General features: G+C 42.9%; 2 protein-coding genes across 13 annotated transcripts; both read left to right on the top strand.

The window, feature by feature from the left end:
- The first annotated feature begins 835 nt into the window (after positions 1-835).
- Positions 836-10964, top strand: phf8 (PHD finger protein 8). Its single transcript, XM_061074862.1, has 22 exons — positions 836-1117; positions 1699-2003; positions 2167-2252; positions 2346-2472; positions 2599-2759; positions 2914-3055; positions 3240-3426; positions 3511-3673; positions 3796-3883; positions 4127-4233; positions 4335-4426; positions 4707-4796; positions 4931-5212; positions 5324-5406; positions 5500-5666; positions 5809-5894; positions 6490-6611; positions 6959-7290; positions 7377-7472; positions 7556-7665; positions 8102-8465; positions 8554-10964. The coding sequence occupies exons 2-22, from the start codon at positions 1906-1908 to the stop codon at positions 8640-8642; spliced, it is 3072 nt and encodes a 1023-aa protein (XP_060930845.1). The 5' UTR covers positions 836-1117; positions 1699-1905; the 3' UTR covers positions 8643-10964.
- A 365-nt stretch (positions 10965-11329) lies between these two features.
- huwe1 (HECT, UBA and WWE domain containing E3 ubiquitin protein ligase 1) lies at positions 11330-47756 on the top strand. Of its 12 annotated transcripts, none has more exons than XM_061074857.1 (82): positions 11330-11389; positions 13593-13659; positions 17595-17644; positions 17825-17893; positions 18343-18441; positions 18885-19091; positions 19223-19375; positions 19468-19530; positions 19691-19768; positions 19877-19924; positions 20015-20183; positions 20269-20369; positions 20583-20733; positions 20838-20965; positions 21052-21192; positions 21321-21426; positions 21585-21689; positions 21768-21869; positions 22033-22113; positions 22260-22366; positions 22710-22887; positions 22975-23066; positions 23154-23356; positions 23509-23566; positions 23670-23846; positions 24059-24304; positions 24778-24911; positions 24997-25109; positions 25204-25383; positions 25489-25705; positions 25798-25920; positions 26015-26252; positions 26575-26967; positions 27453-27575; positions 27686-27781; positions 28292-28561; positions 28890-29042; positions 29154-29281; positions 29379-29460; positions 29688-29864; positions 29989-30540; positions 30685-30880; positions 31016-31183; positions 31300-31448; positions 31545-31611; positions 32035-32258; positions 32356-32567; positions 32693-32875; positions 33316-33482; positions 33560-33699; positions 33836-33911; positions 34161-34259; positions 34462-34589; positions 34679-34838; positions 35276-35504; positions 35614-35792; positions 35882-35971; positions 36112-36272; positions 36377-36419; positions 37216-37584; positions 37814-38024; positions 38390-38514; positions 38602-38822; positions 38971-39362; positions 39546-40203; positions 40311-41028; positions 41117-41229; positions 41731-41887; positions 41991-42123; positions 42346-42548; positions 42644-42882; positions 43581-43683; positions 43834-43983; positions 44089-44334; positions 44428-44545; positions 44637-44777; positions 44867-45154; positions 45325-45430; positions 45650-45767; positions 46202-46383; positions 46644-46834; positions 46942-47756. In XM_061074857.1, exons 4-82 carry the CDS (start codon positions 17849-17851, stop codon positions 47042-47044), a joined length of 13773 nt encoding a protein of 4590 aa, XP_060930840.1. In that variant the 5' UTR covers positions 11330-11389; positions 13593-13659; positions 17595-17644; positions 17825-17848; the 3' UTR covers positions 47045-47756. The 12 variants fall into 12 exon arrangements, with proteins under 12 accessions (XP_060930840.1, XP_060930836.1, XP_060930839.1 ...); XM_061074853.1 differs by having other exon boundaries at positions 31524-31611; positions 41991-42124; positions 42335-42548; XM_061074856.1 differs by having other exon boundaries at positions 25201-25383.
- Positions 47757-61250: the final 13494 nt, after the last annotated feature.

Here is a 61250-nt window from a genome sequence, read left to right as displayed (position 1 = left end):
CTTCCCGGCATTACACTGCCTGTGCGAACATGGGCGTGGAAATTAGGTGGACCGCTTTTCGCGGCGCTTCTACCTCCGGTGCGTCCCGGGGTTATAGGATGATGGTGTGACGTTAATATATTGTTTTACATTGCATGTGTCACGTCATGAAAATTCAGTCTCTTGTGCCGCCCTCTCTGCATTTTTCACCCTAGGCAACCGCCTATGTCGCCTGTACCACGAGCCGCCCCCGGATTCAACCCAAGTTGCAATTATATAAGCCATAGAAGGGAAGCAAATTGTCAGAAGCAGTAACAATAACATCATACTGAAAAATCCAGTAGAAGAAATGTATAATGCTGGAAGAAACAGAAAGCACTTTATATTTACCTCAATACTTTTGATAGTTTTAAATCTTTCTTCTTGTTTTTTTTTACCATTTTCCTTAGAGTTTTCAAAAACAATAACAATAATACAGTTGAGATGTTGCATTTTATTTCATGTACTTGAAAAATATCCGACATATTATAAAACAACTAAATTTAAACTTCTCTTCTATTGAAGAATTCTAAACATGACAATTACAGCCTGATTGCTGTCCAGCTTTCCAGGAGAAAAACTTTTCAATCCAAAACATTTATTTTGGACAAAAAATATTTTTTTGTTTAGAAAAAAATCCAAATAATAATAAATAAAACTAGGCCAGATTTATCTTCTATTTCGATGAGTCAGTTTCTCTGTAGAAAGTCAGAGTTGAGCCTCACTCTGTGTCAGGATTTCCCCCTCAGCAGCTGCTCCATAGTTGACTCGCTGAAACTTTATTGTTTTTTCAACAGCGGACAGCGACGAACAACGGTTCTGACGCTGCAGCCTTTGAAATGGCGTCGGTGCAGTCAAATAGCGCCGTTACTTGTCGGTGTTGAGCTCGTGTGGGTCGCTTCAGGTGCTGGTTTCCTGCTCCAGTGTGAACCTCTGGCTCTGGCCTTTATACTCGGCTATTACAGAGTTGATAAACAAAAAATGTGGTGAAGCAAATTGTCAATAATTGACGTTGCATAATAAGGCCGCAGCTAACCCCGGGCTTGCGTAGGGATTACGGCGGCTTTTGGATGCTTGGCCCTGCCGCAGCTCGATGTCGGTGAGTTTCTAGCGATAAAATATCTATTAAACCATCAAACAGCCCGTTTTTGTTCGGTTTATGTTGTTTATCTTTGTCAAGTGAACGCAGAGTTTTCGGGTTGAAAGCTTATTTCGCAGCATTATGTCCCTTGTTGTGCAAGTCTTCCTAAATGCTTTGGTTAGCTCGTTAGCTAGCACGGCTAACACACGGGCAGCATGTTTACAAACAGCGAGCTAACGATACATCCTGCCTGTGTTTTGTTTACCAACTCGTTCATAGAAGCAAAACTATTTCTTATATGAACTCTGCGACGGTTATTAGATTGTTGTTAATTCTCCAGTTTAAAGCGTATGACCCAGTTTAATACCCGCTGGGTAGTGTTATGCTATCAAAACAAAACACAGGCTAATTGACTTACCTAGCTTGTTTACTGAGCTTCAGTTTGCAGAATTAGTCGTTGTACTTTATAAATGGAGCTGGTTAACCTGTTTGCTGTGTGAAGTATTCCTCATTGTTCACCCTATGTATTAATTAGCTCTCAGATGCAGTCGCTTCATTGTCATGTGTGTAAGTTTCGTTTTGTTCCTATATTTCAACAGGTTTCCCGGTGAATCCTGGTGGACATGTGTAGTTAAATCAGGAATCTGGTGCTGAAGTGGCCGGCTTACAGTTCAGATCTACAGCAACAGTACAATTCGTTATGAATTAAGTCTTTAAATTGTTAAACAGCCACAACTCTCTTAATTCAAATTTGAAATCCTCAGAAATAATAATTGATTGTTGGTACTCACACATATACACTTGATATGGCATCAGTGCCAGTGTACTGCTTGTGTCGCCTGCCATACGATGTGACACGCTTCATGATCGAGTGTGACATTTGTCAAGACTGGTTCCATGGAAGGTAAGTTACTGTCAGATGCAAAACTGTTCATCTATCTGTAATCTGTGTCTGTTCTCTTAATTGCATGGTTCCTGAGTGAACTCTCGATAGGACCCATTGCAGTTTATTTAGCTATCCATTCTGCACATATGCTGTCTGATGAGTAACAATGTGTGTTGTGTAGCTGTGTCGGGGTTGAGGAGGACAAAGCAGCTGAGATTGACCTGTATCACTGTCCCAACTGTCAAGTCAGCCATGGGCCGTCTGTCAGTAAGTGAGCGTTTCCTAAACAAGCTTTTCTGAAAATGTTCTGATCTTATTGACTTAATGCATCTGTGGATTTCTGTCTCTCCCTCGCCTTAGTGCGCAAACGCCGTGGAGGCAACAAGCAGACAGAGAGTGGTGCTACTGGAGGGAGAGATCCAAGTCGGCCCGTTAAGACCGGCAGTTCACAGTTTGTTAGGGAGCTACGGAGCCGCACCTTCCCAAAGTAAGTCTTTCCCCTTTGTCCTGTAAAGAGAAAAATTGTTATCTCATTATAATATATATGTCACAATCTCTTTGGTCGGCTTACTCTTTAAGTCATTTTGTGCATTTGTTTCTTTTTCTATGACAGTGCGGATGAAGTCTTGCTAAAGCCTACTGGGGCCCAGCTGACAGTGGAATTTCTAGAAGAGCATTCATTCAGTGTTCCTGTCATGGTGCTGAGACGGGATGGCTTAGGCATGACCCTTCCCCCAGCATCATTCGGCGTCAGTGATGTAGAGCACTACATTGGTAAAGTAGTGCTACATTTAGATAATAATGTTCTTTAAGATGTTTAGGCTAATGTTTATAGGGGAAATTAACATACATTTTCTCTGTTGTGTTGGACATGTTAACCAAGTCATCTACACCTTTCTTAAGCTCATTCATTTTGTTTTAACTGCAGGACCAGACAAAGAGATTGATGTAATAGATGTGTCGCGACAAAGTGACATGAAGATGAAGTTGGGAGAATTCGCTGAATATTACAACAGCCCCAACAGAGAGAGAGTGCTAAATGTCATCAGCCTGGAGTTCTCTGAGACCAGGTATGCAAAGATATTCTTCTCAGGCACTGTTCAGTTCAAAATGATGACCCAGTGTCTTGTTACTTGAGTTTAATGTTACTTCTGTCAAAAAATAAATTAAAAAATGTAGTTCATCTTTTATCAACCTATCTTGCTCGTGTTGTGATGTTTTGAACACTGACCTTCGGTGTTGGTCTTGTTTTAGGCTTTCAAACTTGGTGGAGACTCCAAAGATTGTCAGGAAACTGTCGTGGGTGGAAAACCTCTGGCCTGAGGAGTCTGTGTTTGAACGCCCCAATGTGCAGAAGTACTGCCTAATGGGAGTGAAGGATAGCTACACAGACTTCCACATTGACTTTGGGGGAACCTCAGTATGGTACCATGTCCTCAGGGTAAGAGATTTCTTACATTTCTGCTTGATTTCTTTGAATACATAGGTATGATTTTTAATAGCTTGCCTCTCTGTGTGTGTTCAGGGCGAGAAAATCTTCTACCTAATTTCCCCCACTCCTGCCAACCTTGCGCTTTTTGAGCGGTGGAGTTCTTCATCTAACCAGAATGAGATGTTCTTTGGAGACCAGGTTGATATGTGCTATAGGTGTTCAGTTAAACAAGGAAACACCTTGTTCATACCAACAGGTAAGCTGAAATATTTCTGCTGGTTTTATTAGTCCTATAAAATTATTTCAACAGTCTTGTAATAATTAGCAAAAGTCTGTATCCAATCATGTTTACACGTTTGTCATTTGTTTGTCTTCCAGGGTGGATTCATTCTGTCCTGACTCCAGTGGACTGCCTGGCCTTTGGAGGAAACTTCTTGCATAGCCTTAACATTGAAATGCAGCTCCGGTTAGTTTCCTCAAGACTGTTCATGTCATCTTATTATAGCCCTTTCTGAAAGATATATTCTTGTAACGTGAACTTGACTTTGCCATTAGTCTATACAAGTTATACAAAGTGAGGTTGGGGCTATATAAAATTCAATTACCTGTAGTATTTCCTTTTCTGCTTTAAGTTCCTCTGGTATTTGGTCATAGACAGCTATTGCCATACTTTTTTTGATCAAATGTCTTGTTTGTATTTTCATTTTAGAGCATATGAAATAGAAAAGAGATTAAGCACAGCAGATTTGTTCCGATTTCCCAACTTTGAGACTGTGTGCTGGTATGTGGGAAAACATCTTCTTGATACCTTCAGAGGTGAGTGATTTCAATGAATTTCATGATATTCATTTCAATTGAGGTTGTTTGTGCTTTTAATCAATGTAATATTATTAATGTTTTGCTATGCTGTCTTCCAGGCTTGAGAGAAAATCGCAGACACCCAGCCACATATCTGGTTCATGGAGCTAAGGCCCTGAACAATGCCTTCCGCGGCTGGACCCGAAAAGAGGTAAAATCTTATTTGATTACTTGATGTCATTCTTTCCCCGCTTTCATTTATGTTTCATCACTTGCGTGTTAGAATTTGTTAGATTTTGCACCAGACAATTGTCGGATTCCAAAAAATTTAGCAGAGCAGCAATATGTAAATTATTCTAATTACATAAAATCACATTTCTGTCTAAAGGATTGAAGTTTCCCGTTTAAAGGTTGTTTCCCTGTCTGCTGTCATCGTGCTAAGCTAAAACAATTGTGCCTGAAATAAATAATAGTTATTGCTGTACACCCAGGCTATAGCAGGACATGAGGTTGAGATTCCAGAAACCATCAACACTCAGACACTAGTGAAGGACCTGGCCAAGGAGATTCGTCTGGTTGAGGTAAATGGTAGATTCATGAAAAATTAGGAGATATTTTGAGCTTTATAGTAATTGTGTGGTAATGGCAAAAATAATATTTGTATTCATTCCTACTTCCTGTTTTACTGACCCATCTGTTTGGTCTCTTTTGATAGGATATCTTCCAGCAAAACATTGGTCGCACTGGACCTCAGTTTCCTGGTTCACCAGTCTCGAAAGCTCCCCTGACCCCCTCTCAGAATTCAGTACGCCCCCCTGGAAAAAAGAAAACACCCAAGCCTAAAGAAGTGATTGGGGGCATTGCGTCCCCAGGAACCAAGAAGAAGAGTCAAAAGGGGCTGCTTAAAGCAGAAGCAGGAGAACTGGACCTCATTGAGATCCACACCAAACATACACTCAAGAAGTTCCACACTGGCAAATCCAAAAACAAAAACAAGGTATGGTGTTTGTGAACATTTACAGTTACATTGGGAATGTTTATCCACATTTTGTTTGTGTCTGAATGTTTTATCTTTATATTTGCTTACAATTCTTATCTTTCTTTCCAGTTGAATTTTCCATTGGAAGAACTTGAAGGGAAGCTAAAAAAAAGCAAACTAAAACTTGTGCTGTCTAATGGAAAAATCCAAGGGTAAGCTTTGCAGCTACATGGTGTTTCCTTTTACTTTTGGGATCTGATGGTCAAAAGGTTGGGTTTCATGCTTCCCTTTTTTTCTGCTTGTAGTAAGAAGGTTGGCAGTAATGGTGCAGGAGGTGCGGCAAAGTTCAAACATCTTGCCTTGGAGGGATCCAGTCTGTCTGACCTGGAGTCTGAGGACGAGCTGCAGATTGATGAGACTCCACCTCCACGTCGGAAACCTGCAGGACCCAACAAGAAAAAGAAAATAAGTGGTTAGAATTTTACCTTAAGCTGTGAATGCTTAAATTAAATGAGTAGTCCTAATAAATAGCTTGGACTGCTGGTTAAATATCGATCCTCATATAGTGTAAAATCCCCTTTGCTACTATAACGTGTGTTAAAATGTGCCTTCAGGTCTTCCTAGAAAGCTGCCCAGAGCCAAACCGTGCTCTGACCCCAATCGCATCAGAGAGCCTGGAGAAGTAGACTTTGACATAGAGGTGAGATCATTAATCACCAATATTATGGTTTCCATATCAAACATACCAAGTTTAACCGGTCATAAATAATCACCGGTGGTGATCATAAAGTTATGGTTGCTTTATTTCCTCAGCTGAACCAGATTACATTTGTTGCTTCATTAAATGAATTTTGCCAATGTGATAAATATGTTTCAGTGTGATCAGTCTAGTTCAAAATAAATCTAAGAATCAGGGGGACCTTTAGACAAATGGCTAGAGTGTACACTGAATCATTTACTATATGTCATATCCCTACTCTACCCACATTTCCTTCAACAAAAAAATTCCCCAAAATACATAATTGCTGATTTGATTGTCTGTTTGTATTAGGAACTTTGGGTCTGCAAGCCTATATAACAGAAATATGTATGATTTTGTAACAACTGCTTGCCCGTTGCAATGGCTATGCAGTATTATACTTTTTTAAGTGAGTCAACAAAGGCTCTGCATTCTGTCAAATATATTATCCCCCCTACCTCCCCTAGTTGGTATTCATTATTCCCCAGAATTGTATTGTTATAGCACTAGTTGTACACTAGTTGTAACTATAGCATGTCTGTACATGTGTCTACAGGAGGATTACACCACAGATGAAGAGGCACTGGCTGCTCATGGAGTGAAAGGCGGAGCAGGGGGCATTCTGGACTTATTGAAGGCCAGCAAGCAAGTAGCAGGCTTGGACTCTGCATCTCTTAGGTACGATTATTGACCAGTACTTAATTTGTTCAACACAACAATTCAGGAAGAGTCTGTGGTGGTATTTTGAATATATATTTATTAAGATAATTACATTTAATTAGATGTTCATGATATTTTATTTAACAGTTTCTCAAGAGTCTGTGAAGATTCTTATTCTTCAAGTTTATGTCATATTTAAGCACTTGGATGAACGAGCAATAATTAAAAGAACTTGCTGCATGAATACAATAACCTTAGAAACTTAAACAGTTCACATATTTGCAGTGGCTCTTGCTCTGTGCTGTGTTCAGGAAGTTCAGGAATATTTGTAGATTTAACATGATCCTTGACTGTCCTTTTCTCAGTGAGGAAGCCCCAGCCTCTCCAAGTACGCGTGATGCCATTCAGGGTATGCTGTCCATGGCCAACCCTCCATCCTCGTCCTCATCTTCCTCCTCTTCATCTCCCTTATCCATCTCTGGAGGCCTGACCGAGGGATTGGGGGTGGTCAAGGAAAAGGGCGGCAGGGCTGTGTGGGTGACTGGAGGGGTCAAAAAGACAGGTGTTCCTGATAAGAAACCTGTCGTCCAGCGGCCTGGGAAACGGCCAATTAAACGTCCAGCGCGTCACTTTAGTGATGAGGAGAGTCCAGATGAGCAAGAAGCTCTGGGAACGTGTTTTAGAGATGCTGAGTATGGTGAGAAATACACTCAGTGTCTTACATTTCAATTTTACAACTCTCACTGATCAAGCCATTGATTAATTGTTGATCAAATTTTTAAGTTTACCCATCCTTGGAGTCTGATGAGGAGGACCGTGCTAACAAGGCTAAGGCAAAGCGCAAGAAAAACTGGGATGATACACCTTGGAGCCCTAAAGGTAACTGGCTTAAACATATTAGGAAGACCGAATTGCCTTTTTGCTTTCCAAAGGTTGATCTTTTCATTTCTTCTCATTTATAGCCAGAGTGATGCCCACCCTTCCCAAACAGGAGCGGCCAGCCAGGGACGGGGCTAGAGTTGCATCTGTAGAAACTGGTCTTGCCGCTGCTGCTGCCAAGCTGGCACAACAAGTGAGTGGAGGAAAAAGCATACTTGTGTTAGTAGGATAACAATTGGTCGAAAAATTGTAAAAGGGTTGTCTAACACAATATTTCCAAACAAGAGGACGGTTCCATACCTTTGTTTTGATTGTTTATTTTGGAGACAACAAATATATACAGTAATCTAAATTTGACCAAAACATTTTGATTGATAAATAAGGGCTCACTCTCTCTCCCAGACAACAAACAATAACTAAGCAAATGAGTAGGTGATATTAACTACTGACTTTCGCTATGTCCTGGTGATGAACAAAGACCTCCACAGCTTCCATCAGTTATAGAGTGACAGGTATTCAGCTCAGATGTGTATGCTGCTGCTACAGTCTTCCTAATAATTAATGTTGAGTAAGGTTATCTTTCAATGAAAGATAATAACTCTTGTTTCTCTTTGATAACTATTATTCAGGAACAGAAAAAGCCTGCTAAAAGGAAGTACAGCAAAAAAACGCGTCCTCCTGCTCCAGTAGTTGCTCCTCCTCCCCCTGTTGAGCCTGAGCCAGCCCCAGCCTCTCCATCACCTGCTCCAGAGTCTACAGCAGACTTCAGCCCAGAAAGGAGAATGGATTACTACTCTGCTAGTCTGATGGACCATGAATACACAGCAGGACCAGGACCTTTTGGCCCTGGAGGCCCTAGAGGCAGTGGAGCCATGGCCCCTGGTGTGTTCCTCACATCTCGACGCACTTCCCTGTCTCCGCAGAACAGCAGCTCTCACTCTGGTGCGTCTCCTGCAAGTTCGGCCAGCATTGGCACAACAGGAGTTGGTCAAGGTAATTAGGTTAAAACATTGACAGCATAGTTGCAGATCCCTGTGAGAGAGTGTTTTCTAATGTATGTCTCCTTTCCACTTTAATTCAGGGAGACGCCCAAAGAAAGGACTTGCTACTGCAAAACAGAGACTTGGAAAGATTTTGAAAATTCATCGCAACGGCAAACTACTCTTGTGAGAGATGTTGGAAACGTGGCCGAAAAGATGTTGGAAATATGGGAATCAAGAGAAATGATTTTGTGGAAGTAGGTCTGAAGGAAATAGAAATAGTAATCTATATTTTCTACTCTAGATACATTTGTTTACTGTTTTCACCTGTTAATTGAACCCCACTATAATTTTGTCCTACACCAAGTAGCACAATTAGCAGTCTGTTTTGGCACTTCACCTACCAATATCTTCATTAAGATATTTTCAGAGGCATATCTGTTACCTAAAACAGATCACTGTAATGCCCTAGATATACACTTACTCTGGTAAATAACTTTTTTAATTTTCACACATTTGACGAGGAAATTCTGAAAAGTGTTTCAAAATGACAGGTGGACATCGATTTAACTAGCTAGATAAACTAGCATAATAAATATAGACTGAATAGTTTCTTTTGCTTATATCGTTTGCCATTTTTAGAGGCTGTATTTATGCAAATACATTGTACTGTCCATCTTCATTTTTTTTTAATCGAAAGAAAAACAACACATTGTCTAGTCAGGTAAAAATTACCCCAATCCCACAAAAACAATGACAGCCATGCAGCTGTAATATTATATTTACTTAATTTTACCTCATAAATCCATGTGCGGTATGGTAATCACAGCATGCCAACCTTTTACAAACAATGAACAGACCTAATATGCACTTGGTCAGCATTCAGTATGAAACTGCGATTAAATGAAAATGTATTAATTTTACAAATTTCTCACTGGCCCCGCTCAGACCTGGTATTTACATTGATCCTGAGAGATCCAATCAAAAGTGTGTTTGAGTGCGTGTCTCCTATATGTTTGATGAGATTTTACCCATTTGAAAAAAATAATAAACATGTGGTCAGTGTTTATACTCTGGCCACAAACAAATCAATGTATGGGAAACAGGAGAGGTGTAAAAATACTTTTGGTTCTTATTAGTGCAGATCAGAGGATGTCAACTGAGTAGTTGAACTTTACAAGTGGCCCAGGGCAAACTTGTGTTCACACAGCTGAAAGAATGTGGCCACAATGTCCCAGACCACTTTCAAATTTGGTCTGAATGACTGGGTCTCAAGTGTGTCCTTAATCTGTTTTGTATTTGGTTGCTTTCACACCTGTACTAAAAGCTGTTCACTTATAATTGGATCCCTCACTTCAGACATTAATACCAGGTCTCAGTGGGGTCACTGTTATTTGCAATCTAATTTTCCTCAACTGTTGCTCTACACCTAAAATATTAAGCCGGCAATGTGATACAGTTCTATTTATTCTGATCATATTTAACAAGACAATGCTTTGTCGCCTCCTAGCCTGTTTTACTGTCGAATGTTTGTACCACCTCATCTTCTTGCACCCCACTTTTGTTATTTTCAACCATTTAATACCTGTAAAAAAAAACTATAGTCATGGATTTGTTACAATTTTTTACAGTTTAAGTTGTCATTGTAAATATTTGTAATATTTGTAATTTATATAGCTACATTGGAAAAGCTGAAGAGACTAGTCTGCTGCAGGTTGCCATAATCTGTGCCCCAAGTATTGGCATCATTCTCGGACCAGACATAGACATGTGCTTTCTTTCCACAGAATGTACTAGTAATAAAATGTTGGCAGAAATGTAGATTTAACTGTGTGAAAACATTGTGAAGGTGCGAAATATCAATTCTTATGTAAATATATGTTGTAATTTAAGTTCTTTTATAGTTCAAACAGTTTGAAATCTTTCTTAACATAACTTGTACATGATACATTGCTGTATTTGGAAAATATCTGAAATAGTTCATTTTTTATATTTGTATGCAGTAAATGTCACGCTTAGTTTGTCATGTCTTGTTAGTATATTATTGGAAGTGTTCTCGATAAAAATGCCCTTGTTAAATTTCATCAATTTAGTTTTATATGAACTGTTAATGTTCACTCTTGTGTTGATGTGTACTTTGTGTTTTAAACATGTTTTTAAATACGACCTGGAAAAGATAAAATACACGTTGGGCAAAACTTTCTTTCTTCATTGATTTTATTTGAGGAACACCGAGTCACAAGAAGTGTGATTTGTGGCCCAAATTAATATTACACATCAGTTTAGTAACTAGAGAACACAGTTTCCAACTTTCCTGCAAACCTGATGAATGGGGAGGTTATACAGATACAATCCAGATTATCAGGTTGTATTTAACACATTTATAGTTAATTCTGTCCACTGAAAGTAGGACAGCTGTTGACTACAGTTTTTCTCAGTGTTTTTTTGTTGGAATTACTGTACTATTATTTTGACGTAAACCATTTCAACATTGCACTTCTAAATACATATAAACAAGCATTTCTTATTAAAATGTCCAATATTAATTTCCTAATTGTCAGTGAGTTTGGCTACACTTTCATATTAAAGCGAATTAAACACAATATGTTTTATTACAATGGATTCTTCATTTTGCCATGGACCTTTGTGTGAAGCACTTTTTAGCCTCGTTTAGATAAGTGCTAAAGCTATTCTTTTTCATAAATAATGTTGCTGTGTGCTTTCCTGTGCACATCTTAATGAGGCTGGACACCAGTTCACAGGCTGTGTCCCGTTGCCAGACGGAAAACGCTCTGGTATTGTTTTTCTGCAACAATTACAAGGGAGTGTCCTCAGTACACACAGCAACAGCAGCAGCAGCAGGTGTTATCGCGAGATCTGCGCTGTCCTACCAGTCGCCAGTGCAAGATGGAGAAGCATATGTAGCACGCATTCGAGGTAAGCCGAAATACTTCTTCCAGAGTACTGACACGGGTTTCAACGAGCTGGCGGCTCACATTGATCGTCCTTGAAGACCCCCGCGGACGATTCGGGCCCGTCACTGGAATGGGAGAACGCGAACTTGTGTGTCTTTTTAAGGGTAAAGTGCGGATCTTCTGCTGTTTAAACCGCCATTTTTAATTTAGCCATGATCCCACTGATAGAGCATTGTGCGGAGCTCCGCTGCTAGCTAGCTAGCTAGCTGGCTAAGCTCGCGCGAAACCCCCCAAACACACTCCTGTTCCCTGTGTGTGGGTATGTGCGCCACGGCTCAGCTACAAGTCAACGCGGTCTCCTGGTTCCATGGCCGCCCGCCAGCTTCTCGAGAATAACCCGGGAGAGCTGAGATGTGCGTCGCGATGCAGATGTGACTTTTCCTAATCTGCTAACGCTAGCCACCTGAGCCGAATTTAGGACAAGAAGTAACAGACGCTAGCCCCAACTGCTAGTGGACCTAGCAACCGTCACCCAACTAGCATTCAACTTTGCTATCGGTAGCACAGCCGATGACTTTGTCGTTACTGTGTAAGTAGCAGTCTCAATCATACAGGCAAACGCTGAGAGGAGATGGTACATCGGCTAATAAAGCCAAATTGGGTGTGATAAACAATTCGGGGAGTGTAGTAATGCTACTTGTCTACGGCCGTTGGTGTTTTTGGATGCAGATGATTGCTAACATAAGAGCTAATGCTGCGTTGGTGTTTTGGGGTGTAATTATCCAGAGAGGTGTAGGTTGAATATATTAATATGGGTAACATCCGACGGTCTGATAGGCTTTGGATATTTGATAGCAACCTGTGATGCTTGTCAATACAACCAGCCAGAAGTGTTACTATGTGAGCTAATCAAGTGAATCTATTGTACCTGTCATTGCCACCCATTGGTCCTTGTCAGTCTCTGTCAGTCACCATTATAATGACATGAGATGGCCTGAAGTTCAGTTGTGTCAAACAAAGCCCTGCTGGCATTTGTTGGTTATTCATAACGAGGCTTGCAGACCCTTCCAGTTCATCTGACGATTGAGGCTTGTACCTGCATAGTAAAAGCTGGTCTGACCAGAGCAGACATTACATTACATTACATTTCATTTAGCTGACGCTTTTATCCAAAGCGACTTACAATAAGACATATTGGTTGAACTTGGTTGGGAGTGATGGTTTTTTTGACCAATAACATCTGATAACCTGCACCTTGATGATGCACAATGTTTATGATTACAAACAATACATGAAAGAAGTCAGTTTGTTTTATTATTTGCTATATAGATAATAACTTTATTTGTATAGCACTTATCTAAACGAGGCTACGATGTGATTCACACAAAAGTCTATGGCAAAATGAAGAATCCATTGTAATGAAACATATTCTGTTTAAATCACTTTAATATGAAAGTGTAGTTCAACTCACTGAAAGTAGGAAATGAATATAAGACATTTTAATAACAAATGCTTAAGACGTATTTAGAATAGAGAAGTGTTTAAATGGTTTATGTGAAAATAGTACAGTAATTCATACAAAAAACCCTGAGAAAAACTCTAGTCAACAGCTGTCCTACTAAAATAGCCATTTTAGTATAATTTTGCTTCTCCAATTACACACCGTTCAGCTATATCACAGTATTTCTTCATTATCTTGTGTTTGCACATTTGTAATCAATATTAACCCAGTTCACCAGAGCTGAACGATATGCAAACAAACCTGTACCCATGATTTTTGAAAGATATTGTAATTTGAGCCAAGATTTTAGTGGGATGGGCCTTTTTGGCATTTTATCCTCACTGAAATTAATATAACCTATGATAACACAATATTACATGATAATAAAAATGATGATGCGATTTTTGCTGGGGTCTGTACCAAACAAATATCATTTAATACAGTTGCATTTAGAGTATGTGATTTGCAGGCCAGAGAAGCTCTGTAGCACCACAAAGCTTCATTTAAAATGGTAGGATGTAACACGTTTTACCTACATCAGAATTTGCAGCTTTTACAATTTGGATATTGCAGTAGGCCATTTTGCGATTTTAATAATATTTCAACTACTTGTTCAGCTGTTGTGAAGTGTAGGTATAAATCTTGCGGCTTGTTTTATCAATTATGTTGTCTGAATTTCCTTTACCTGTCATATCTGATTGGATGGTTGTCTACTTGTTTTCAGATTGTTTAAAGAAACTGCTAAAGCCAAGGATGACAGTGGTGGAGTTATTGAACCAAAGCAGTTTCTGGTATGTACTGCCAACCTTTTTGCTACATTGACTGAAGCTGTTATGATGGAACATATCAATATATAAAGGAAACAGTAATTTGCCATCAACATGTGCTTCTTAGGCAAAACCTTATAAAATCCCTTCATGAACCACACATAATAAACAAGAACTATTGGAAGTAATGTTCTGCCCTTCTCTGTACAGCAGATGTTGGACATCTCTGGCAGTGAAATTAAGTTTTCCTGAAATTATATGCTCAGCAACGCAAACTAGCTTAGGTTCTTAACATTCCTATATGATAAACACGTAATTATATTTATAACATCTAGTTATTGTTATCATCCGGGTTCTCTCTATACATCTATATGTTTTTTGTGAGATTAACGGTGATGTAGCAGCTGTAATTCACTGTAAAATGGAGCTCACTGGCATAGAGAATATGCTGCTCAAATCACCAGAACATTATTGTAGAAAAAATAACCGATTCTACAATTTGTGAAGAGATTTAACTCCATAGAATATGTACTTCAGGAAACATGATCTAAATACAAATGTATGTTATCTATATTTTACCACCTATAGGTTTAATTGAACTAACAAACCTCAGTTAGTAACATCAAAAGGACATATCCTGTATCATACAAAAAAAGTGCAATAGGCTGTGTTCCTAGGTATGCTCATTTTCTAAAGTTACCCGATGTCAGCAGTGAAGAGGGCTTGGTGTATCAGTCATGGATAAAGATGGCATGTGTTACATGATTACCACATCCCTTCAGATGTTATAATTTAGAAAACAGCATGTCTGACATCCCTGAAATGTCAAGACGCCTAAGTATTGTCATAGATTTTCATAGGCTTCTTATGAGATATTGCAAGGCACTGTCCTGGTAATTGTGTCTGAAAGCTTTCTGAATTTAACAGTATTAATAATCATTCTAACACACCACACAACAACAATCACAACTCTTTGTACATATGTTTTTCTTTTAAAATTTCAGGGTCAATTTCAGTTTAAAGTGTACCAAATAGCACTGCAATGGACATGTCCAATATAGAAAATACTGTAAAAATTCATGTTCATCAGTGATATCACTAATGAGCTTTGATCTGCTGGCATAAGAACTAGGATGATACGTGCCTCTTTGTTCCATTATTAGGTGTAATTTTCACAATCAAAGTGTTGCAGTTTTACTAACATGGACTTCTTTTTATACATTAATCAAATATAGCAACCGGGTTAATGCATTGTCTCAATGTAAATACTTAAAGTACCTTTGGTTCTTTGTTACAACCACTTATCACTTGTGCATTATTGCTTTAGCATCAATGTGCCACACGTTACTTGGGATGCACATAACATGAAACCCCCCCCCCCTATGGTGAGTTTGACAGATGTGATCTTGAGAGATTATTGATTTTAAGACTTTAAATATCATATTTATTTTTGGGTAATGGTATAGTGGGTGTTAGTTGAGAGACCTGTTGGCCCTTAAATTATATTATCACTGTTATCTTTTCCCCACAGAAGGCTAGTTGCCCTTTATGAGTATAGACTGCATTGGTGCACAGAGGCTCAGGCGTTACACGGTTCACTTTTTGCACACTACCCAGAGTCATGGTGACTCTATCAGCTAGTGTCTGTGTGCTACGAAAACAAGCGCGGAGACTCTGAGAATTAATACACAAACCGGATGAACTACTTCTTCGCCGAGACGGTGGCCGGTCGATAATTTGCCTGAACGAAAACTGAAACATCACTCGCAGTGTCACGTTAGACTCGTCCGACAATGATTCAGCGACTTATTCTGCGTTTCTGCCTGCTGCTCAACTAACGGGAGCTAGCTCGCTAGCTAGCGCGTGCTACGGCTGTGTGTCAGAGGACCCGGGTCGGGACTCCGGACCCCAGCAAAGTGCCGCTCGCCGGCTCCAGGTATTTGACACATGCCGATGTGACTGTCGCGGGTTAGCGAGTGGAGTTTACCGCTTCCTTTTACTCAAAGCGGGGATGGTGCAGGAGTGGGGAGTGCGGGCTTCTTTTGCGGCCTGCGCAGCCCCGACCTAAATTAGTCGAGAGTCGGGCCAAGACAGCATGGTGAATCTGTGAGATTTGGGTTGACAGCTATGGCACAAGGGCTTGGAGCACTGGCTATGCGGTTAGCTACATTTTAAACGATTGTCGTTCATGACACACGTGGCTTGTTTGTGCTGACGACTAAAGATCTGGTGGTATTCAAATGCTTTGAAGTATGTCAGGAGAAGATCGCTTGCTAACGTTACCGGTAGCTCAGTGCTAGCTGGTCCGGTGCTAACATCAACTCCGCAGCAAACATTACCGATCTAGTATGTCTGTGCGTTAAGCGTCCCAGTGGATTGTGTTTGTCAGATGTGTTGTTGCCATTTCACCGAGGAAACCAGTCCCGTTTGTGACCAGTAACCGCAGTGCTACATATGTATAGTGACTCTTTGGGTAAATAACGTTATGCTGTTAGCAAGGGTGACGTTAGCAGCTAGGTAGCTTTAACTTTAACCTGTTAGCGTCAATCCGCTGTAGTTGACAAAGGGCAAGCAGCGAGAGGGCGATTTTTATACATTTAGATATCGTGTGAATCTCAAGCACACAAAACCTAGGACCAAAGCTGCCGGACACTAAATGTGGTGCGAGCCATTTTAATTAACTTGTGTCATATGTTGCAAGCCAGACACTAGCCAGTGCTCTGCCTGGGTCTGCTTTGTGATTATCAGACCTGGCTAGATAACAATTGGTTCAGCCATCACTATCTGGCCGATGATTATGATCTGTCGTTTGGTATCTACCAGGAAAATGCCCATACACCGCCCTCTTTCATTGGTTGAGTGTTGTGTGAAAACTCTATAGTGAAGGCTGATTCTCTGATGTGTACTTGTTGTTTAAGTACGCACCAAGTCGATAAAGAGACAGCAAGCTCAAATCGTGGCAGCGGCAGCTCGTAGTGGCACTTCCGGTTGCAACAGAAACTGCCACTTGTTTTTAATGGCAGTTGCCGAGATTGGAGGCCGCTGTCAGTAGCCACTGCTGCCGTCCTGGTTGAGGGCAACTAGGGCTGTTTGTGACTTATTCCCTGAGATTTATACGTAGTTTCTGAATTTTTATCAGTGCTTTACTGTTCTGAGTACCAAGAATACTTGCTCTGTATTTGTCCAGTTGTATTGCGAAACATGCTTGTTTATATGGCAGATTTATTTGTTATATTTGTAAAGATTCGGCTTAAATGCTGTTAATGCTTTGTCTATGTTCTGTGACATTGAGCTAAAGCTTGAAATCACACTGCTGTCAGGCTGCATTATGGCATGTGCCGCAGCAGCTCTTACCCTTTGTTTTTTGAGGCATCTGCCTCTGTTGCCACACTAATTATCCAGATATATTGGTTTTCATCTGAAAGAAATGTGTGCGTGTCTCTTTGCTGTTTTGTAAAACAATAACACTGAATACATTTATTCAGCCTAGAGAGCACATAAATGGACCAGACGGTCCTACTATTACTGAAATGTTGTTCCTTTGAGGTATTTCCATCTACTTTGGTACACTTGTAGTAAATAAATTGCAACATCAGTAGCATCTCTTTGCATCACACAGTATCCTTTAATACTACCATCCTATGTAGTATTAAAGGATAAAAGTATACAAATCAAGGATCAAGTTTTCCTTGGTTTACTCCGGCACAGTATCAGTCACACTGCAGCTGCCTCTAAACAGTGTCAATGTCAATCTTATTTACATAACCCATTTAAAACAACTTGGTTGACCGAAGTATCCTGTTGATTTACAGTTTAACCAACAGCCTCCTTTTGAAACCGTAATTTCTTGCAATTCAAGCATTTACAAACATGTATGAACACTGAACAAAAATTATCATTATGTATTGTGGAAAGTGGGACACTATTGTTATATAATTATTTTCCATCATTTTTTACAGAGAACATCACTGGAACATGCTGTTAAGTGGGAATTGCCAACTTATTTTCTGTAAGTACATTTCATAGTTCAGTCTATGAATTATAGAATCTGTATCTAAAGCCCAATATATTTTTAAGTCCACTATTTGGCTCATTTGCCCAATGTAGATCTAAGTAGTTGTGTATTGTAGCACATTTTGAAATTCAGCATCATGTGTTGCTTTTTGATATAAATAAAATTTCTCAACAGGAACAGCAAACAGAAAAATTGACAATGAAGGTCGACAGAAGCAAGTTAAAGAAAACTCCTACGGAAGCTGTAAGTATCCATAATAATTCCTGTTTAATCATTCCTAACCTCACCAGTCTTTGATTTCCACATACTGTAATAAGGCTTTGATGCACCAGCCAGGGTTGCCTATTTTACCTGTCTTTCCTTACAAGATGATTGCATACCAAAACAGCACTGATAGCAGTCAGTTGCTAACATTTGTAACACTAAGACTAAGCAGGGTATGTCGTTTTATGTGAGTAACAACAATTCTTAACTGAAAATTCATCACAAAACTGCTGAGACTTATATTAATAGAATATACATATTGTGGGTCAACATGGTGTTTCCCTCTAGTGTGATTTTTACAGAGGAGATTTGTCGCATTGTCACTAAACTGCTATACTGCATTCTGTGTCAGCAGAGGCATAGTTGGTAAAGGCTCGGGTTGTCTGTGCTATCTGCTTGACTAACTTTCGCTCTTTCTACATCAACAGCCTGCCGACTGCAGGATACTTATAGAGAAGCTCAAAGCATGTAGCGATGAGCAACTACTTGTTGAACTGCAGCACATCAAGACCTGGAATATTGGCAAGGTAAGACTCAAAGAAAACACTGATTTCAGTTTTGTCTGACCTGCTGTGTGCTTTAAAATATCTCTACATGTCACTCTAGAATGTGTATCGCTTAAGATCATAAGTGATGTGTATGTTTCTCATGATAGCAGATTGAACAGGAACACAAGGGAAATAACAATATTGTTCACTATTTAATTGAAACAAAAATACATGTAAAAAAAATGCTGAAGGGGGTCCCCTATATTTACTTTGTAAAATATAATTTTGGTGACTGTTAATGTACCTGATCATATTAAGTCAATGTATGGGACACTAATTAGAAGAAAGTGAATGCAGAGATATTGAATGCAAAAGAAGATAAAATCCTGAATATTAATGGAGTGATAGTGGCCACATCTCAAAGGAAGCACTGGATGCTGAACATTGATTTGACTGATCACTGAAAATACTTGGTTCAACAGTGTGAGCTGTACCATTGGGTGGATCTGCTGGATCGCTTCGATGGCATCCTGTGCGACGCAGGCCAGACAGTGGAGAACATGTCATGGCTGCTGGTGTGTGACCGTCCTGACAATGGACAGCTCAAAGCATTGCTTTTGGCAGTACTCAACTTCACAGCTCTGCTCATTGAGTATAGCTTTTCTAGGCACCTCTACAGCTCCATAGAGGTAGGCTTGCACTTTGTACACTCTCAACCACGACTCTGCTTTTGTGGACTATGTATATGTCAGAGAGGATAAGGTAAAATAGCGCACTAACTGTAACCTTCTTTTATCTACCACTCTCATTCCCTTTGCAGCACTTAACCACCTTGTTAGCATCATGTGACATGCAGGTGGTACTGTCTGTGCTGAACCTGCTCTATGTGTTCAGTAAGCGCTCAAACTACATCACACGACTAGGATCTGACAAAAGGACGCCCCTACTGGCTCGTCTGCAACACCTGGCCGAGGTCTAGTGAATGCTATTGTTTTCGTCTTGCCATGATTCCAGCTGTCAGGAGAAAGAACTGCATTGTTTAGTCTCTTTATTCTCTTTTTGTAGAGCTGGGGAGGAAAGGAAAATGGCTTTGGTCTGGCTGAGTGCTGCAGGGATCTGCCTATGACAGTAAGTCATCGCAAGTGTTCAGTTACTGTCTCTGTCAACTATTTACAGCTGTAGCACTACTAGTTATGTTTATAATTAAGGTCTGTTAAATGATATTAATTAACCACTATTTATAAACTATCTTCCATTACTATGTTGCCCCCCTTTGGTCCATGAGCAGAAGTACCCTCCGAGTGCAACCACTCTGCATTTTGAGTTTTATGCTGAACCAGGCCCTGAGGTCAAAGTAGAGAAGAAGGTAAAGACCAAGACATTATAAAATAATTATAAAATTGAATAAGCTGTGATTACTTGTTTTGATGGCTCAACATGCTAATTCTTTCTGAACTCTTGATTTTCCCTGCAGACAAGTAGTAACACACTACACTATATTCACATTGAGCAGCTTGACAAGGTAGAGTCTGATTTATTTTATGTCTATAACAGTGGAAAAATAATACCAAGGCTTCTTCAGCTAACACCTGGTGTCCTTTTTATTTCCCAGATTTCAGAGAGCCCATCTGAGATCATGGAGTCGCTGACAGTGATGTACAACATCCCTAAGGACAAACAGACACTGCTGTTCACACACATTCGACTAGCCCATGGTTTTTCTAATCACAAGAAGAGGTTGCAGGCTGTGCAGGCCCGACTGCATGCTATCTCTATACTAGGTGAGTACAAGCCCCCTTATTTAAGATAAAATGACAATGGTTTTGCCACAAGTTTTAACTGCTGACATTTTCTGTTTCTTTTCAGTGTATTCAAATGCACTTCAAGAGTCAGCCAACAGTATTCTGTATAATGGCTTGATAGAGGAGCTGGTGGATGTATTGCAGATTACAGACAAACAGCTTGTGGTAAGAAGCAGTTTGACTTTTCGGATACTACCCTGAAATCCAAATTAGCAGTTGTTCTGTATGTATTAACTGGTATGTGATATATTTTTCTGCTTTGTTAGACCAAGATGACTTTTATCTAATTTTAACATGTTTGATCTCCACGATCAATGCAGCAGCATTGTCGAGGACTGTTTACATTTCAGGATACTAAATTTGATCTATTCTCTTCAGGATATCAAGGCAGCATCTTTGCGCACTTTAACCTCAATTGTCCATCTGGAGAGGACACCCAAACTTTCCAACATCATCGACTGCACCGGCACTGCCTCCTACCATGGCTTCTTGCCTGTGTTGGTGCGCAACTGTATACAAGCTATGATTGGTGAGAGTTCAGCCTCAACCTTCTGTGTAGCAGTTATGTGCATGAAGCACAAGACATGTATGAATTTGAAATTTGCTGGTTAACCTTTTGGTTCTGTTTCTCAGATCCTCTGATGGAACCCTACCCACACCAGTTTGCCACTGCTCTCTTTTCATTCCTCTACCATTTGGCTAGCTATGATGCTGGAGGGGAAGCCCTTGTCTCATGTGGTATGATGGAAGCACTCCTGAAGGTATATCTTGATTCTAATAATGTCATTCCCAGTTGAATTTTCTTTTCAAAAAGATATTAACCATTTTGCTATCTTTTGCTTTGTAGGTGATCAAGTTCCTGGGTGATGAGCAAGACCAGATCACCTTTGTGACTCGAGCAGTACGGGTTGTGGACCTCATCACCAACCTTGACATGGCTGCCTTTCAGTCCCATAGCGGCCTTTCCATTTTCATCAGCAGGCTAGAGGTTGGTTCTGCACTGGGCATGTCTATTCAGATCAAGTCAGCCTAAAGCAACAAACTCACTGAAACCTCTACCACACCTCTGGACTAATTTATCTGTTCATCACTCCTTTCATCCCTTTGTGTACTTAGCATGAGGTGGACCTGTCAAGGAAAGAGTGCCCTTTTGTCATCAAGCCAAAGATTCATAGGCCTAGCCAAAATGCGGAGTCCGAGGACATGGACACCGACATGGAGAGTAAGTCGCTACTACTAAGACCCATGAAGGGATCCCACCATCAGAAATTATAAATATATGAATTGACGTCATTATTAAACCATGGTTTCCATGGATATTGTAGAGTTATACATAATCTCTTTACTATTGTATTAATCTCCCACATTATGTATTGTCAGTGTCAGAAGCCATGGAAAGCAGCCCCGGACCTTCAACATCAACGGGCTCCAAACCAGAGGCAGATCAAAGATCACAGAGCAGCGGCGCTAACACGCCTCGTGCAGGTACACACAGCATCAAACGTGAAACAAAAACATGTCTTTATTGGATTCTATCATCACAATGACACTCTGTCTCTATAGGTATGCAGTGCATCCCCCAGAGGGCAGCTTTACTAAAGTCGATGCTAAATTTCTTGAAGAAAGCCATCCAGGACCCTGCCTTTTCCGATGGTATCCGACACGGTGAGTCATTGGCATCTTCTCAATTATTCTGCTGATGAATTCAATAACGAGTATTGAAGTCATATTGATTATATGCATTCAGATTTTATCTGACGGTGTTTCCTCTAGATGTATTCTTTTCATTATGTAAATTTTGACTGTCTGCATCCTATTTTGTCTCAAGTAATGGATGGGTCCCTTCCTACCTCACTCAAGCACATCATCAGTAATGCAGAATATTATGGCCCTTCACTCTTCCTCCTAGGTGAGTACACAGTAGCATCTTAGAAAAAACCCCAGGAAAAAAAGAATTGAATGTGATGACATTTCACTGTCTGTATTACAAAATAAGTTTTGGTTATGATTTTCACTTATCTTCTCCCACCCCCCCGCTCTTGTCTCTGTCTTTAGCGACGGAGGTTGTGACAGTGTTTGTGTTCCAGGAGCCATCCCTGCTCTCCTCTCTGCAGGATAATGGTCTCACTGATGTCATGCTGCATGCCCTTCTCATCAAAGACGTGAGTCTTCTGAGCTACACTTCTTCAGATTTCCTCATTTACACTAATTAGTTTGAAAGATGGTTGACTTGATGGATTCAAATTTCCTTGCTGTGGTATAAATGCTACAAAACATTTGTTGTAATGAAGCACACACGCAGTAGACACTACATTTTAACATTTGGTGAGAACCTCCATGTCTTCATGCTGCCCATCTTGTAGTGATTCAGCTTTGGTTCAGTTTTGAAAATAAGAAAATGCTTAGATAATGTGCAAGTCGACCTGTGGTTTCTATAAACCACTGGCTGACCCAAGTCAGAGTCGGGCATGAAGTGTAAGCATCCTGTCATTGTTTTTCCCCCAGGTTCCTGCTACTCGTGAGGTGTTGGGATCTCTCCCTAATGTGTTCAGTGCTCTGTGCCTGAATGCAAGAGGCCTGCACTCCTTCGTTCAGTGCCAGCCATTTGAGCGCCTCTTCAAAGTGCTTTTGTCCCCTGACTACCTGCCTGCTATGCGACGGCGACGCAGCTCTGACCCTTTGGGTGAGTTGGACTGATGGGGCTGTGTTATTCCGATATTCTTCTGTGCAACCTGCTGGAGTGAATGACATGTTCTGTGTTTGGCTTCAGGTGACACTGCATCCAACTTGGGCAGTGCTGTGGATGAGCTCATGAGACACCAACCAACTTTGAAGACTGATGCTACCACTGCCATTATTAAGGTAATGTACCCTTTCACATAAGAGGCGCTCTTAAAGAATATCGAGATGTGATTTGGCAAAATAGTTAAAGGTAGTTTTGTGTTACAGTTACTGGAGGAGATATGCAACTTAGGTCGGGCCCCTGAGTACATCTGTCAGAAACCGTCGATCCAGAAAGCAGATGGCACTGTAGCAGTGCCACCAGCACGCTCCAGTCACGCTGCTGAAGAAGCTTCGAGTGAGGATGAAGAGGAAGAGGACGCCCTCCATACCTTCAGCCAGCAGCAGGGGGAACCAGAGAGCAACAGACAGTCAGTGCCACTTGAACTGTATGACGATGAGTTCATTACACAATAGAATAGAGCAACAACTCTTTACAAACTTACATTTTTTTTTTTCACATAAGTCAGTTGTAAATATGAAATCAGTAGTTGTCATTTTGATGATGTGTTGATTCTTGCAGGGTGGTCGGCACTGAGGAGCGAATACCCATTCCTCTCATGGATTATATTCTGAATGTGGTGAGTGTTGATTGTTTGACTGTTTAAGCATTTGTTTGGGTATGTTGTGAAGTTGTACAAGCAGTGTTTTGCATTACAGTCATTGTTTTGTGATGCTTTCCAGATGAAGTTTGTGGAGTCTATTCTAAGCAACAACACCACAGACGACCACTGTCAGGAGTTTGTCAACCAGAAGGGGCTGCTGCCTCTGGTCTCTATTCTGGGTTTACCGAACTTGCCCATAGACTTCCCAACCTCTGCTGCCTGCCAAGCAGTGGCTGGTGTCTGCAAGTCCATATTGGTAAGCACACCAGAAAGCTCACTGTCGTGATATTTTTTTCTGCATTGTATTTCTTTATCTCAACTGAACAACATAATTGCAATTTTGAGTGCTAAACTTTAACTAAGTAACTTATTTCAATCTACTTTCCCCTGGGCAGTTAACTTATAAAGATTTATAAGTTTGCCGAATTTAGACTGAAACTCTTCGCCTCTAAATTCTCTCTCTTTTAGACTCTTTCTCATGAGCCTAAGGTACTTCAGGAAGGCCTGTGCCAACTGGACAGTATTCTGACGTCTCTAGAGCCACTTCATCGACCTATCGAGGTGCCTGGGGGGTCTGTGCTTCTCAGAGAACTGGCTAACGCGGGCCATGTCACCGACGCAACGTTATCAGCCCGTGCAACACCTCTTCTTCATGCACTTACCGCAGCACATGCCTACATCCTCATGTTTGTCCATACTTGCAGAGTTGGACAGGTAAATATAAATGTATATTCTTACCAAACTGAATTGTTAACCCCTCACCTTTTGTAATAACATATAATCACTTGATTACACAAGTTGATTGCCGCCCATCTAATGTGATTTCTCAACAAAAACGGGCCACGTCAGTATTACTGTAAAGGGAACAAATATCTATGCAGCCAATTATCTGATGTTATTTATTTGTACTTAATTTATATCAATTTGTAGCAATAACGTATTTATAGGCTTTGTATTTGTAAGAATTACCCTTTTTCTAGCAAGACTTTAGCTCTAGGATTGAATCTATTCTTCTTAACCCTTGATTGTGATAGATGGTCACTTGTGTACAAGTTACAATTAAGAACCAGTTTCTGAGAATTAATGATAATTGTATTTTCTTTGTCAAGCTGTGATGGGGTCTTTTTAATTTGTGATCATCATAGGTTCAGCAGGTCTGAATGTTACATTTTTCTTTTTCTGAACAGAGTGAGATCAGGGCAATCTCAGTCAACCAATGGGGCTCCCAGCTTGGATTGAGTGTTCTCAACAAGCTCAGTCAGCTTTACTGCTCTCTGGTGTGGGAGAGCACTGTGCTGCTGTCCCTCTGCACACCCAATAGGTGAACCTTTTTTCCTATATCCTCTTTATTTTAACTGCACAGCCATATCTTACCTTCTTAACACCTCCTTGCCCTTCTCCAACAGCCTGCCACCAGGATGTGAATTTGGCCAGGCTGACATGCAGAAACTTGTGCCCAAAGAAGAGAAGCCATCTAGCAGCACTGCAGCACCTACTGCCTCTGGCTCCAGGCGAACTGGTAAGATAACTTGAACTTAAACTAAATACATCAGTGTCATATTATGTTTCTTGAAAATTGTACACACTCTAAATCTCCTACCTTTATCTAGCAGAAACTGAGACAACGTCTGTGGATGCATCTGCTGGTGGACTGTTGGAAGGCATGGGCCTAGATGGCGACACCTTAGCTCCCATGGAGACAGACGAACCCACTGCAACTGACCCTAAGGCCAAATCCAAGCTTACCCCAGCTATGGCAACCCGCATCAAGCAGATTAAACCGCTACTCTCTGGTGAGATAATATTCATAACACATATTTTTATGTCTTTTCATATTTTAAGTGATTATTCAAAACCAAGAATTAATTATCTAACTTGCCTTCTTGTGACATTTCCAGCTTCATCTCGACTTGGTAGGGCTCTGGCTGAGCTCTTTGGCTTGCTGGTGAAGCTGTGTGTGGGCTCTCCAGTCCGCCAACGCCGCTCCCACCATGCCACAAGCACTGGCACCACCCCCACACCTGCTGCCCGGTCCACTGCCTCTGCTCTGACCAAGCTCCTCACCAAGGGTCTGAGCTGGCAGCCCCCACCCTACACACCCACACCTCGCTTTAGGTAAGGACAGACTATTCCTATCACCTACATGCCATTTTTCTCCACAGGCACTGTACACTGGTTACATGAAGTGTGCTTTTTTTCCCTTGCAGGCTGACATTCTTCATCTGCTCAGTGGGCTTCACATCTCCCATGCTGTTTGATGAGAGAAAGTACCCCTACCACCTCATGCTGCAAAAGTTCTTTTGCTCTGGGGGGCATGATGCCTTATTTGAGTAAGTTCCATTATGTGTCGTGACATGTCAAAACATCAAATGTTGTTTGATATCCAAAATATTCAAATTTATTGGTTGGTTTGCTTTTGTACAGGACATTTAACTGGGCCCTATCAATGGGTGGGAAGGTGCCTGTGTCTGAGGGTCTGGAGCATACTGATCTACCAGATGGGACAGGAGAGTTCCTTGATGCCTGGTTAATGCTGGTGGAGAAGATGGTGAACCCAAGCACTGTGCTGGACTCACCCCACTCCCTACCAGCTAAAATGCCCGGAGTCACACCAACTATGCCCCAGTTCAGCGCCCTGCGGTTCCTCATAGTCACCCAGAAGGTCAGCATCAACAATGTCAGAAACATAAATAAAATGGATAGTGACTAAAACATGTAGTTTAGCCAAATCAGACACAATTAAACTGAATATGCCACTTTATAAAGATGAGTTTGGAAATGGGATTTGAAAATGTAAAGAGTCAATGTTAGGAATGTCTGGTGGGAGGGAGTTCTAGAGGTGGGGAGCAGAGCGGCGGAAAGCTTTAAATCCCATGGTTGTTAGAAAGGGCAGGTGGTACAGTGAGGTGGATGGAAGAAGAAGACCTGAGGGTGTGTCAATGTGCAATATACTATTATTATAACACTTTCTCTTCCTCATCAAGGCTGCATTCACGTGCATCCGTAGTTTGTGGAATAGGAAGCCGCTGAAGGTGTATGGAGGCAGGATGGCTGAATCCATGCTGGCCATCCTCTGCCACATCCTTAGAGGTGAGCCAGTTATCCAGGAGCGCCTGACCAAGGAGAGAGAGGGGACAGTGCGTGCGGATGATGAAGGGTCTTCTTCTTCTACTACTACTACTACTACTACTACTACTACTACTACTACTACTACTACTTTGGCCCCCACCGGGGCCCCTGGAGCAACAACGACAGCTGGAGAGCCACCAGCACCAACTGTACCAGCTGCTGGGGGGCCAGCAGGAGGATCAACTGATGATTCTTCCAATCCCACCCCCCGCCGTGAACCCCAGGTCAACCAGGCGCAACTTACACAGGTTTGTACGAAATGTATCTAGACTAATGTGTCAATTTTAAATAAAACGAAATATAATCATAAATATTAGAAAATTAAAGAAAAAAGTATGCAAAAACAACTGGGGACAGATAACATACATTGGTAATTTCATCCTTCATTTTGGTATTAAATTATTTTTGTATTGGTTGTAGTTTGACTGGAAGCTTTTCCTGCTTTGGTTTATTCATGCAGCTTTGTCTATATTTTCAGCTTCAGTTGCCGTTAAAGATTGCGATTTTTACAGCACAGGTTTACTGCATAATTTCATATCAAGTGGGCCATATAAACAAGAAGCAAAAACAGGGTTTGTTATGTAACAGAAAGATATGGAGGGCGACAGATGTGGTCTTCATTCAGAAAGAGTGAAAGAAATATCCATATCCTAGCCCCCTTTTTTTTGTACTTTATTCATGCCATCTCTGTTTACTCTGTAATGATGACTTCCTCTTTTGTGTTCTGGTTTAGTTGATGGATATGGGTTTTTCAAGAGAACATGCCATGGAGTCCCTCCTGAACACCAGCACCATGGAGCAGGCCACAGAATATCTACTTACACACCCCCCTCCACTTCTTAGTGGAGCAGTAAGGGTAAGACTTCCTGAACAGAAATGCACATTTGTTGTAAATTTCAGAAGTTATCTCTGGTTATCAAGTTATCATGTCTCTGGTGGCTGACATGTGTACTCTTACTCTTCTAGGACATGACTATGTCTGAGGAGGATCAGATGATGAGGGCCATTGCCATGTCTCTTGGGCAAGAGGTCAGCATGGAGCAGCGTTCTGACTCTCCTGAGGTGCGTCCCTCTCATTGCGCAAATTACATCGGGGAACACTGTTTTGCTACAAACCATCTGTTGTAGGGCTGCACGATATTTCCAATGTATCATCCCCATGTCATAAACATGCGCGATATACGTATCGCAATAGACTGCTGTCAATGAATGGAGAGCCAGAGGAGATGATGCACTTATAGACTCAGAGAGGAGCAGTAAATTACTGAAGGAGCCGGTATGAGCTTTAACATCCAAACGTGTATGAGAAGACCCTAATTTAACGCTGTAAGTGGACTGAGTGGCACTGGGGCCGGGCAGTGCACCTTCTCCTCAGGCTGTGGAGCTGTCCCTGCGTCCGTAGCCAGAAACTCTTTACGTTTATTTATCGCAAGTCATCTCGCCATGGCTATAATCAACAAGGTTATCGCAAGTACTCCTAATATAGTGCTGCCCTAGTCTGCTGCTAAATGAAATGAAAATGATAACTTTTAATTAAACAGTTGAGAGATTATGGTTATTTTTGTTCCTCAGGAAGCAGCACGTCGGCGTGAGGAAGAGGACAGGAGAGCAAGGGAACGGGCAGAAGAGGAAGAGGCCCGCTGCTTAGAACGCTTCATGGAGGCTGAGCCCCTGGATCCCCAGGAGCTGCATACATTCACCGACTCCATGCTGCCTGGCTGCTTCCATCTTCTGGATGAGCTGCCTGACACAGTCTACAGACTCTGTGACCTGTTGATGACTGCCATCAAGAGGAGTGGCCCAGAATACAGAGATCTCATCCTTGGTCAGGTTGTTCACCAGGTGAGAGGATGAATGCGTGTTAAAATCATTTGTGCTTTTTTGACCGTACTATATGTATAAAGAGACAATGAGTAATTGGGCTTTTGAATGTTTTTCATTTAATTCTTTTTCATTCTTTAATCAAGGCACTGGTCAATTACACAACTCATTCTTAGCTTAAATGTCTTAGTGAGAGTAAAAAATGCAGATTTCCCTTGGGCGTACAATTAATAATTGTGTCTGTATTTGTAATTAAGTTATTTAAGAGTAAATGTTCAAATTAAATACCTGATGTTATCTTCATTTCAATTTGTTTGTACCAGTCTAATTGCATTCATGTTGTGTGTAGGTGTGGGAGGCCGCAGATGTGCTGATCAAGGCGGCTGAGCCTCTGACAACCAGTGACACAAAGACAGTGGCTGAGTGGACTAGACAGATGGCCACACTGCCCCAGGCCTCCAAGCTCGCAACACGAATTCTGCTGCTCACGTTGCTCTTTGAGGTAACAGAAACACACCCATAGAAAGTTAAAGCCTTGTAATGTCATTCTTAGAGGATGAAATCATTGTTCATCTTCAAACCCCTATTTATCATTTGTTTTCTGCTCTGAAAGGAACTGAAGCTGTTGGGTGCCAGAGTGGTGGAGAACAGTGGGATTCTTGATTTGCTGATTAAGCTGCTTGAGGTTGTGCAGCCCTGTCTGCAGGCTGCTAAAGAACAGAAAGACATCCAGACACCAAAGTGAGTTTCACCCAACACACCAATCTTCTCTTGTTCTCATCTCGTCATTAGAGATCCAATTTTTGTGTTATTATGTATTAACATGATTTTTTTGCAGGTGGATCACCCCAGTTCTGTTGATCATTGACTTCTATGAGAAGATGGCAGTCTCTTCAAAGCGCAGAGAACAAATGAACAAGGTACTAAGTTGCAGAGTATTATACTATAGTATTATACTAAATATTTAGACCTAGTTACAAGCATAAGTATAGACAACTACTTAGCGATAGAGTAAAAAAGTCTGTCATATGGTTGTAAGTTGGTACTTAGTGGCACACATGATATTTCACTGAAATGAAGTCATTTTAAGGTGTTGTAGTCTCATGCAACTCTTTGTACAAATTTTCCAATTCTCTCAACCTTATAGTATCTCCAGCCCAATGGAAATAACTGGCGATGGTTTGATGATCGCTCTGGCCGTTGGTGCAGTTACAGTGCATCAAACAACAGTACCATCGACTCGGCTTGGAGGGCTGGGGAAAGCAGCGTCCGCTTTACAGCTGGACGCCGTAGATACACTGTGCAATTCAACACCATGGTGCAGGTATATACAAACACAATCAACTTTCAGAGAAACACAATCAACTGCCAGAGAATACAAAGAATAGAGAACTTTAAAAAATAGCTTAATTTCATGGTTGATTGACTAATTCCACACCTTTTGACAGGTAAACGAGGAGACCGGTAACAGGAGGCCAGTGATGTTGACTGTCCAGAGAGTGCCACGCATACCCAAGCCTGCCAAGGCTGGTAGCATTACCGACACTGAGAGAGAAGAGGCAGAGAAGAGCAAAGCAGAGGAAACTCAGACCGACCTAGACTCAGGGGCAGCAGTGGAGATGAGTGCTCCAAAGGATGATTCCAGCCAGCTGAAGGAGACCACCACAGGCCCCTCACCTGCCCCAGAGTCGGATCACTCTCAGAGCACAGATATTGTTGTACAAGGCCTGAGTGAAGACATGACCACCGTTCTTATTCGGGCCTGTGTCAGTATGATTAGTGTTCCTGTGGACCCAGACACCCTCCACGCCACCCTGCGCCTGTGTCTGCGCCTGACACGCAATCATCACTATGCTATGATGTTTGCTGAGTTAAAGAGCACACGGATGATTCTGGGGTTGACGCAGATCTCTGGCTTCAATGGCTTCACCCCACTCGTTACTCTGCTGTTCAGACACATCATTGAAGATCCAGCCACACTGCGGCACACCATGGAAAAGGTTAGTCTAATCACAATTTTGCAGTAGTAAAAGATGCTTGCGGGTAATTTATCAGCAATTCGTTTTTGCTGAATATTGCATTTTTTGAATCATAGCTTTAAGTTGTTGAATAACAAAAACACTTCCTCAAAACTGTTGCAATAGGTTGTGAGATCAGCTGTGACCAGTGGAGCAGGCAGTACCACCTCGGGTGTGGTTTCAGGCAGCCTTGGTTCCAGAGAAATCAATTACATTCTTCGCGTCCTGGGCCCGGCCGCCTGCCGTAACCCTGAATGCTTTGCTGAAACCGCCAGCAATTGTGTCCGCATTGCTCTGCCTGCACCACGTGGAGCTGGCACTGGTGAGAATGCAAGCTAATAGGGGCTAGCTGTAACATTTGGTCATACTTTAAATGGGTTCAACAGATTTATTTAGCTCTTAAATTGTGTCTCAATATTTCAACGCCTATAAACACATACTGTATCTTTCTCTACAGCGTCTGATGATGAGTTTGAGAACCTTCGAATTAAGGGGCCCAATGCAGTGCAGCTGGTGAAGACCACTCCTCTGAAACTCTCCCCCTTACCTGCTATTCCTGACACTATAAAGGAGGTCATCTATGATATGCTTAATGCTCTGGCTGCCTACCACGCGCCAGAAGAACGTAAGGAATGCTAACAAGATCCTGACAACTACCAATTTGATAAGTGTATATGCAATTTTAATGAAAGTAGGCATTTGACCATTCCAGCTAAGTGTTTGCTTTTGTGTGATGCACAGCGGAGCGTCCAGAAGAACGTGCAGCAGTTGTGCCTGGTGGTCAAGACCTGTGCCAGATATTGCAGGATGTTGGTGATGATGTTTACCAGCAATACCGACTCACCCGGCAGGGCAGCGACTTCGAGTCCCAGTCTGCTTTCCATATCAATGTGAGTCTCAATGACATGTAGTCCAGTTAATCTTGCATATTAAAACATGACATGTATTATCTCATTGAATAATAGAGCCGTGTCTCTTTGTCACAGACTCAAGTGTTTGCTGGTGATGGAGCTGTGGCTGAGTCTTCTCAATCTGGCACACCACAAGGAGAAGGTGAGACTAAATATATTTTTTAATACAAGACAGGTTTAAAGTTACTGCCCTTGTATGATACTCTTATCTCTCCTTGTACTGTTTGATTAGCTGTCAGTCTGATAGCTTTCTTAGTGTCATTTATGGCAAAGCGGTATATGGTATGGTAAAAACGTATTAACAGTGTAGCAGACAAGCTCTGTCAGTCATAGTTCAACTGTTTTATCTTGCCAACATAATAATTGGACGAAAGTGCCAAAGCAAAATGCTCTGTTTCATTAATTTAATTTTCAGCCCTAAATAAACAGTTAAAATGTGCTCCACACATGTGTAAAATACATTTTAAAGTATTGCTTGATTTGGGTTATCTTTTAGGCAAGACCGTCCCCCATATTGTTATGTGATCTGTACATGATATTTGTAATCTATCATTCTGTTTCTCAGCCTCCACACCAGAAGAGATGCGGGAGGAGAAGAAGGAACAGGAGGGAGAGAAAGGCACAAGCTCAGATGAGGGTAAGGCAGCCAAGGTAAAGGCAAGTAAGCCTTTGATGCCAACCTCCACCATCCTCAGACTGCTGGCTGAACTGGTGCGCTCCTATGTTGGCATCGCCACATTAATTGCCTCCTACTGCTACACTGCTGGACAGTCTGAACTTATTAAGGAGGTGGGTACTTAAAATCGAGTCAACCATTCACATCTCCATTTTAATGCATTCATTTAAGTTTGATCTTAACTCTTTTCACCACCCTACCACCTAACAGGATTGCAGTGTTCTAGCCTTTGTACTGGACCACTTGCTGCCCCACACCCAGAATTCAGAAGACAAGGACACCCCAGCCCTGGCACGTCTCTTCCTTGCAAGCCTGGCAGCTGCCGGCACAGGCACTGATGCCCAGGTAGCCCTTGTCAATGAGGTGAAGGCGGCCTTAAGTCGAGCACTTGCAATGACAGAAGGCCCTGAAAAACACGCCAGGTAAGCGACATAAAAAATATTTCAGGCAACCTCATATTGATAATATAAGCCCTGATGATTAATCATTTCCATGGATGTGAACAAACCCACCACTCACTGTCTGACTTGCCACATCTTTTTCACAGGCTTCAGGCAGTGATGTGCATCATCAGCACCATCATGGAATCATGCCCCTCCACATCCAGCTTCTATAGCACAGCAGCAGCCAAGACGCAACACAACGGCATGAACAACATCATAAGGCTTTTCCTTAAGAAAGGACTGGTAAACGACTTAGCCCGTGTGCCTCACAGCTTGGATTTGTCCAGGTATGACATTATTACACCATATTCATTTAAATGAAATTACTAGACTAGGGGCCTTTGCATTACAAAAAGTGATTTGTGGATTAAGAAGTTAAACGGGCCCCTATGGTGCATGTCCTAATGATCCATCCATGTTAACTAGTATATCATTTTCTTCTTGCCTGTTGGTGCATTACTGCATATCTTATCATATTATCACCTGTAAATCAGTAGGGTTGTGTATTTCCATTGGCAGGCAGTGTAAAATATCACCAGCATGTATACGGGATAAACAAAATGTGGATCCACCCAGAAAAAGACGGAACTTGAAACTTATTTCACAAAAACGACAATCGATCTTGAGGGCATAATTCTGTTTCATAATCATGTTGGCTTTGCCAAAATTATATTGTGCCATAAAATCTGAAGAAAATGACTCGACATTCTTCCTCTTTATCATTTAGTCCCAACATGGCCAACACAGTGAATGCTGCCCTGAAGCCTCTTGAGACTCTATCCCGTATTGTGAACCAGCCCAGTAGTCTGTTTGGGGGCAAAGGAGGCTCAAGCAAGAACAAGACTGAACATGATACTGTGGGCACTGCCAGGGACAGCAACAGCAACACTCAAGGTATTGAGTCAGATGAGGTATTTCAACACTCTAGATCTAGGGATTGCAAATGTGCTGATGTCTGACATGTATTCCAGGAGAGTCTGGTGAGGCAGAGCCAGTAGAGGGCAGCCACAGGGTGTCTGGAACAGACACCGACCTGATGGACGGAGAGACGGAGGGAGACACTGTAGTAATCGCTGGTCAGCCAGAGGTTCTCAGCACACAGGCTATGCAGGTGATTGCCATTTAATTACACACAATACTCATTGTATCTCACTACATCACTTCTACTGTAACCGCTGTAATTACTGGCCATAACATAAAAGCAAATATGACCAAAGGTATTTTTGCATCATTCCCTGTGCTTTTAGGTAGAGAATGAGTTGGTGGACCTGATTGATGAGCTGCTGGAAAGAGATGCTGGCACTGTCAACAGCACTATTATAGGTAAGTCACCTATAGATGAGGTAGATGGTAAAGAAGAGGTTTGAATATTTAGGTTCAAAGATTTCCACAAATCCTCTGTGCTATAGGTGCTTAACATAAAAAACACAATTAAGTGCAATCATGGATGTTCATTATGAAGTTAAATAAACTGTTAACTACCAAGAACCATTTATGACCAATTAATATGGTTAAACAGTTAAAAAAGAATTGTATAATAGTGTAACAATTGTTGTCTTTTCTGTCAAATAGTGGGAGGAAGCGGTGAAGATGAATCGCAAGAGGATGTTTTGATGGATGAGGCTCCTTCAAATATTAGCCAGACATCCACTCTTCAGGCAAACCGGGAAGGTAAGACATTAAAACATCACAACGTTAAAGAAAAAAAACAAGACTGAAGGTGTTGTAATGCTTTACCAATTATTAAGCCTCTTGTGGAACATTCGTCATATTTTTTTAATTTTGTGATTTATACATAAGATTTGACTGGGACTGACAGCTTCTCAATATACTGTATATACTATAACAACTGTGTGGTTCTCTCTTCCATCAGACTCTATGAACATCCTGGAAGCAGAGGATGAGGAACACACTCAGGAGGAAGATTCTAGCGGCAGCAATGATGATGAAGACAGTCAGGATGAGGAGGAAGAGGAAGAAGACGAGGAGGAGGAGGAGCAGGTATGACTTAATGCATTTAGGTTAAATAAGCAATTTTTTCTTCTCGCTCATCCTTTAAACTGACGATATTACTGCTACTCTCCCTCAAGGATGATGAGGAAGGAGATGAGGATGATGACGATGAAGGTTCAGAGATGGAGTTGGACGAGGACTTCCCTGACATCAATGCTGCACCTCACATTCGCTTCGAAAGGTTTGACAGAGACGATGACCTCATCATAGAGTTCGACAACATGTTCTCCAACAACGGTATGCAGCATCATTTAGAACCAACCATTACTATTGTCAAATTAATTGTAATTGATTATTCGCCCACAATGTCAATTTGAATCAATAAAAAAATTCCATCATACTTTTACATTAAGTCTGCTTCACAGCACAAAATACCTTTTTGACAGCAGACATTCTGATCTTATCATAGCAGACTGGAAAATCTTTTGTTAATAATTGCTCAGTTGCTGGAAGTGTTGCCGTAAGCCATGCCGGTGTGCCAACATGCACAATACCAGGACCCTGGAACTAGCTCACCTAAAGGAATTACCATTGTTTTTAATGTTTATCAATCACACGTGTGCTTATCCTATCCTGCAAAATTAGGCAAAATCTCTGCTGTTGAAAAAGGTCTGTCAGATAGTAAGTGGCTCTGCCTCCCTAATGTCTGCCTACTGTTTTCTGTTTTCCATCAGCTGACATCCCTCCTTCCCCAGGGAACATCCCTAGCTCCCATCCACTGATGGTGCGCCATGCTGACCACGGTTCCCTCACCCTAGGCGTGGCAGGCACAAGCAGCCGCCTAGCCCAGGGCATGGGTCGCAGTCAGCGGACACTCCGCCAGCTCACTGCTAACAGTGGACATACCATCCATGTCCACTACCCTGGCAATCGCCAGCCCAACCCACCACTAATTTTGCAAAGGTAAAAGCATGTTATTTTATTGGCTTTGTTAAATAATATGTTTTGCAACATCTGCTTTGAGCAATTTAACTATTTAAAATATCTGCTCATCTTCTACTCCCTTCTTAAGATTGTTGGGTCCCAGTGCTGCAGCAGACATTTTACAGTTGTCCAGCTCTCTGCCTATGCAGTCTCGCGGCCGTGCCCGCCTTTTGGTTGGAAATGAAGACGTGCACATCATTGCTCGCTCTGATGATGAGTTGTTGGATGATTTCTTCCATGAGCAAAGCAGTACTGGGGGACAAGCAGGTGAGTTTGCCCTAATACATGATTTATTTATTTTTTTGGTTAAGTATTTGCCTTCGAATTTGTAACTTTTTTTTTCTTTGTCTCTCTAGGCACCCTCTCTAGTATTCCCACTGCCTTAACTAGGTGGACTGATGAGTGCAAAGTGCTCGATGCTGAGAGTATGCACGACTGTGTTGCAGGTAGGTTTGTTGAAGCTCTGAAGATTAGTATCATTATAATGTGCTACAGTATTGCAGGGGTTTCCCTACAGATGTACACAGACCTTTTTAATTTACAGCCCAAGCCAAGGATGAGTAATAACGTCTGTGTTTTCTTTCAGTTGTGAAGGTGCCTATCCTGCAGCATCTAGAGAGTCTGCGTGATGAGGAACTGGAAGAGCGTAGAGAAAAGAGGAGGCGGCAGCTGGCGGAGGAAGAGGAGTCGAAGCAAAATGAGAAGAGGGCTTCTGGAGCAGAACAGGCCAGGGAACAGAGCCTGCAGGTTAGTAAATAGTACATTTACTGGGAATCTGACTATTTACTTTTTAGAAATACAACTGTGAGGTCAGTTTATTTGCTAATGTCTGGTCTTGTTTTTGTCCGTAGGGTTCTGGATTAGGGACAATTAATGGTGCAGACAACACTGCAGGTACTGAAATTTGTATATATAAAAAAATAAATGTATATATATATAAATCATTTTTTTTGATGGTCAAATTATCCAGCCTGTCTAATATGGACAGATCACAGTGATGAGCATCCAGAGGCAAGTTGCCACCAAAGCGTGCTGTGGGATGAGGTAGTAGTTTGTATAGTTTTAGGATCACACCAGATCTGGGAGATAACTATACAGTCTACTGTCTTTCTTAAAGCAACGCCATACCAGCTCGGCAACTTCATCTGCTACAAAGGAAATCCACTCCTACTTACTTGTAAAAAACTCGTGTGTATTTATCAAACTCGTCTCTAATGTACAGGGCTGTCTTAAGTACCCAACTCCACATATTAACATTGTATCTCATGTGTAATGCTGTATGTATGTATCTTGTGCAGAATTGTTATTCTACACGTGGCTGTGCTGTGGTGAGGTAGTAAGTTGTGTTGTTGTTGGGGATCAGGATTGTGCACCCCGTTCAGGAGATAACTATACAACTTACTGCCTTCCTCAGCAGTGGCTATTGCCTTCTGGGAAGATAATGTTCTGCTCTGTTAACAATTGGTTACCATCTTGTATCGTGAAAATGTTTTCATAATTGTTAAATAATTAAGGGCCCAGTTAAACATTGAATATTAGTAGCCATTAATAACCTCTGAAAAAAGCTACTCCGAACAATTATTTAGCATAATTTTCAGAACAAAAATCTATAAACCAGTAATATATAGTTCATGAAAGTATAAAAACTGTACTTCTGTCTTCACACAAGTTTTCTGTATGGATCTTACAGAGGGTGAGCAGGCTCAGGGTGGAGCAGTGTCATGTCTGGACCCACCCAGGGTCTCAGACGGTTTCCTCACTGCTCCCCCATCTGGAGAGGTCACCCCCACAACACCTGCTTCTCATGAGCAGGCTCTAGTCTCCTTGGAGACTGCGATCAGTCAGCAGGTCCACCAGCCAATCGCTGACCTGCTATTGGCTGAGTCGCATGCCAGCTCACTGGCTGCTCTGGCAGGGGCAGCCCTTCCACCCATGGCGGCAGCTGACAGACCAAACAGTGAAGCGGAGGCATCTCAGATGGAAATGTCCCCAGCACCCACAATCGGTGAGAGAGTCAGTGGAGGCGTAGGAGGAGGAGCGTTGGATGAAGGCAGGGAAGGTAGATTAACTTTGAAAACTCTCTTTCTACAGACTAGCCAACAGTGAGGACAAGCATCTGAAATATAAACAATGTTGTTGATCTTGGTCGAAGCTAGATCCGTCCTAAAAAAGTTCTGAGCACTGAAAAACAAATCAGTGACCCATGGAACTTTACTACAGTGCATTTACTGTTATTTCCTCACCCTTCCCCTTTATGATTTTATTTTTACCTTTTACTTTTTCCTCAGCCTCCCTAAGTCCAGACATCGTGGAGACCTCCGAGCCTGCAGTAGTGGGTGTGTCACAACTGGAAGGGTCTCCCATGGATACCAGCAGCCCTGCCTCTGCCACTCAGGAAGAAGCTGCTCCCATCCCTGCCCAGTCCACCCAGCTCTCTCAGGAGCTTTCTGGTAGTGGGGAGAGTGGACTGATTGACAGGCAGACAGATGCAGAGACTGGGTGTGTAGTATGTAGCATGATTTCTCACCCAAGGCACATTAAAATCAATACCATGTTTTCTTTTTATCCATTAGATAACAATAAGTTTAGTTAGTTATTCTTACCGCCCTCTCTTTGCCAGCATATGCAGAACATGCTTTAGTCTGATGCAAATTTTTTTTAATAAAGTCAAAATTCATTATTCCAGCTGGTTGCCCTGTCTGTGCATCAAATACATTTTATCTCTTTTGACGCTTTTTAAGAATACTTAATAAAACTGATTTTTTTTCCCCAGGGATTGTAAGCACATTAACACTGTAAATCATAAATATTTCATCACACACACTTTTGCTTACTGATAACCTTTTTTCCTTTAATGTTTACAGCCCGACTTCTGTGTCATCCCCTGGGGAAATGATGCCCAGGAGTGACAGTGCTGACAGCCAGTCTCAGGCCATTCAGGAAGAGCCCCTCCCATCAACCAGCAATGAGGAGGAGGACCCACTTGCAGGTAGAATTAATTGCTACCCTTATTATATATATTTAAATTTCTAGCCATATAACATTTCATAATGTGTGATGGTTTTTACCTTGGCAGGCATCAGTCTGCCAGAAGGTGTGGATCCCTCTTTCCTGGCAGCTCTTCCTGAGGACATCCGCCGAGAGGTGCTGCAAAATCAGCTTGGGATCAGACCACCCTCCCGTCCTCCTGTTGCCACCAGCCTGCCTTCCTCTACTCCACCTGTACTCGGAGGACCAGGGATTACAGAGGTCAGCCCCGAATTCCTGGCGGCCTTGCCACCTGCCATCCAGGAAGAGGTGAGAGACTTCTCTGAAATAATGAAAGATTACAGTAGACTAAAGGCTTAATTACAAATCTACAAGCTTGACAAAAAGATAATAAAAAATAAATCAACAAGTTTCAGATTTGCATTGCTGTTATTAAACATTCCATTGGTCAACTTAGGTTCTTGCTCAGCAACGGGCAGAGCAGCAGCGCAGGGAGCTAGCCCAGCAGCCTACACAGGGAGACACACCTTTGGATCCAGTCACCTTCATCCAGACGCTGCCTTCAGAGCTCCGACGTAGTGTCCTGGAGGATATGGAGGACAGCGTGTTGGCTGTGATGCCCCCAGATATTGCTGCTGAAGCCGCCGCGTTGCGTAGGGAGCAAGAGGCACGTCAGAGGCAACTGATGCATGAGAGGCTGTTTGGTCATAGCTCTTCGTCAGCCCTATCAGCCATCTTGCGCTCACCAGCCTTCACAAGTCGGTTAGGGAGCAATCGTGGCGTCCAGTACACCCGGCTGGCTGTGCAGAGAGGAGCAACATTTCAGATGGGGGGAGGAACTAACCACAGGTGAGAGAAGATATTCATCACTTGAGAATCCAAATGCTTTTCACATTTTTTGTTTGATCCCCAAAAACGAAATAACTAAATATAGGCATTAGAAACTTAAGAAAAGTCTTTTTTTCTCTAGATGTTCTTGATAAACCATTATTGATAGATGATAAACTGAATGTGTTTGTTTTGTTTCCTCAGACCTTCCAGTTCAAGCGTAGACTCCTTGTTGCGTCTGCGCGGTCGGTTGCTGCTGGACCACGAGGCCTTGTCCTGCCTGCTGGTTTTGCTTTTTGTGGATGAACCGAAGCTTAACACCAGCCGTCTGCACCGTGTGCTCAGGAATCTCTGCTACCACTCTCAGACACGTGGGTGGGTCATTCGCAGCCTGTTATCCATCCTCCAACGCAGCAGCGAAAGTGAGGTGTGTGTTGAGTCCTCGCGTCTCGAGGACTCCCGTGGCAAAAGGAGCATCCAGGGAGGCTGCGGAGGAAAAGGTTCCGCTACGTCCTCCCTCTCCTCTTCCTCCTCGTCTTCGTCATCCTCATCATCCTCCTTAGAGTTACTGAACAGGGTGGAGTCTCGCAGCTCTAACCAGCTTTCCTGGCTCTCTGTTTCTATGGACGCAGCTTTGGGCTGCAGGACAAACATTTTCCAGATTCAGCGAGTATCGGGTAGGAAACATGCTGACCGTCACTCAGGTGGGGGCTCTGCAGGATCTGGAACACTGGGAGGACTTGCAGGTGCTGCTGCAGGTGTCACGTGTGCAGGTGGTGGAGGCTCCACTGTTCACATCCACCCGCAAGCTGCGCCGGTGGTCTGTCGACATGTGTTAGACACACTTATCCAGCTAGCTAAGGTGACAATCCAGCTTCTTTCATCCACCCCTGACACATAATTTATTACATATTCAATTCTAATAGTTAATTAAGTTGATTAAGTTTGTTTCCTGTCTACCCCCTGCAGGTGTTCCCCAGCCACTTCACCCAGCAGCGGTGTAAGGATCTGTCAGCATCGTCTTCTGACCTGGACGCACGTCTTTGTCTGGGCTCCTCCGGGGGACTGGGTGGTGGTGTGAACACCAGGTCAGGGACGCAGTCTCAAAGCAACCCTGGCCCTAATGTCTCCAACACACAGAACTCCTTTGGCTCCTCTGCTATTAATCCCCAGTCCCTCGGCATTTCCACTGATTTCTGGGACCTGCTGGTCAAGCTGGACAACATGAATGTCAGTCGCAAGGGCAAGGCCTCTATGAAGACCGTGCCTCTAGGGGGCAGTGCAGAGGCTGAGGGGTCCCAGTTCAGCTTGGAGACATCCCCTCTAGGCCAGCTGATGAACATGCTGTCTCACCCAGTGATCAGACGGAGCTCCTTGCTCACTGAAAAGCTGCTACGCCTGCTCTCCCTCATATCCATTGCCCTGCCTGACAATAAGGCCACGGAGGTGCTTGCTGGACACCCCGCCCCACAGGCTTCCCATGTGGCAACCAACTTAGGAGCCACAGCTGCAGTCACAACACAGGGCACTGTATCTGTATCTGTGGGCTCTACCCAGCCAATTGTGGCAGGCCTAGGGGCCTCTTTGGGAGCTTCAGCCCAGGGTACATCCTCAGGGAGTGTACCAGCCTCCCAAACATCCTCTACAACAATCTGTATACCCACATCCACTGGAACAACCTCTACAGGTAATATTGATTTATTCCAAAATATGATGTAATCTGTTAATTTAAACATTAAATTGTAAAACTGAATTTAGTAGATAATGATGTACAGTTTGGGGGGGTTCCAAAATAGGGAAACAGAGGGGCACTCTTACCAGTTCAGAGAGTGACAACAAGATGGCCTCCAGTGGACTCACAGAGAAACAGCTTCAACTTTCTGTGGAGGTATGGAAAAGTTGAAAACTGTTTTCTCCCATGCTGTCACCATGAAATGTGTGAATTTCCATTACTGCTCATGGAACTATGAGCATAACCGGAATGGCATGAATTGTGTCCATGTTTGTCCCCGTTAGTTGTATGGGTGGACAGAGTATTATGACTGGACTGTGACATCCATTAATCAAACACCAGTCTGTCTGGTTAGTTGTACAAACCAAGTTTCAGCTATATTAAAAATAAGTAGAATTAATTGTTGAACCCGAACAACAGAAATATTTTGAGTGGCCACAAGTCTGTTTTACTAGCTAGACAGATGATAGAGTCCAATAGTGATCCAGCATAGGTTATATTGACAGAGACTTTTGTCTCAGACACAAAAAGCTAATTTCTCATGATAAACATTCATAAAGCAATTTTAACATTTACTGTTTTCAACAGAGGCCAATTGATCTGTTTTCTGTTTCACCTTTCTACTTTTTTGTTAATACTCTCCCTTCTCCTTAAAAGGTCTTGACATCTCACTCATGTTCAGAGGAGGGTCTGGAGGATGCAGCTAACATTCTACTGCAGCTTTCAAGAGGAGACGGTACCACCAGAGACACTGTACTCAGACTGCTGCTCAGTGGAGCTAGACACCTTGGAAACACTCTATGCAAACAGATCGGTTAGTGCTGTGAGACTACACCGATACTAGTTATCACCCCCTAATTCAAGTGAATACAGTTTTCTTTACGTTTTGATTTGAACATTTTCTCTCTCTCTCTCAGGCACATTGCTGGCTGAACTAAGAGAGTACAACTTGGAGCAGCAGAAGCGGGCGCAAGCTGATTCACACTCCCCAGATGCCCCGCCTGAAGATCCCTCCATCACGGGCAGGCTCAGGGGCAAGATGCCAAGCAGGTTAGCTAGTTATGACCCTGGTTGCCCAGTGCCACTAGGTTGTCAAGCACACAACTCACAGTCACTGGGCTCTCTAAAGGGACTAGCAGACTGACTTTATTTGAACTAGTTTGATTTCCCAAAGTAATGCTGCATTATATTATGACAGTGTCTATTTTAACATGAAGTGTCCCAAAACTACAATTTCCTTTACCTCGTATGCAATTGTTGGCTTGGGCACAGGTTTGACGGCTCGGAGAGTGTAGTCATTGTGGCTGCACAAAAACGCACACTTGGGGGACGAGAACTACAGCTTCCCTGTATGAGCTCACTGACCTCCAAGACGTCGACGCAGAAGTTTTTCTTGCGAGTGCTGCAGGTCATCATCCAGCTCCGTGAGGACACCCGGCGCGCCAACAAGAAAGCCAAACAGACGGGGCGATTAGGTAAGATGCTGTTACAGTATTCTTGATGCATACATTAATTATCCTGAATATCTACAGAGTGATATTAACCCTATCCTCCCTCTCTGAATGCCCAGGCTCCACCAGTTTGGGCTCAGCCAGCAGCATCCAGGCTGCTGTGCGTCAGCTCGAGGCTGAAGCTGATGCCATCATCCAGATGGTGAGAGAGGGTCAGCGGGCACGCCGCCTCCAACAGGCCCCCTTACCCACCGCCTCCTCTGCCTCTGCAACCGTTGCCGCCGCCGGATCCTCAGTGGCATCCCCTTATGCTCCCACTGGTGCTGCTCCCCCTGCTGGCACGGCTGCTGCTGCCACGGTTAGCATGGCTACACTGACAGCGGGCATACTCCTACTTACACACTGCACACACATATTTTTAGGAGATAAAGTGGACAACAGAAAAACAAACCTGTGGTGGTCATCAAGGTTTAATGCTATGAAGTACAGCTACTGACATGCAACATATTTAATTTGTTTTTTGCCTCTATGGGCTTTGTGCATTTTTAAAATTCATGAGCTAAGCCATTACTTGCTGTGTACATCTGTCCTGTTTTGCAAAAATAGCTGTAGTTAACATTTAATATTGTATTTCATTGAATTGTGAACTCAGCAGAGAGCCCTTCTCAAATGGTGTATTCATAGTGACAATGTGTCCACTACTGCCCTGACAGATGTGTCAGAGATCCACTACATCCTATGCCAGTGTCTTTTAAACAACATTTTTGACTGTTGAAATGATCTGTTTGTAAATGTCCTGCCTGCTTCAAACAGTTTTTGTTTTACTGATGTGTTTGCTGGCTGACATGGCTTCATGCTTTTGGCCCCTCCTCCTTCCCTACTTGGTCCAATCCCTGCACCTTTTGTAGTGGATCATGAAAGTGACATTTTGCATGGCATTAACAACCATAATTGACTACTGAAGAAAGATCTCTGTTAATTCTTCTGTGTTTTTTCCCTCTGTTGTTCATCCTCTGTCACTGCTCTATCTGCTCCTTCCTGAATTATTTTCTGTAGTCCGAGGTGCAGTCAATGTCAGAAGCCCAGGCAGCCCAGAGAGACGACTCTCCTATGGATGTGGACCAGCCCTCTCCTCTAGATCAGGACCCTGCGCCTCTGGGTATGATTATAAACAACTAATAACTGTTCACACTGCTAGAGAGTATTAAAACACCTGATGATTTGTAAATTCCTCCAGCATCCACTGAGCACAATTTTCATTTGATCATTGATGATCTAATTCAGTGTGGATTGTAAATACATTTTCTAGATGAAGAAGGAAACAGCACGTCAGAGAGTGAGGAGAAACTTCCAGAACTCCCTCTGCTCAGTGAGCAGCTTTTGTTGGATGAGCTATGGGACATGCTTGGGGAGTGCCTGAAAGAGCTGGAGGAGTCCCATGACCAGCATGCTGTACTGGGTAAGTGGAACCCATTTCTCTATGCCTAGTGTGATTTACATTGTATTGATATCAGATGAAGCTAGTGATTTGTTTCCCTCAAGATAATTTTCTTTGTTTCCTCAGTTCTCCAGCCTGCTGTGGAGGCCTTCTTCCTAGTGCACGCCACTGAGCGAGAGAGCAAACCTCCAGTGAGGGACACCCAGGAGAGTCAGCTCTCTCACATTAAAGATGAGCCTGCTCCGCTGTCACCAGCCCCGCTTACACCTGCCACACCTTCATCCCTGGACCCGTTCTTTTCAAGGGAACCATCCTCCATGCATATCTCATCCAACCTGCCACCAGACACCCAGAAGTTCCTTCGATTCGCCGGTGAGCCTGAGCAACTTCACTAATGCCAATGAAGAAGCTTTGATTGCATGTGTCGTGTGCTGTATAACAAGACTTGTCGTTCACCCTTTTTAGAAACTCACCGCACAGTGCTTAACCAGATCCTGCGCCAGTCCACCACTCACCTGGCTGATGGGCCATTTGCAGTATTGGTGGACTACATTCGAATCCTGGACTTTGATGTGAAGAGAAAGTAAGGGGGGATTGTTTTACACATCTGTCCTACACTGTCTAATAGCCTCTTCAAATTACTGACCCTCTGGTGCTTCTTACCATATCTGCAGGTACTTCCGCCAGGAGTTAGAGCGTCTGGATGAAGGCCTGAGGAAGGAGGACATGGCTGTGCATGTGAGGAGAGATCACGTGTTTGAGGACTCCTATAGGGAGCTGCATCGCAAGAGCCCTGAGGACATGAAAAACCGACTGTAAGTCCATTACCCCTTTGTCCACCTGCAGGGCCTCTCAGTTCCGAACCACTCAACATAAATCATACTCTGCTCACGTCTCACTACAGGTACATCGTGTTTGAAGGAGAGGAGGGTCAGGATGCTGGTGGCCTGCTGAGGGAATGGTACATGATCATCTCTAGGGAGATGTTCAACGCCATGTACGCCCTGTTCCGCACTTCACCAGGCGACCGTGTCACATACACCATCAACCCATCTTCTCACTGCAACCACAACCATCTCAGCTACTTCAAGTTCGTGGGTCGTGTGGTGGCTAAGGCAGTCTATGATAACCGGTTATTAGAGTGCTACTTCACCCGCAGCTTCTACAAGCACATCCTGGGCAAGAGTGTCAGGTATTTGAGCTACTGTCAGTCACACTGAAGTAATGTAGTTGTTCAAGACATGTTTCAACTACACCAAACCTCCAACAAACCAAGTGATAATGATCACTATACTAAATGATTGGTAAGCTATATATCTTTTCATTGACTATGTTACTAAATGTATTTATGTGGTCTTCCAGGTATACAGACATGGAGAGTGAGGACTATCCATTCTTCCAGGGCTTGGTCTACTTGCTAGAAAATGATGTGTCCACACTTGGCTATGAGCTGACGTTCAGCACTGAGGTTGGTGTCTGTTCTCTAAATGTTCCAATTAACTTGAAGTACTAAATCTATTGTCATTCTTAACTGTTGTGGTTGGGCCTCAAGGGCTTGGTTCCCACATGCTTTATGTTCACATAAAATTGGGGCTAAAAGTGTCATTAAAATAACTGGCAGTAAAATGTGAAGCTGAAATTCTGTAAGATGTGACACTGAAAGTTTCCATTTGCTCTCTGTGTGAAGGTCCAGGAGTTCGGCGTATGTGAAGTGAGAGACCTCAAGCCAAATGGAGCCAATATCCTGGTCACAGAGGATAACAAAAAGGAGTACGTGCACCTGGTCTGCCAGATGAAGATGACAGGTAAGACTCACCAAATCTATTATTTCCTACAAGGAGCCAGGCTCTATTGTTGATACATAATAATATCTGTAATGAAAACAGTCAGTGGAGATGGAATCATCTATATCTTGAAATGTACAGATGTCATCTTAAATGTTCAGGGCAGATATTCTCAGAGATGCACATATAAAGCACTAGGTGGCAGCCCTGGTAAATGTTGCACTGATCAATATTCAGCAGCCATCCAGTGGTGCTTCCGTCTCTAAGATGGCTGATTTATCATAACCAACATCCTCCAGCTGCTGCTCAAACACATTATTCAGTAAAGTATTACATTTTCCGCTGCTTAATTTAAAAATGATTGCCATCGAATTCAATTAAAAACTGTTGGTTGCATGCCTCTCTTCACTATTACAGAAAGATCCCTGAGTGAATTCTAAACCCTTGTTTTCTAGGTGCAATCCGCAAGCAGCTGGCAGCCTTCCTCGAGGGATTCTACGAGATCATCCCCAAGAGGCTGATCTCCATCTTCACTGAGCAGGAGCTGGAGCTGCTCATCTCTGGCCTACCCACTATTGACATTGATGACCTGAAGGCCAACACTGAATATCACAAATACCAGGCCAGCTCCATCCAGGTATGGAAGAGTTTGCACAAACAACATTTATTATGGAAATGAAAACCCACATCTAAATGTTGTGAGAAACTGAGTCAGATTATGTCCACTTCTTACGACTGTTATCTTCATATTGTTTGAAATCAGGTGAAGCTGTTTTTATTTAGGTGTTATTGCTCATGCTTTTCTGCTTCTAGCCTTTAACTGTTACTCCTACAGAAAAAAATTATTTATTTATTTATTTATTTATAACTCATGCGTTCCTTTTTTTCCAACTTTAGATCCAGTGGTTCTGGAGGGCCTTGCGTTCCTTTGACCAGGCGGACCGGGCTAAGTTCCTACAGTTTGTCACTGGTACGTCCAAGGTTCCCCTCCAGGGTTTTGCTGCTCTGGAGGGCATGAACGGCATCCAGAAGTTCCAGATTCACCGTGACGATCGCTCCACTGACCGCCTGCCATCTGCTCATACCTGGTACACACCCTTCAATACAATCTAATAATCAATAATCGTATTCATCCTGAAATGAACAGTATTGTGAAAGTGTTACTTACATTCTTTGACCTTTTCTCTTTCTCCAGCTTTAACCAGCTGGATCTCCCAGCCTATGAGAGCTACGAGAAGCTGAGACATATGCTGCTGATGGCCATTCAGGAATGCTCCGAGGGATTCGGACTGGCTTAAACTATGAGACTCTTAACAAACTCAGACATGCAAACAAACAGTTGATTTAGATTTGCCTACTCCTGACACATTCACACTGATAACCTTTGAAACACACACACTATCATAGACATTACTGGATTATTTGTTGAATGGGCTAGACTTACTGGTTTCTATTCCATATAAAACAGATAAAACCAGCGAGTGACATTGCGTACAACACAGAGAGCCTCATGTTAATGGCAAAATGCAAGAGTGGATTCAGAGGATAAAACATGGACTAATATAAGAGACATTTTCTTCATTTAGTTTGATTTCTCTGTACAAAAGGTTTGGGAGTTTGTTATGTTTAATCTTTTTTGTTCTCTGGTTGTGTAAAAAGAAAAAAGATAATGTTGTTTGAACAGGATGGTTATAAAACCTTTGGGGAAAAATAATGGTGGTTTCTTGTTGCTAATTTGTGACCTCATAAGCCTTGACGACGGGGAACCTTTTTATGGGGGGTATATGGACAACTTGAGAAGTTTTGGAGATATTCACAAAAATGCACTTTTCAAAGTTTTGTGGCATTTTTAAGGAAGGATGGTACAAAAAAATGAAGAGAAAACCTGAAGGAGTTGGAAAAAAACCTTAACCATAAATTCTAGAGTATTTTTGGCTATTAAATCGCTGACCCAGCCTTGAGCCTTTGAATCGGAGTGGAATAACTACATGAATAAATGCATAAACTTGCGTCCATTGTCTCTTTGAACTGTTTTACCTGCAGTGAATTCGTAACATCCAAACTAAATATGTCACTTCTGAACTTAATCCTCAAAATACTTGGACATCGCGCAAAAGAAACTATATTCTATTTGGTAATACTATTGGCAGGTTATCAGTGATGCTGTGACAAGTGAAATCAATCCCACACCTCGTGCTCACACTGATCCTGGCAGTGAATCAGACAAACTGTCACTCAGGACAAAATCACTTAGGCACTGTACAGCTTTTGTGTGATGACTGATGCCGTCCCGGAGCACGTTCCTGATGCACCGCCTGGAGTCGGGGGCTGGTTGGTTAGGGAGCTCAGTGCAGTCATTTTTTTTTTATGCTGCCACTGACCCAGTCTCCCCTACAGTCTCAAACAAATCTCTGTACCTGTGATTATGTCCCCACCACCCAGTGTCCCTTTGCAGCTTTTTCAGTACTGATGGGCCAAAGAAGACAGGGACAACCAAGTGATTTCTAGTCATCGTACAGTCCTCTGAGGGTTGTTTTTTTCGAGGTATTTGTGGGGATAAATTCATGATAACTGATATTAAAGTGTCTTGGAACATCTTACTGGGAAACCTATAGGAACAGATTCATCAGGCTAGCACGGTTACCTCATATCTGATTATTCAAATACATTTTATAATTTTAGATTGTGTTATAAATCGTGAAATGTAAAACATGCATTTACCTGGCAGTTTCACTTTGTAAAGTATTTGATAACTAGATTGAACCTCAGAAGAATAGCATACCTCGGCCAAGGGCCAACAGTCCCCTTAAAGTCAATAAAACTGCTCCAAATTGGTCACGCTGATAATATAAGTCCCCTAATTGTGCCATCAAGATCCATGAATTATTCCCTAAGCAAAAAAAAAATACGGAAATGTTCAGTGGAGAAATAAAAGAATCTTGGATCTGCCTCAACACCAAAACTAAATGAGTTATTTCCTGGCCAAGGTCATATCCCTCCACCAAGTTTCATAGAAATCCCTTCGGTATTTTTTCAAATCCTGTTGACAGAAGTGGTCCTGTTGTGTTGTGAAGGCCATTTTCATTTAGAAATGCTAAAATTGAACACTTGGTAATTATTTAGAATATAAAAGACCTCAGAAGTGCTAGTGCAACTGGTTCTTGGTATCGTTATAGTCATATAACTTGTCCTGGATATGAATAATCTCTTATACAAAAAAAACACTGTCAACTTTCCAACCTCATAAGGTATTCAATATTATGTAGTTTGAATAACAGTAGCCTATGTTCTCGTACTGTATGACAAAAACACCTTTACATGGAAAAAAAAAGTATAAGATGCTCCTGTTCTTCTTGGTGACAGACTTGAATTCCAAGTTTACTGGACTCAATGTGGGACTAGAGAACCGACCACACTCTAACACTCCCATAGCCCTCGCGTGTCTGCAGTTTGCACCTGCTGTTGCCTCTGTTGCTCTCCCTCCTCCCCTGTGTACTCCTCTTCTACCTGCTCCTGCGTGCTGCGTTTGTTCTGCTCGAGGAGCCACTACAACCCTGGGAATCCCAACCCCACCGCTGCTTCGTCTCTGACCCTCCCCCCCACTGACAACCTGCATACCAGTTGCAGAATGGGGAGCGTCCATGTCTGATTTAGTGTGTGGCGAGGCATGATAAATGAAATTACAGTGCTGTCATGCAGGGATTTCAGACCCCACACTAAGCCCTGGTTTTACAGTACATTGGCCAAGCCAGGTCTTTGTGGGGCCCCCCCACCTCCATTCATGTACAAAGCACAGATGCAATCTCCTCCCGGCCTCGCTTGATTTACAGATCCTGGAAGCATCTGCTGCAATTAAAGGAGAAACATAATCAGAGAAATATTTCACAATGCATTTCCTCACTGACGGGTCGACTTCTCTGAGATGATATTAAGATTTCCTCTTTATTATCTTGCAGCTGGGGCTGAATATTTATCCTGTGGATGTGTGGGGCAAATAGACATATCAGTGTTGTGGCTCAATGAGCTGCTGCACTGCACTGTGTGGGCCTCTCCACTGGGTGGGGATCATTAGACTAGCCACAGTGAACAGGATGTTCCCTGTCAGACGTTCTCCATGTCACTGCGTTTTCCACCGAAGTCACTGGCACTGCTGTTTTCTATTTCATGCTGGAGGAGGCAATTTAAGGCTGTTGCCAGAACCTAAATAATTTGTGTTTGGCCACTGATGCCTTTAATATGCATGTGAGTACCACTGTGACACACATTCCCAATCCTCAGCCTTCTTCCCCATTAAACCACATAAGAAATACAAGATATATCTTAAATGATAGTGGAACTGAACAAGAGTGTGTGTGTGTGTCTGCTACACTGAAAATAAAAACTTGTTGTGCAGAGGTAACGGTGATCAATGCTCATCAGTAACAGTGGAGCCGAGGAGGAAATGAAGGCCATTAATAATGACTATGTTGTGTATGAGCCAGAAAGATCTCAGGGTGATTTGTTTTACTTGTGCTGTCTTCAGTGCCTCTGGAATAAATCACAATATTACAATGCTCACAGGGCAAAATGATGAGGTCCTTTTTTTTTTTTTTTTTTAGCAGAGCTGAAGAGTGCAAAGGAACCAAATCAGTTCATTAGAGTAATTGGTTGAATGTTTCCAATTTGCCACAGAGATCGTTGTACTGGACAGAATTGATGGTGGCGCTTACTCTGCGATTTTTTTGCCCTCTCCTCAAAAAATGTCACGAACCTCCAGATCCTTCCAACGGACGAGGTGAGGCCGGGTGAATATGAACGGGTAAACAGCATCGCTATTTACAGCGTGTGAGCGGCACGCTGACAGCTTGTTATTGTTCCTCCCCATTAATTCACTGTGGTTTATTCATGATAGATGTTCCAAATATAAGATATCCCAGTGGAAACTTTGCAACCGGAGACTTGCGCTGTTGTGGTGGTTTTCCAGCTTTTTCATGTTTTTCTCATAGGTTTTTTTCTGTAGTGAGAGTTTTTCTCGAGGCAAATATTATGCAGGAGGAGCCCGACGTATCGAGGTGGACAGGATGCGGCCCTTTGTTTGGACAGAGGTGAGACATGGGAGGCTGCTGTGTGCTGATGTGAATCTGTCTGCTCTGTCATCACCTCCTGATTAGGCTCTGCTCCCTGCCCAGAAATGACTGTGACAGAGGAGAGGATCCATATATCTGTGCATCTGTGTGTGTCTGTGTGTGTGTGTGTGTTTGTGTGTGTCCAGTGGAAGAAGCCGGACTCAGGTGGGAGCACGTATAAGCTCAAGCTGCAGCGTCCAGGACCCAAACCAGAAGTGACAGTCCGTCTACTGTAAAGGTCACAGTCTTTATTACCTCTGAGCTTCCAAGTATCCGTGGTCGCTATCTATTTACCACATTGCATCTGCAGCCCCCCCTCCAATCCAGGCCTCTCCATCACCCCCCTCAGTGGCACAGCGGTGGGCACCTTGTGGCATATCAGAGGAGAGGGGCCACTGCAATAAAATCCAGCCCTGTCATATTCCAGGTGGTGTAATGCAGTTCATCCGCTGAACGTCATGCAGGAGGCGGTAACTGCAGAGCTGTTTGATGAAGCCACCCGGAAATATGCTGCTTATTTATCTGTAAATACACCAGAGGACATGTTTTAAAGTGCAAAAACGATCTCCGTCTCCTCTCGGTGACATTTCCACGGCTCGCACGTTAAAATGCTTTTGATAAGAAAGATGCAAATGGTGTGTTGATGTAACTCCAACATGGCGCATTGTCATACACGATAAAGAACAGTAAAGGGTCATTACTATTTCTGCAGGGGAAGAAGCCTTTTTGAAGTAAAAGGCAGTAAACATCCCATCTGCTCTAACAATGTTTGTGCTGCAACAAATTCTATGCAAAAGCTCGATTTGAATATCAATGATGAGAATTTGAGTATCCACGAGAGCTGCAAATTGTCTGCGCGACTGCCCCTTATGCCGATTCTCCCACAACAACAACAACAAACAACAACAACTTATCTTTTGGTGGGTCTCTAATCTCTGGGCTCGCCACTGCTGGTTTGTCTGAGGCTGACTCACAGCTATTTACATGCAGTTAACATGCTTAATGAGATGAGTGAAGCACGGCTCATATCTGGCAGCCGGGCCCCTTCTATAAGCGTGGAGGGGAAACTAAATCGGAGTCATTTCCCTTCAATTAGCGAGTGATTAACGGCGGGTCAGAGACGGCTGGCTGACCTTCTGGCCACCTAATGACTTTTAACCGGATCAATGGATCCACCAACGCCGGCCACATCAGCAGCCCAGGCAGCGTGCAGGCAGCGGAGAGGCCCTGGAGGTGCAGGGAGCTGCTGAATCCGCCCCGACTGCCGGCTCCTGACTCCTGCTTCTTACATCTGTCTTCAGCTCTGCGGCCTGTCACGTCTCTTCTATTCCCACACACACACAAACTGTCGGCTCACATGCTATCTTTCAAAAAAATCTTTGTCTGTCTCTCTCTGTGGCTCCATGGACTTCCTCAACATCACAACTTGTACTTTTTTCTTTGCACCTCAGTGTAACACTCCAGACTGTGGAGCTGCAGGAAATGATTGTGATACTGAAGCAGATAATGTAAAAGGAACTCGTCTCCACTAGATCACGAGGGGACGTTGATATTTAGGATATTAGAATAACCTCTGCACCCGGCCTACACATTATATCCCAAACTATCTTCACTATTTCAAAAAACTGAGGAAATGGTTTAATGTGACTCATTTTGTCTGTCATGAAGACTCGAGGTTCCTTTAAATACCACTTAAAAGCTCTATTTAATAATGCAGAGGCAGACAATACAAATTGATTAAATGACACAAACACCACAGTAAAACAATAAATAAAGCTTGAACCTGTTGCACTTGCAGTCTCCAACCAGCTGAATGAAGCTTTTCTACAATGTAGATTTCTTTTTTTTATTTATCACAAACCATTTTCATGCCAAATCTAATTGATAACAGCATCTGATGCACACTGCATGTAAACATCCGTATATTTTGTTCTTGCTTTATTTTTCCTATTTATTGACTTGATTCTTCATTCCCTCAACCCCATGTTATTGCTCAAGACCTTAATCCTGATGAGTGGTTTCTCATAAACTAGTAATGCAGCATTTTTTCCTCGGCCATCTGTGTCCACTCGGGTTTCTATTGTATCATCCATCTGCTTATTTTCCATTTCGCAACTATTGCAATACGCACATTGCACTTACCCCCTCTTTCCCTTTTCATCCCCTCTCTCCTTTCTCACGCACGTGTTTTAAGATTAAACATTTCATCATCCTTTTTTTTATTATTCTTTAAAGGTTCAGTGTGTAGAATTTAGTGACATCTAGTGGGGACGTTTCATGTTGCATCTGAATACCCCTCACTTCACCCTCCTCTTCCACACATGAAAGACAACCTGTGGCTGCCTTCAGTTGTCATAAAAACTCAAAAGGTGTTTTGAGTTTGTCCAGTCTGGGCTACTGTAAAGAAAACAACATGGTGGCCTCCACAGAGAGGATCCGCTCCCGATGTAAATATAAAGTATTTAAATATAAAGGGCCAATTCTAGTGTAAAGAAAACAACTATTGAACAATTCAGATGAAACACACTAGTGCAAACATCACTAGGAATATTTTATATTCAATTTCTGCCAATAGATCCCGTTCACCTAAATCTTACACACTGAAGCTTTAAGTTAGCCTGTAAAGCCTCTATTGCAGCATGTTGTTATTCCTCCACTGCTGCTGCTGCTGCATCATTCTGTTTCTCTTCATCCCCTTTTTCCACCTTTTCTGTCCACAGAGCCCGATATTGGTTTGCTATTAGTTCACTTTCTTTTTCCACAGACTCTGAGCCTCTGAATATCTGACAACACTGTCTGTCTTAATAGTTTTACTTGACTCCTGGGTGTATTTTTGTCCTCCCCAATCCTCTTTTCCCTTTCTGCTTTTAATAAGTTGTGCTTTCCATCTCAATACGTCTGTCTCTCTCTTTAAGAACCTCCACACCCATAATCCATTTACTATATTGCTTCCATCCCCTCGTTTTTAAGCTGATGGAGCTCTCTCCCTCCCTTCTCTCTCTATCTCTCTCTGTTTTTGCTGACCGCACTGTTTTTTGCAGCTCCAGTCTTAGATTGTTGATTCAAAGCCTCTCTCTCTCTCTCTCTCTCTCTCTTACTCTCTCTTACTCTCTCTCTCTCTCTCTTACTCTCTCTCTCTCTCTCTCTCTCTTACTCTCTCTCTCTCTCTCTCTCTCTCTCTCTCTCTCTCTCCCTCTCTCTTTCACACACACACACACACACACACTTTCTCTCACTCCACACTCTTGTCTACCTCCTCATATATCATCCCATCTATCCAGCCAGTCTGCCAGCAGACTCACTTACAGTGAGTGCAGGTGGAAGGAGCTCCCACAAGGACGAGTAGGAATTCTCTGGAGATGAATGGCTCTGAGAGGGGGGGTATGAAGACGTGATGGCTGTAGGTCACTGTCTCCTCTCCCACACGTTTGTACTACAGAGGTCAGAGAGGTGGATTCACTCTCCATCTCTTGTTGCTTTAAAAACCTCAGGCTGTGAGGAGGTGAAACAATCAGAGACTGGACATTATCTCTATTGATCAGTGGGGGGGGGACTTCCTTCAAGCTGAATGCTAATTTTCCTCCATCTCCCCACTAAATATTACAGTGTTGGCTTGTGTTTTAATAGCTTGGGCCTGAGCGGAGGAGCTGAAATGAGTCAGACCACAGTCAGATTGAGCCTCACAGTGACTATTAAATACTAATAACTTCCTGTTGTTCAGTCTTGTTGATCCAGATATCATATTTATGTTACAATAGTTGTCTCTCCTCAGAACCATTTAGGTTCTGAGCTTCTTAATTTATTCTCCTCATTTCCCATAGCTCTCCCTATTGCCCAGTTCATAAAGAGTTCCTGTTTATAATTAACATTATAATGTTGATCATTTATCAAGACCTTCGTACTGATCAGTGATTTCTCATAAACAAGAAGTTAGGTAATTTTTCTTGAGCCCCCTGTGTCCACTCAGGTTTCTTTTGAATGGTCCACCTGCTTAATTTCCATTTTAAAAATGTATAATCACCTTGTTATGTCGAGTGCTTTTGCTCTGTATCTATTTTGAACAGCTCCTTTTTTGTTTTGTGTGCTTTGTGACGGGTGCTATATTATATAAACTCAATTACTTACTTTCCTTTTTTGACAGTTCAGCAGTTCGATCCCAGTCTCCCCTATGTTCTGCATGCTGAGGGGGAACATAATGAACCACTACTTCTCATATCTCAGGCACATTTCCAAGAACAAGACATTTCATAATCAACTTTTTGTCACAAAAACTGAATTGACTCCACTCCTGGCTTCCATCCAGTCCCAGTTTTGACCCTGAACTCTCGGCCTCTTCTCCAGACGTCCCGCCTCTCCTGGGGATAATGGCGGAGGTTTCTCACCTATCTGATCTGGCCTCATCAATCATCATTCCCATGCCGCCCACTCCCGTAGCGGTTTTGTGTCTCCACGCCTGGCAGATCCTGCAGACACCAGCTGCAGATGGGCACGCTGGCACCGTCGGGTATCAGAAGCACAAAGAAAAGAGGAGCAGCTCAGTGGGAATGGGGCGTTTTTCTAACTGGACATGGTGCTGCCCTAATTACCTGAGCTGCTCTGAGACCTTTTATTTTTAGAAACAAGTGTGGAATGGGTGTGAAAGTGGCCTTATCTTTGTCCCTTCTCTTATTTCAGGAACAGATCCAGGTATCTCAGAGCCTTCACATCTGAGGGATCTGTGCAGGTTTCGGAGGAAACTCTGACCAATGTACAACAGAGTGGGTATCAATTCTATTGTATCTGTATCTTTGTCACAATTTCTACCCTTTTCATATTTTGACATGAAATAGTAAGTAAAGACACCTCAGTTTAAAGCTGTCCTTAGGTACAGTTGTGCTAAATGCTAATGCCAGCCTGCTAACAGATTCTCAATGACAGTGCAGAGTTTGGTATTGGTATAATGTTAATGGTTTATCATTAGCCTGTTAGCATGCTAATATTTGCTAATATTAACATTAAACACGAGGTGCAGCAGAGTTGGGAATGTCAGTGATGTTGCAGGAATGAAACAGAAGTGTTGGACATATTTGACCTGACGATGGTCAATAATCATTACAGTTCATCCTGAGGCGACTGTGAATGTCTTTGCTGAATTTTATGGGAAAGAATCCAGTAGATGTTGAGATATTTCATTCAAATTCACAAATGCTGTGCTGAAGTCAGTGGACTTCATCCTCAGGGGACCATGAAAATATTATGTTAACACTGTACATCCAGTAGTTGTTGAGATATTCCAGTTTGGATCAAACTGGTCGAATGACTGACCCACAGATCAACATTTAACCCATAAATCCCTTATGTCTGGCATGGCTAATAATAATACCATGAAGCTGAGGGCTCAACAAACACAGAATAAACCTGCCGCAGTCACAATTACAGTGTGAACTCAAAAACAAGGGTGCTAGTTTCATATTGAAAATAAACTGCATAGGGAAAAAGTCATCTTAAAACAGATTTACTGGGCGTCGACAACAGAGAGGAATCAGATCTAAAAGGTTCTGGGAATTGGGACCGAGGAGGTTTAAACAATAAACTGGTGCCAGTTAATGCGTCGGGGTTTAAAAGCAAATAAGAGAATATTCTGCTCCAGTGTTACTGTTTTTTGGAAGAGCTGGAGGGCAAATGGGTCCGGCACATAAATAAACAGCAATCCCATTGCAACACATGAAGAATGAAAACATCTGTCACTATGTGTGCGGGAGCGTAGTCACTCAATGACGTTTCGCAATTTCATCTTAATCATGTCACATCAACAAACACTGGCAGACAACCAGTGGATTACTGAGGCCTTTATTACCCTGAAATCAGTGCAGCTCTACCACCACCACCCCCCCCACCACCACCACCATCACCCTCCTCAACCCTCCACCCCGAGACTCAGATAAGAGACGGCGGTGATTCCTGACACATTTTTTATTAACCACTGTTACATAATGTTCATCCCCAGTCACGCCTTTGACTATAATGAACTAAAGTCGAGGTGATGATTTAGCGGCGGGATGAATTAGAGAGATGAGAGTTGAACCAGTGGAGCGACGAGAACTAACACAAAACTTCCCCCCGGACCTTATTTCACAGAGACGAGCAAAGGGGAGAAAAGGTGCCCGAGTGTTTTATGCTAATGTAAAGTGTGCATTAATATTCTTGGCACTGCCTGGCTGAATGTAAGTGCAGTAATAAGAGCAGCTGGACCTATACAAATCCACACTGTACATACATGCAGGGGGGGGGGGGGGGAGGACAGACGAGGACAGACGAGGGGGTGGGGGGTGTAGAGGACAGGAAGGAGGAGAAGAGGCGAGGGAGGGAGTTCCAATAAAGGAATGGCCAGGATCCACAGAGATTGAGGTGAGGAGAGAGAGAGAGAGAGAGAGGGAGAGAACAGGAGGAGGGAGGCAGGCAGGCAGAGAAGAGGGGTGATGTCACCTCTAACAGGCAGCCAATGAGAGTCAGGAGGGGTGGCGAGAGAGAGCGGCCGGAGGAGGGTGTGTTTTTCTATCACTGCAGCATCAGCAGAGAGGAGAGGTGCACAATCAATTTCACAGAGAAGGAGAAGAGGAAGACGCAAAGGCACAAGTAGATAAGCGAGAGAGGGAGGAAAAGAGGACGCCAGGACTTGCCAGAGGAGCGAGCATCAGCGTGGAGGTAAGAGGAGGTTTTTGTGAAGGGATGAAACAGTTTGTCATCACGTGAGAGAGATGGACTGTGGACTAATTAGGCTCCTGTAGGTGGAGATGGATTGTTATGGAATCACACCTTTGCTTCATTTTATCTTTGCAGCAAAAGATGACAGGATCATGAAAATTTAAGCTGCTTATTCTCAGCCGTGTTAATGTTTAGAAAAAACAACTAATTCAACACTTTAATCAAATTAGACAGACGTGTGAGGCAGTTTATCACTTGCAGCTGTCTTCAGACATCTACTGTGTTAGATCCGGGTGTCATGGATAACCTGTTGGTGCAGAACACTTTGAGAGAAAAGGGTTTTTCTTTTCCAGTGATTTATTTTAAATCTGAATGAATATTCCGTGCAGTGCATGCAACAGGGTCTGATTCTCTAAATATTGAATATACATCAGTTTCATTCTACTGCCTCACTGACCACTTAATTGGCCATAATGGCATTATAACACTGCCTTACATTTTCTTTGTTTTAATGTCTGATTTGTATGAAGTTAAGATTTGCGTTTGAAATCAGGTGCGCAAATGATTCAAGAATATTTGTATGGGCTTTAAATCTGTTGCATCACCTTATATTTAGAGGAAAAAAACGTCTTTCTCTACAATATGTGACCAAATGTCATAACCATATAATGCAATTGCTTAAAATCTGCTCTTTGAAGTTAAAATTTAGCATTTTTTCTGTAAACTGAGGACAAATTATCAGCTTGGGTTTGCCTCCCCCTCTCCCTTGCTACTTTAATATGAATATTCGTTTCTTTCCCACATTCCCCTCCCCCAGCTAATAGCTGAGTAGCGTCATGTTCAGTGCAGCTCATGATTGCAATGTGCTGCTATGATTTTCATTGATGTGGAGGAGGAAACTCCACAAGCTACATGGTGAAGATCAGCAGAGAAGCAGACTGCAACGGGTCTGGTTTGCCTTCGCGAAGACAGAGCAATGGGTAACCTTAAACCACACACCCCAGAGAGAAGACAGAGAATGAAGGAGTTTTAAAAAAAAGAAAGTGGGAGAAGGAAAAGAAAGAACGATTGAGATATCAACAGGAGACAGAGGGAGAGAGAGAGAGAGAGAGAGATGCGGAAGGAGATGTCAGAGGAAAGGAAAATAAGGGTGGGGCCGTGCACACAGCAGGCTGTGGAGGTGTGCCCATGGAAAGGAAGCACTCACCTGGCTGAATGCCACACAGCTGGCTACTGTCTTTGTGGCTTATTACACATCTGTTCTGTTCAGCAGCAGAATATAGACAACATCTCACACACCAGTTGTGTTAATGATGTAGAAAAAGTGAATTGACGATAGCAGCTGTTAAAGGTTTGTCATTCATGTGTTTATGTGGTGCTTTGTGAGTGAGTACATCTTTGTTCATATTTTCATATTTTACGCTTAGCCATGAACATGTGTATCTTCTTGTATAATGTGTGTGTGTGTGTGTGTGTGTGTAAGCGATGTAGTGAACTTGCTCTCTTCCCTCCCTCCCTCCCTCCCTCCATGCCTCGGTAGCCTGCAGCTTCCCTCGGATGAACATAGTCTGGGGACCGGAGGGGTGCGAAGGCGCAGTGCCTGACAATGACTTGTTACCATCTGTACTACATCCATAAACACACTGAACTGCACACGTACACACAATAGATCAGGATACAGCTGCTGCTGAAGATGGTGTGTACGTGTGTGTGCGTGTGTGTATCTTCTCCATGGCAGCAATGCTCCAGAGACCCACTGCTGGTCACATTATCATGCTATTTAATGCAGTGGCGTTTGAATGGCCGTGGCCGCCGGATCAGACCGAGCCGTGAGCTGCTGATGTCGAGGCGATGTTGTTGTCAGAGTAGCTCGGCGAGACTTGGAGTCTATGATTACCCTCGCTACAGTATGGTGCAGAATGTAATCTCCCCTCTGACGCCGGCCGGTTAATTGAGCTGTTCCATCAAAGAGATGGATGGAAACAGGGATTTATGTGAGGCGAGAGAGAGGGACAGAGAGACAGCTCTCCGATGAAAAGAGAGAACAGGCAGGGTGGGGTGGGGTAAGCAACATATAAAAGATAAAGGTGAAGGAGGAGACGCTGGACTTCCCTTTTGAAAAGCAAAGCACTCTGCATCCTTTAATGCATGATCTCTGCAATGGGCTCTGAAGGGAGTAGAGAAGGAAAGGGAGGGATCAGTGAGGATATATGAAGGGGCAAGGTCACAAGGGAGGATGGGCTGTGGCAAAGGAAGATTTAAAGGAGGATTTTCACACAATCTATCCCACAAATAATACGTCTGATTGCAATCAGAGACATTTGGGAGACAAAAGCGGCGCAGTGTATGATCAGATATTTATGCTTTTGCTGTATTATGTTTTATGGAATGATAGCGTCGGAGACTGGCCTGTTTCCAACTGGCTGGAGGCCTGCAGTGGAAGTAGAGAGCTGGTGTTGTGTAGGAGGAGAGTAGTGATCTGCTCTCAATCTGCCAGTTAGGAGCAACTCCAGGGAAGAGCAGCGCTGCACTGGCCCCTCGCTCCTCAGGCACCTGTTATAGCCTCGGGGAACCTTTGCCAACCCGCTCACCGAACATAGATAAATGTGCATACACACACACACACACACACACCCTCACACGGGCACAACCTCTGCAACACACACAAACAAACACACACCACAGAGATCTTGTTGCAGTGCGCTAAATTACAGATCCTCCAGTGTTGCCTCATCGTCCTGATTACTTAAGCATCTGCTGCTGATCAAAGACCACACACTGCACTTCCTGGGGATTCAGCTGTTAAACGCAGAAACAGGGTAAAATAAGGGTTAAGTGAGAGAACTATCTCAAAGTGTCAAGAGCGACTGTTTCATCTCTGCTTTCTTTTTGGTCCTCCTTGGAGAATTGTCTTTGTAAAGTGACAAACACACGAGCACTGATTTCAAAAAAGCTCACTAGCGAACTCCCTCCTGTTGTCTTCGAGCGTGTGTGTGTCTTTTTGAAGCCCTGCCCTTGTGCGCCCGGTTGCATGTGCACCGTTAGGATGCTATCAAGATGCCGAGTCGGCCGCCGCCTCCTCCTCCGCCCCTCCACCCCTCCCTGGATGCAGCTCGGAGGCTGTTTGATTTAGATTGTGCAGATGGGAGACAGCCCACTGGGTGTCAAGTGGGGGGGATCGTGTAGACATGCTGTCAGGGTTTGGTGGAGAATACATTGTGGTGATTTAGGGAGCTAAGGGTCAGATGGATTGACAGGCCCGCCATGGGCAAATCATTATAGAGAAATGAGGAGAAGGGGAAGGAGGCCAGCAGGAGGGAAGGGTGAACATTTGTAAAAAAAAAAGGTGAAATGAGATAAGCAGGGAGAAAAGGACTGATTTAAAAAGCAGGTTGGTGTATGGTGATGGTGGGAAGATGAATGCTCTTATGGAAGATAAAGTGGGAGAGCATCGTCATGGTAATGGCTCTGCACCACCTTGTTCCAGTCATCACTTAAGAGTCCATGTTCTCTCTCCTTAGACAGCTTCCTGCAAGACCAAACTTCCGTTAATCCATTTTCCTTTACTGCCTCTGTCTCTCTATTTCTTTTCTCGCCGTGCACCTCTCTGGTTTCACTTGTCCCATCAGTATTCACGCAGTGGTGGACACACATCTTAATCAAAATAATGACTGACGCTCCTATTAGCTTTTCCCAGAAAGAGGCTCTCAGACAA

Source organism: Limanda limanda, chromosome 7, assembly GCF_963576545.1.
Source record: "Limanda limanda chromosome 7, fLimLim1.1, whole genome shotgun sequence".
In the NCBI taxonomy this organism is placed as follows: Eukaryota; Metazoa; Chordata; class Actinopteri; order Pleuronectiformes; family Pleuronectidae; genus Limanda; species Limanda limanda.
This window is presented reverse-complemented; position numbering and strand designations above follow the sequence as displayed.

Bases quoted from the DNA above. Each gene is read 5' to 3' on its own strand.
- huwe1 (XM_061074845.1), top strand. From the start codon at position 17,849: ATGAAGGTCGACAGAAGCAAGTTAAAGAAAACTCCTACGGAAGCT. The intron at 20,966-21,051 runs GTATATCTTGAT...TTTGCTTTGTAG, and splicing joins TGATGGAAGCACTCCTGAAG to GTGATCAAGTTCCTGGGTGA. The intron at 34,839-35,275 runs GTATGCAGCATC...GTTTTCCATCAG, and splicing joins CAACATGTTCTCCAACAACG to CTGACATCCCTCCTTCCCCA.
- phf8 (XM_061074862.1), top strand. From the start codon at position 1,906: ATGGCATCAGTGCCAGTGTACTGCTTGTGTCGCCTGCCATACGATGTG. The intron at 4,427-4,706 runs GTAAAATCTTAT...CTGTACACCCAG, and splicing joins GCGGCTGGACCCGAAAAGAG to GCTATAGCAGGACATGAGGT. The intron at 5,667-5,808 runs GTTAGAATTTTA...ATGTGCCTTCAG, and splicing joins CAAGAAAAAGAAAATAAGTG to GTCTTCCTAGAAAGCTGCCC.